A 72,089-nucleotide genomic window follows, 5' to 3' on the forward strand; every position below is an offset into this window, starting at 1 on the left:
CAGAAACTTCATTATCAAGTTACAAGGCATGTTGTGAAAAAGTTTCTCTGAATGCCATTCACAGAGGGGGGAAAACAGTCGTCATTGTGCCCAACGTTGCAGCATGTAATTTCAACCACGGCTAAACAGTCATTATTGGAAATTATTAATGAGCTTGAGCTTGAGATCGGAACAACTTGTTACAGCTTCTGCAAAACAGCGGTCAAAAGCGTATTGACTGCGCAGAGATGAACATGCCAGAAACCGCCGAAGTGGCCCGCAGTACCACCGCGGCCTCTTTACCTCCCCTTGGATCTGAGAAGATTCCTGTATTCTCCAGATATCTCTGACTGGAAGTACAAGAGCTATGGGATCTCAAAACAGACATATACATATGGCGATAGTATCGAGTGTACAGTGCAATGGCGGAGCTGTTACTCAGGTAAATTCATATGATAACGGTCCCCGCACCGACGGGAATTAACAGACTTTGAACCAGGAGGAGTTGGAGCTAGAGGCATGGGGCGTATCATTTCAGAAGTCCTTACGGAATATAATAACCCGAAACCCACAGTGCAAAGAATGTGCCAGTGTGTGACTAATAACGATGGAGAGCAGCGGGATTTCAGAATCAGCAGACAAGCAAAACTCCGTGAAATAAGCACACCAATTAGTGTGGAATGTACGACGAATCCGTTACGGCAGTGCGGGGTAAATGGCCGTTAATGGTCTATGACAGCAGACGGTCGACGAGAGCGCGTTTGCTAACAGCACGATGTCGCCTGCAGCATCTCTCCTGGGCTCGTGACCATATCGGTTGAACCCTTGGCGATTGGAAAACCGTGACCTGGTCAGATGAGTTCCGACTTCAGTTCGTAGGAGCTGATGGTAGGGTTTGTGTGTGGCGCAGATCCCTTCCTGGTAGTCAACAAGGCGCTACGCAAGCTCGGGTTTGCTCTATAATAGTGTGAGATGTGAATACACGGAATGGATTATGTCCTCTGGTCCACCTGAACCAGTAATTGACAGGAAATAGTTACGTTCGACTACTTGGAGACCATTTGACGCCATCAGTGGATTTCATGTTCCCAAACCACATTTGTTTGAAGAATATTTTGCACAGTTCGATCGAATAATTCGGCAACACAGATCGTCCGACTTGAATCCCATCTAACGTTCATGGGATGTAGTCGAAAGGTCAGTTGGTGAACAAAATCCTATACCGGCATCACATTCGCTATTATAGACGGCTACGGTGGCAGCAATGCTGAGTAGTTCTGCAGGGGACATGTAGCGACTTGTTAAGTGCACACCAAGTCGAGTTGCTGTACTACGCTGGACATATCCTATAACTTTTGTCGCATCTGCGTATGTTTAACGCAACTACAAAAAGTATAACCCAAAATTTTAAAAGCATTTTTCTCAAAGCAGTATTTCTTGCGTTTGTGGGTAGCGTAACGAGAGAACGGTACAAATGATTTTAATCGTATTTTGATTCCGGGATTCTAAGTCGAATTCTCCATCAGTGTACGTAGCCGTTTCGCGATATCTTCAAAACTCTGTCTTCGGTGCAAAGTTTCGTTTCTATTTTATGCACAAAGAAAAGACATTTGTTTCAACACGTAACAGTTGTGTTGCAACTTAACATTTTCAGTTAACCTATTTATTCTCATAGAAAATATGTGGAAAATGGCTTACACCGAAATGCTTTGTTTTAAGTTCAATAGAAGAGCTTCAGGAATTCCCGCCGTTGAGCAACGTGTTGGGTGCCAGGGGCCCTTCCACCAGGTGCAGGGGTTACAGGTAGTGTCCGATGTGGACACGGAAGTGGTTTTTTAAAGACAGAATTGTGAGAAATGTAACTATATCATCATACGTATTATACCTAAAGAAAACCACGAAAATTCCTTTCCATCAATCACTCAAGGACCTACAGTAGATTTATCGCGATCTTCTCGTAACAACAAATATTTAGTTGTGCCTTCTGAGTAGGAAACCCACTGCATAATCTTTCCATAGAGTCAAAATGTCGATGCTGGGTTGCTTTATTGTGCTGCTTTTTTACGGTTAGCAGTATGCTCTCTCCCAAAATATTTATGGTCTCAGTTCCCCTTCGAAAAAGTCTGTATATTAGGCAGAAAGTTCTTACGTAGCTGTCATAACTTCCGGGCCTGTCGGTTGGGAGGGATTAAATTTATAAATTTACTGCGCTTTTACAGCGTTTACTTCTCGAGGAAAGAATGAAAGTTTTCTGAGTTATTTTTTGGTTATCTTCTTTTTAGTGAAGATGCTTCCTGCATAGTTACCCAGATGTTATAAGACCTCAAATATTAAATTTCGAGAGTTTATGTCATGCCTTAGTTTCAATTATGGGGGCAATCTATTACACGGATAATGTCGTAATGGGGGCGTTGGAACAATTTCTACAGAATCCATTACTCTTATACTTTTATTATAAGTTATTAGATACGATATTATTGAATTTCACAACATTTCGCAGACACTGATCAAGCACAGTACTGAAGTGACGTGAAATTTTCAGAAATTCGCGACAGGATACATATATTATCGGTGACAAGACGTACACTGTGTGTCACTCGCTTATCGCACAGTAATCAATCTGTAACCTAACTTCATTTAACGAAACAAGCCCAATTACTGCACTTGGTAATGTATTATGTCTCCGAAAAACGATAACGAGAGGAAAAGCTCCGGAGAGAGATGCCACTATGAACGCTTTAGAAAACATGTAGGTTTATATATTATTCCATGTCTATGTGCGTTCAAAGTGAAAATTCTCTCTTAGTTGTAAACGAAACACTATAAAATATTTTATTTTTTTCCTTTTTCTATAGTCTGTGCGTAGAGCCTGTGCATCAAATTATTTTGTGCATCCATTGTATCTGTTTATCAGTATTCTTCATTTCTTATTTTTAGAAGGAAAAACGCTTTATTTTTGCACTCCCTTTCCTCCTCTTTTCGAATATATTATACAAGAACTATGTATTTCACTTTAACCTTTCTGTAGTATTTGCTGTTCATTGAAACTTTGTCGTTGTATCACCCACTCCAACGGAAATAATGTGGAGCTGCTCATCATTCACCTCCTGCATTCCAGCCTAAGCAGTAACTTTTGTCTTTGTATCACCCACTCCAACGACAATATTGTGGAGCTTCTCATCATTCTACCTCCTGCACTGCAGCCTAAGATACGGAATGTACAGCATACCATGCGCCCACCAACCATAAAAATATTGTGAGATGTATCCTATTCGTTGCACTTCAGATACGTAGAGAGGAATCCGTGGAGCACTTTCACATATGGCAGTTAAGATCTGTATAAAATCTCCACCCAGGCTTGACAGATCACGTGACTATCGGTAACGAAAAAGATGCATGGACTTTTTTATGGGTGCGTCGCACGACCATGTTCACCAAGATATCAATTTTGTAAGATTCAGAACTGCATGTTTCAATGATCGAGAGGAGTGAATGAACACACAGATTGCTAATACAAGTTTATTGCACTAGAGATGAATGTGGTTATGGAAAGAAGCGTCTTTCCTGGGACTTGTCATCACAGAATATTTGCCAATATCAGTAATGTGGGAGATAGGAGGTCCGTAGCCCCACCCCAGTTTGTATCTGGAATTGAACTCCTATTGTATGAAACATCCACTTCACGTGCATAAATGTTTACGACGTCATATCTCCTGGAATGTGTGTCGTACAATCAAATACGTTTACAACAACATTCAGTGATACAAGCCAAATGTATAGCAAATAGAGACAGAGGTAAAGAATAAATAAATTACAGCTTGATCCCTGTTGCTGAAGTTTTATCGCAAGAACAGTAAAAAATTCAACTGTTTTTGGTTTCTTTATTTTTTGGGAGGTATCAAAGAATAATGTAATGCAAAGGGTTGAAAATACAAGGGGTATTTTTTAAGAAAGTACCGTTTTGAAATTAAAAAGACTTGCTAAGGTATCTCAATACTTTTATTTTTTATTGAAAGCCTGTTCCTTCATCTACGCACTGACGCCATTACAGTCTGATTCTTCCTTGTTAACGTTGTGTGCTGAGTGTTTAAGATGCCTCCGATAATCGTGAGTCCCGCCGACTGTGAAGTACTGGCTGTTATAAGATTTCTTAGTGCTAAAGGCCTAAAAGCGATCGATATTTATCGTGAGATCTGTGCAGTTTACGAGGAAAACCTTACGAGTGATGGAATGGTAATAAAGTGGGTAAGAGCATTTAAAAATGACCGCACAAATATGCATGATGAACAACGGAGTGGGCGTCCTTCGGTCATTAATGAAAGTTTTGTGCAGGAAGAGGACAACAAGGTGAGAGAAAACACACGCTTTACGATTTACTCCTTGCGGGACGACTTTCCTAATGGTTCTCGTAGTGTTTCGTATGCTATTGCGACCGAGCACTTCAATTACCGAAAATAGTGCTCACGTTGGGTACCGAAAATGTTGACGAGTGTGCACAAAACCAAACGTTTTTGACAGTGCATTGACTTTCCTTGAGCGGTACCACAACGACGGTGATGATTTCTTAAGCCAAATTGCTACGTTCGATGAAAAATGGTTGATCTACGTCACACCAAAATCAAAGCAACAGTCCATGGAAGTTCAGCAAGGGCATCGTTTTGCTGCAAGACAATGCCCGTCCACATGTGGTGAATCAGACCAAAGATCTCATCTCATTTTTTCGATGGGGAACTGTAGATCATCCTCCGTACAGCCCCGATCTCGGACCCAGTGACTACCATCTGTTCCTGCACTTGAAGAAACACCTGGGCGGTCAGCGTCTTCAAGACCATGACGAAGCCGAATCAGTGATGATGCAGTCGTTAAGAAGTCAGGCGGCAGACTTCTATGAGGAGGATATTCAGAAACTGGTACAACGTTATGACAAGAGCCTCAATATTGACGGAAATTATGTAGAAAAGTAGATTAAGGTACAGGCTTTCATGTAAAAATAAAATTATTGAGATATCTTATCACGTATTTTCTTAATTACAAAACGGTACTTACTTAAAAAAACACACCTCGTATTTGTGAAATTTGTTAGAACCCGCTAAGTGCTCTCATTCGCTGACGCTGAATGAGTATAGTATGGGTAATTTTCGCACCATTACTTACGCTGTTACCGTAATACTTGTCTTACTGAGATAAATCCTTAACACAAGATTATACCTCTTAATGAGTAGATCACGCAGCTTTTTCAACTTTTAAATTCGTTTAGTAATTGCATGATACGTTAAATATCTTTTTTTTGTTCGTGGTAGCCGTAGGATTGGCAATCTGAACTTGGACTGTGTCCTTTGTTAGTCGTTTATTATGCTGTCTGTATAGCAGAGGTTTACACGTCTGTGTTCGGTAAGAAAAGTAACATAGAGTTTGTATACGTAACTGAGACTTATCTCAGTTTCATTGTTAAGTTTGTAGTTATTGACACTCAGCTCTTTACTTAAACTACCAACGAAATTATTCGTTAAAAACATTTTTAAACGCAAACAACACTGTAAAGTTTCTATGTTTGTAAACTGCCTTATATCAAGACCAACTGATTCCAATTTGACAGTCCAATGAACCAACGAAGCTATTCGCTAAAACAACGACAAAGGATTTTAAGTTCAGATGATGCCGGAATATTTCTGCATCTTTATATCGCCATTTATCAAGACTTCCGGCCGTCTGATCCCCATTCGGCAATCTGCACAGATACGTCCTGGGATCTATCCATATATCTGAGAGCTGATAAGCGCCCCTGGAGGCAGTCAGTGCTGTAATGTTCCCCTCTAGTGAAATATGGGCGTTAAAGTAGCCACATGGGAGCCGTACGGGCGATTCACCTGTCAGTGCAACAGGTTCCGCGCTTAAAGCGGCCGTCATGGCACGTATGGTGCAGCCATCCACATATATCTTGCCCTCCTAGGAACAACTGAGAAACTGGTGCACTTGGCTACGCGAGATGCGTGGATGTACAACTTGGGCAGCAGTGTGCGCTCATTGCTAACATCTTGCTGGCCTTAATTTTTCTCCCTCTCAGTACGAACCTCTAACATACTCAGTACTAGCAATACTTCGCTTTTAGTCGTCATCTAGAAAATACTTAACTGAGACCATGTAACTTGGAGTGAGTCCTTCACGAAATATTTCTCCTTGGAAATCACCTCGCGATCATGCTCTAAACCCTTCTTAAGCAATGCTCTCCTCGACTTAGGAAAGAGGAGAGAGTCACTTCCTTCTTTGTCAGCAGAGTAGAGAGGAGAAGGCAAAATGTAGCCCAAAGAAGCTGCTTGCGTGAATGTGTCTTTTGCATAATGAGCTTGGGATTTGTTTCGAAGCAAAAATACTACATGAAGCCAAATTAGCGCACGGAGAGGAATTTGTGAAGCATTCAACCAATCTGAAAGCAAAAAAGCAAAATTCCGTGTAGCGACTCAACAGAAAGTCCTACGAAGTTTTGGCTCTGAGGTCATCAGTCCCCTAGAACTTAGAAGTACTTAAACCTAACAAACCTAAGGACATCACGCACATCCATTTCCGAGGCAGGATTCGAACCTGCGACCGTAGCGGTCGCGCTGTTCCTCAATGTAGCGCCTAGAACCGCTCGGACAATCCGGCCGGCCCTACGAAGTTTTAAATTGGGTTTAAATCGGTATACGGATCGATGTCATCTGTACAGATACTCTGTGATCATAATGCCATTGAACTGAGGACAACACAGAAAAGGCCGAAATACTAAACTTTTTTTTTCCAAAACTGTTTCCCACACGAGGATAGTACTGTAACCAGTAGTTTAAATTGTCGCACTAAGTACAGCATGGCTGATCGAAATATTTTACATTAGATGGAAAAGCACCTGAAATCGCTCAGAGGGAAGGCCACTGGACCCGAAGGAATACCGATACTATTGTACACAGAGTATGCAAAAGCACGTTCCTTCTTCTAGCAGAAGCGTACCATACGTGTTCCGAGGAGCGAAGTGTTCCCAGCGATTGGAGAAAATGTACAGGTCATTCGCGTTCTCGAGAAGAATCGTCGATCGTCGAACAGATGCACAAAATTAAATGCCTATTTCTCTGACGTCGGACAATTGTAGACTTTTGGAACATGTTTTATGCTCGAGTATCATGACATTTCTGGGGGCTGAAGAATCTCCCTTGTAGTACATACAACGCTCGTGGGCAACAACCCAGCTCGTTCGGTTCGTCCACGAAACCCAGAAAGCAGTAGATACAGGTGCCGAGGTGGATGCCGTGTTTCCTCACTTCCGGAAGGCATTTTATACAGTTCTGCACTGCCTCTTGATGAACAAAAAACGATGGTACAGTATATTAGACAACCATTGTGATTCAGCTGAAGAGTTTCTAGCAAGAAGAACACAGCTTATCAACGGAAGTAACTTCGGACTTGTCCCAGGGGAATGTTATGGGCCATAACATATATGCTGCGTGAGTCGGGAGGGAAGTTACATGCTTTGAGGGGTAATACTAGTTGTGATTCTGAACAAAAAGCTACTAATAAACATATGCCCTTTTCTTAACCGTTCCCGAGTAAACCAATGAAAGCAACTAGGAACGTGAAACGTGTAGCGCGCCCATACTAACCGTGTCAGCACGCATTTCACTTGCGCATGGTGGAGTTGTTTACCTCAAGTCTCAGTCCAACAGTGCTTGTCGTAGTGCACGGTAGTACAGTGTTGTTACATGAACACCGAATACAGTTTTGTGTAGTAAAATTGCCACCAATCTTCACACATGCAGAGTATACTGACATGGTTTTTGTCTATGGTTTGTCCAATGTCAATTCCAGAGCTGCTGTGCGAGAATGCCAGCAACGATTTCCGAATAGCAGGGTGCCAGATAGCAGGGCGTTTAGCAGGGTGTTCCATGGACTGCGTGAGTGTGCTAAGCATTTCAGCATAAATGTTGTGTCTGAAAGTCCCGTATAACTAACTCTTAATGAAGTTGAGAACATTCGTCAAGTAGCGGAACGCAAACATTCTACTACCTCTAGAAGAATTGCTGCCCAGTTTGGTATTCCACAAACACGAATGATACACACAGTACACGAGCACGATCTGTACCCCTTTCATCGGCAGAGTGTACAACATCTGCATGAAGGAGATGCTGCCACCCGGCAAGAATCCTGTCATTGGATCATTGCCAATGTTCAATTAATTCTACGTATTCCGTTCACTGACGAGTTAACATTTACCCGCAACGGAATCAACAACACCCGCAACCCTCATGTATGGGCAAATGAAAACGTGCAGTTTAATGCGGAAACGAAATTTCAACGACGTTTCTCAGTCAATAATTAGTGTGGTATTATTGATGACCAAATAATCGGTCCAGTTGTCTTAGATAACCGTCTTACTGTGACACGGATCTTGTGTTTCTTCAAAATTTTTTACCAGAATAGGTGGAGGATGTCCCTTTGGCAACAAAAGCTCGGATATACCTTGAGCATGACGGAGCTCCTACACATGCCGTATAGCCAGTGACGCAGTATCTCAACGCAACGTATCCTGGTCGTTGGATCGGTCACCGTGGAGTCATTGCTTGGTCACCGAGGTCATCCGACCATACCCCAATGGATTACTGATTGTGAGGGTGGCTGAAGACCGACGTCTACAAGCCCAGAGTGGACACAAGAGAGGCTCTACCCGCTTGTATTTTGCATGGTTTTGCCCTGGTGAAGGAATCCAAAATTGAGCTCTGATCGGCGACACAGCACCTGTCTACAAGAGCAGCAACATGCATTGAAGTAGCCGGTGGACTGCTTGAACATTTTCTGTGAGGAAAGTTACACAATTATACAAAACATAACATAACAGTATCTTAATTTACCGTCACCTGCATCTTTCCCGTTCCTAGCAGTTTTCATTGGTTTACACAGAGAGGGTTAAGAAAACACTAACAGTCCCATCTTCTCAGGTATAGTGCACATACTATGACCAACAGAGATGTGTGGAGTGAAACATAACCTAATTTGAAGATCTGGTGTCTATACAATTATAATTTTAAAACACAAGAATACAATTACAAAGGGTCAAAATACATCATTAAAGAACATAACAATACAGATAACATTTTTGGTAGTACAGGCTTTAAAAAAGAATAGAAGTAAACATATACATCAGTGTTACAGGAATTATGACATAAGTAAATATATAAAATAATGGGAATAGTTTTTGAAACATTATTTTCATACTTGAGAATTGGAACAGAACAGAATTAATAATGTGTAAACATCTTTGCAAATAAAATGACGTATTGTTAATGCAAATTATACTTGAGGATAATAGTATTCCTCATCTTAGTGAATGTAGCTAAGTACTATACAAATTCTACAAGATAAATCTTATTAGCTAAACTCATAAAGACAGGAAAAACATAAATACACAGGAGTACACAAACACATAGCGGAATAACACAAATGGAAAGGACAGGGTTCGTTTTCAATGTAGCATTTGGTACTGCAGTCCAACTCAAAGCTTCATTTCGTAAATCGTTCCTCTTATTTCAACATTTGCACCTGCAAAAAAATAAATAAATAAATAAATAAAATAAAGAGAATTAAATTAAATTTAAAAATCCTGTCTATCCCTGTTAAATAAATATTTCTCATTGTACAATACTCATTTTTGCCCAAATCTTTTTCATATAACTTCTCAATGCATTCTTTCCCTTTTCTTCATAGTTAGTTTCTTATGTAGTCTACCCTCTCTTAAACTAACTTAAATCTACTGAGCTCAGAAATATATACTAAGGGACGAGGCAATGCAGCAACACACAACAAATTAACACAAACAGGAATGGCAAAAAAATGCAAATTGGCAAAGCAAGCAGCAGTATATTTAAATTAGCAGAGCAAATGCAACTTTACAACTAATATGAGCCAATACGCCGCAACAAGAAAAATTAATCAGTAGTAAAACTGGCTTAACAGAGTAATACAAAGTGAAATTCAGTAGCACTATGCCTGGCCAACAACATCAGCAAATGCAATAACTTATACTTAAACATGACAAAACCCAAGCAGAAACAATACTACAGTAAAAATGGCCGTGTCTAATACCTATGTCACATCTTAACACTAGAGTGATGCATCACGAGAACTTACTCTAGCTGACAAGTTACCAAATCGTAAAAAAATTATTTATGCAATTCCTGTGAAGGGAAATGTCTATTTATATTCCCTCGTTTTCTGGGAAGTAGATCACAAAGTTATTATTTACTGGATCTGTAGGCATAAATAACTATATTAGTACATCTCTTAATTTTATTTGAACCAGTGCTGCAGTGCAGCTAGAAACTAGATATTAAACAAAATGAGGACTTTCTCATCTAGAAAGACAATGGATGTAAAATTTTTCTCATCATTTCATTAGACATTTTAATAAGTATCATAAATTAAGTGCCCCACAGTGTAATCATATGTTATTAAGTTTGAGCGTGTCGTATTTGCAATGCTTTCTACAAACAAATGTCAATAGCAAGGATAATGGCCTCTTTTTTTGCACCTAATGGCTGTTTCTCCTGGTGGCTGACACAGCTGGACGTCCACAACACATTAAGTCAAGGTCACTTAGCTTTCTTACCGAAATATTTACGACAGCAGATTCCATTACAGTGACAGTCTCATATAAAAATTTTCACAGGTCGAAATGTAGAAATTAAATCCTATAAATATAACAGTGTCCAAAAATTTTCGCTGGCATTGTGTTACATTCACGCATTTACACACATTTCATAATTCTTAAAGTACGATCCTTGGTTTCCAACACCCTTTTCCACAAATCAGAGTCCCTAACCATTACTCAGTATTCCTTACCTTATTACACATATACATATTCGTCGACACATCAATGTTCCATCGACACTTCAACATTTCAACATAATAATTACGTAGCATAATCAGATTCCTCATATAGCATCAGTATAATACAAATTGTCATCGTAATAATAACATCATAAAACTCAGCAATTCTGAAAAACGTTGTAGTTTTCTGCAATAATTTAAAAACAGAAAACAAAATACTCTGCTCATTTCAATAGTGCCATCTACCTCAAATGTACTTTAAAAATCATTATCCCATACCAAACACAACATTGAACGCTCTCATAGTATTACAATGGTTCCAAAAAATATTAACTGTTCACACAGTGCCGACAAAATACAATTTCATAAGTGTGAAATTATCGAACTGTGTAATTGCATAAACATTTGTCAATGATATAGCAAAAAAAAGTTTGTTTGTGTTTTAAATAATCAGATAGCTGTGTAATTCTGTGTTATAGGAATATGATACCGATGTGTAAAGTTGTTTAAGCAAATACCATATTAGCTAGTGCTCCTTGTGCTTGCCAAACACATGGTACACACAGAAAGCGTGTACCCGCTTGAGGATTAATGCAATTATACCCTCAAATGTTACAGATTACAGCAATGGAATGAAATATATCATGGAAAACCTTTGTATCATTGTAATTCAAAAATCTTTAAACATATATGATTTAAGTACAAAATCAATCACTCAAATACGTGTACTGTAACACTAAACTGTGCGTCATGTTGTAAGACAATCTCTCATATCTGACATTACTTAAGGGTAAAAAATGTGCCAAGTGTCGTAATTTTCGTCGTCTGTAAGCAATGTTATGTAGAAGTCAATGTACTTAACCTCATAATAAACAAAAGTGAAATGCTTTGCCTATAGATATCATAGTTATTACGCTTATTGCCATGATGAAGTAAGTACTGTACTGTAACCTACTGTTGTGCTATGGAAAAGGCTGTCTCATTGTAGCTATACCACAAAGTTACTACTAAAACATTTGTTACTTTCCAGAACCGAGAGAGGTGGCGCTGTGGTTAGACACTAGACTCTCATTCGGGAGTACGACGGTTCAATCCCGCGTCCGGCCATCCTGATTTAGGTTTTCCGTGATTTCCCTAAATCACTCCAGTCAAATGCCGGGATGGTTCCTCTGAAAGGGCACGGCCGGATTCCTTCCCCATCCTTCCCTAATCCGATGAGACCGATGACCTCGCTGTCTGGTCTCCTTCCCCAAACAACCCCCCCCCCGCCCCCCCCTCCCCGGACGCCACTTTCCAGAATAATACAGAAAAACCGTGCAGATATAAAACACATACACCGCAAAAGCAACAATGTAAACTTTGTAACATATTAGTAGCGTCGTGATATAATCGTGTAGCTATCAAAGAAACCAAATGCCAAGTCATCCTTTAATCTCACACAATGTACTTCAAGTAAAGAATATCTTTTCAAGTAAACCAAAATGTTGCATTAAAATCTCATTAGCATTATATGTTCTAAGTATATAAGCCTTCTAGTAGTTACATAGTCGTGCAAATAATAAACAAAGATGTACACACACAATAACATTTTGCCGTGTGTTCACTATAACAATGCATTCGTAATTACTGTCTAAATTTGTTGCCTAGGTTCTAGACTGGATAGTTAATTTTAAAACATAGTTGCATGTTAACAGTTTCTAAGTGTGACAAAGAGTACTAGTAATGTGAAGAGAAAAATTTTATAGCAAAGACTAAGTTAAAAATATAGATTATCTCTCAATAAACGGTTTTACATGTGAAATGTGGTGTAGTCCTTTACTCTTTCTAGTACGCAGAGTTTCAACTTCAACGCAATTATCATGCGGTGTAAGTCGTATTCTGTAAGGTCCATTGTAAATCAGAAAGAATTTTTTGACTCAAGTGTTTCTACTTATGTCATGAATGAGCTTTAAGGAGAACTTTCTGACCAATATATAATTTCTTTGCACTTGCCTTACCGTGTAGTTTACTCCTCTTGTCTGCTGCAGAATTTATGTTTTTAATAGCCAAATCAATTATGTCTTTGTGTCGAAGATTACGTGTATTCGGAAAAGGTACAAGCTCTCATTCTGTTCGGTGGTTCTTCATTCTTCAGTACAAGAATAGGTGGTAAGGCAGTGGAGTCATGAAGCATTTCATTCAGCACTTTTTGAAATGAGTGTAAATATCTGTCCCAATGCCGATGCTTTCTGTGATAATAAAGTCTGCAAAGCTTATTGATTTCTTTCATAAACCGTTCAGACGGATTATAATGTGGTGAGTACAATGAAATAAAAACATGTTTGATTTTATGATTCCGAAGCTTGCGTGACCAAACAGCAGATCTGAATTGCGGTCCGTTATTTGATATGGCTTTATTAACGTGACCAACTTCACGTAAGCAATTTTTAACAAAGGCGTTGGATACAGACCGTACAGTGGCTTTACATAACGGTGTGAAAGAAACATATTTTGTTGTAAGTTCAACAGCGACTAGAACGTACGAAAGTCCATTACATGTTCTGACAAGGGGTCCCAAGAGATGAACAGCAGAAAATTCTTTTAATTTAGAAGGAATGATAGGTAACAACGGAAGACGATGTGAGACAGTAGATGGTTTAGCCTTTTGACAAAGTTTACAAATAGACAAGACTCTTTGATTTCTCTTTCCCATATTGTTAAAATAACCAGCCGTCCGAAGAAAATGAGAACATTTTCTTGGACCAAAATGTGCGTAGCTGAAATGAATGTACCAAATGAGCTTATTAACAAAATGGTCAGGAATGCAAAGTACCCATAGCTTGTCATCAACAGCGCAGCGTTTGAAGAGTATGTTGTTTCTAACCAGATAATAATGCCGAATCTGTGTGTGGTCTTTTCATGCCATTTACTTGTGATGTGTTTCCAAATTGGATCTTTATCTTCTTCATGAGCAATGTCCTTTAAACAAGTGGTGATGAAGATTTCAAAGGCGACTTTCTGAATGTAAAGAATACTGAAATTTTTCTCGAGGTTGCCTTCTAGTTACGTTTCTCAAGTCCACCCGGTGCGCGTGACAGTGCATCCGCAACAATGTTCACCATGCCGGGAATGTAAACTATTGTGAAGTGGAATTCTTGCAAAAACAATGCCCAACGTTTTAACCTGTCATGATTTAATTTTGAAGACATAAGAAATTGTAATGCACGATGATCACTGCATACTTTTACGTGCTTACCAGAAAGAACGAAACGGAATTTGTTAAATGCCCTAACGATAGTTAAAGCTTCTAATTCAGTAACGGAATAATTTTTTTCAGATTTTGTTAGCACTCTCCTAGCAAACGGAATGGTTTTCTGAACGGTAGTGTCATATTTTATGGCTTCTTGAAATAAATGGGCAACAAGACCGACTTTAGAAGAATCTGTGCTAAGGCAGAAATCTTGTGACAGATCTGGATGAGCTAACATTGGCGCGTTAAGTAGCGATTCTTTCAAAGAATTGAATTCCAACTGTTCGTCCCAGTTCCAAATAGTATTTTTTCCCATGAGAAAACAAAGTTTTGGAGTAACTTGAATTTGCATATTCAGAAAGCGACGGTAAAAATTTACGAGACCTAGAAAAATGCGGACTTGTTTTTTTGTGGATGGAACTGGAATGGCTTTCATTGCTTCTAACTTTTCAAGATCCGGCTGAATGCCTTCAGAAGAAATAATATGTCCCAAAAACTTCACCGTTGACCTACCGAATTCAGACTTTCCAAGTTAACTGTAATTCTAGATTCTGCAAAGATACGTAACGAACTGTTGGGGATGCGATTTTGTGGTTCCCATGAGGCTTCTGCTATTAGAATATCATGAACATATAAGGTGATGTGACGTTGTAAGAAATCAGGTAATACCGAATTTAGCCCGCAAATGAATGCTACGGAAGAAATGTTCAAACCAAGTTTCCGAAATTGATAACAAACGCCGAAACAAAGAAAAACTGTGAATTTTCTACATTTTGGATGAAGTTCGATCTGATAAAAGCTGGATCTGAGATCAATAGCAGACAACGCTTTTACACTATTAATATTTGGAAGAAGTTCTTCCTAAGTTTGCGGCCTGTCTGTTTCAGGAATGATGATAGTATTGATTTGTCTCGAATCTAAGAAAAGCCTGATCGATCCATTTTTCTTCTCAACAACATGTAATGGATTGTTGTATGAGCTAACTGTGGCTCAATAATGCCCTCATCAAGCATAGATTGTATTTCTGTTCTAATACGGTCCCTATAATGTGCCGGAATTACGTATGGTGTAACACAAAATTTAGTATGCTCACGAACTCCAAATTGGTATTTAAATCCCTTCATTGTTCCTGTTTTGTGAGTAAAAACTGTGGAATGTGCTTGTAAAATCTCAAAAACGTCCTGTCTATCAGTGTCATTACAATTCTGAATTGTTTGAATTTTGTTCTGAATTAATTCATTAGTATCAACTACGCCGTCGATATCATCTCTGTCAGAACTTGCAGAGTGATTGCTAGTGTCAAGTTCCGTCGAAAATTCCGAATTGTTGTCTAACACGAGGTAAAGCCGATCAATTTCCTCGTCATGGTTTGAGAGCCAATTTCAAATTTCAAAGCTATTGACTTACCTTCTTTCCCTAAACTTATTTCTGCAACGTGGAAGTTTAAAATTGCTTTGTATTCATTCAAAAAGTCTACTTCCAATATAATTTCCGTCGACAATAATGGAACAATAAGAAAGTTCATAGAAAAGCTGTGGCTTTGACTAAAGTATTGTAAGTTGATTTGTTGGCGTACATATACAGTTTTTCCGAGGATTGCACCTTGTAATTTAATGTTACAGAACGGAAGTATGGGGCAATCGTTCGATTTGTTGCATTTTCTAAAGGCTTTCACTAATTACGGACGTGGGACTGCCAGAGTCAAGTACTGAGGTAAATTTTACATCATTTGCTGTAATGTGAATTACAGGATATGCAATGTTGTTATGTTTTACGTCGTGTTCCTGGAGTAAGATATCCCTAAGGTCTTCCATTTTTTCGTAATTACTACCATGGCAGTTACGTCGTCAGCTTCATAAGTACGTATTGTGGCTGCCAGCGGTGTGAGTCATTGTGTATTGTCTCTTTGTTAGCGCCCGCGGTTATTGGGATTTGGGAATCTAACTTCTACCAACTCACCTTGTCGTGAGGGCCCTGCCCTATTTGAATCCCGCCAGTTCTGATGAAACTCAGGTCTGTCGTTTAGTCGGTAGTTTACATAGTTTCTTTTTTGTCGGTCATGTGATAGAGAATTTCTCCTGGAAACGTAACTGCACGGTGGACCATGGCGTCTGAAGTTATTCTGTCTCCCTACATAATAATTATTTTGGTTCCCATATTGTGTGTTTCTCTGTCTCTGTGATAGTCATTACCGCGGAGAGGTGATCTCTCCCTGTAATTTTTACTACTGTGCCAACGGTTGTCATACGGGTGGTGTCTGTTTTGGTGACGATTTACTTTGTAAGAATAGCCTTGTCGTGTTCAGTTATAATTTCTGTCATCGCGGAATTGTGACGGATGTGACCCGTAATTGTTGGGCTCCTGTTTTCACGTTCCACGATTGTCAGTGTCAGTTTCCAGTTCTTATAACAGTCCCTGAAAAGCTTCAATGTCGTCTTTGCAACGTCCTGCCAAAGTATGTCGTAAATGTTCAGGCAATTTGATTAAACAAATGCGGATGACTTCTGAGGGGCTGTATGGGTTTGACAGGTACTGATTCTTGTGCAACATGTCTTCAAAATATTTCACAAGACTGGAAAATTCAGATTGTTCGAAATGTTTCATCATTATGATGCTGTGTTTTACTCAGACTTGTGTAGCTTGAGACCAATATGCTGAGAGGAAGGCATGATAAAATTCTCCTTCACTGTGACAATCGTGAACGACGATCGCATCCTTACAGCTGGTTCATTCTCTAAGTAGCCATACATAAATTCTAACCTGTGCTCCAACGACCAGTTGGGAGCAAAACAATGAGAGAATTGATGGAGCCATGCTTGTGGATGAATGTCGTTGCCAGAATTCTTAAATGTTTTCAATTTACGTGTAGTAATGAACAGCTTATAGTCAAAACAAGCCTGTCGGCGAGTCGCATATCGGTCATTGTTACTTCGTTTCGGAGGTTCCATCTAAAAATTCGGTGTACCTAGCCAATTTCTTTCATAGCTTCCGAAGTGCCCTGTGTTATTATTTTGTGGCTGTTCCGTATTTCTATGTCCCTCTTCCCGTATTGGAGCGCGAGTGTCGTCTGAAATATCTAATTCTTGTATTACCTGTGTCAACTGATCTTGTACTTCCTGGATTTCTCTTTTGCACCGTGTATTGATTGGATTATGATTTTGTTTGAATTTTCTAATTTGTTCACAGTCTTCTGGGTCAGTGAAGGCTACGGTTCTTGTGTCACTCAGATCATCATCTACCGTTGTAGATAAGTTTGTCAACTGACCCGAAAGTTAGGCTACTTTCTCCAATAGTGAACTGATTTCCTCAGTGTGTTTTTCTGAACCAAGTTTCAGTGTGTCCATTTGTGTTGAAATCGTATCTACCGTGTCCTTTACGTTTTACTCAGTTTTTGCAAGTTGCATAACCGATTCGGTAGATGCAACTGAGTCAGTTTTAGCTTGCAAGTTGTCGTGATTTTCATGAACAACAGTTTGCATTTCTTCTATGGCTGCTTCGTTACTCTGTAATGCATTTTCATTAAGCGAAACAATAGGTTGAAAATGCTCACAACTTTGTATTTTTACGGCATTACAGACTTTTTGACATTTAGATTCGATTTTAAGTAACTCAGTGGTTAAACCTTCACGACTTTGTTCAAGTGTTTGTTCCATTGAGTCTGACTTTTGAAGCTGTTGCTGTGTTTGTCTCCGATTTTGTTCCATTGTGTCTAACTTATGCTGTGTTTGTCTCTGATTTTGTTTCATTTGTTGCATTAATTGCAATAATAGTGTATTAGTGTCTGGAATCTGTTTCTCTATGCTTTTTGGCGGTGCATTTTCACTGGCAACATTAACGTTTTGACAAGCAGAAAATGCATCTTGACTTATTTGAGAAAACGGTGAGGACCTAAAACCTGAGTCTGCAGTATTTGCAAGATTGTGTCCTGTCATAACTAATTCCTAAGGCGAGCTGTTGCCGACCAATCGTTCGATAATGCTTCCCTGTTGACTAATTGTTTCCCTGGCTACACCATTATTTGCCACCCGCTCCATTTCCCTATGCACAATTACCAAATTCCTATGTTGAACATTAGTTAATACATTACACAGTGACGTTTACACACTGCTTTCGTCTTTACTGTCATTTCTCAGTTTACTTCGGAGCCTAGTATTACGTTTTTCACACGCCATGATTGTCACAATGTTTCACTCAATAACACAGAAAAGCACAATTTGAAGAGCAAACACAAGAAAACACATTAGCATGGCACTGAAAATAACATCTTGTTAATTGCAAGTGCAGCTGTGAAATACTTCGTGCAAATCTACTTGCTTGCAACAACTGTTTTTCTGTACTAGAATGAAAAACTACAACTACAAAGGAAATTCTCTCTATTATAATGCACTAGCAATAAACAATAGTTAAACTAATTACACAAACTACAAGAAAACATCTGAAGATTCCAGTATGGTACCCTGGCAGGGTCGCCATATGCAACATCCCATTAGAAAAATTAGTGAATTACTGTGCTGATAAACCTCTTATACTATTTGTTTTTCAAACAGCTGAGGAAAACTGAACGTACTCAGACGTTACTCTCTTTACTTATTCTGATCAACGCTAAACTGACACAATAATTTTAGGGCAATGCAATCTGACTTTCAAAAATCCATACAAAGGAATGGCCCTGACTAAGGAGGATTACGGTGTGTTCATAGGCTGTAGACACGTTCCTATAAACAGACAATAAATAATGTACATTTTTTTGTTTCTAGATGACAATTAAAAGTTTGTAACTACCATGGTTACTAGTTGATAGAACATTAATCAACATTATTCTTGTCAGTTACTGAATCCCTTAGGATAAATAATGGTTCACACACAGTTTATGTTATACGATCAATTTGTTAATTTCTTTACACTTAATTTTTTCAATATAAATATTAACTGATTTCTTCTTAGTGGGATGAGCTTTAATGTTATTAACATACAATTTATTTACTTTAAAATATAACAGTAAGCTTTAATCAACTATCTTTAAGATTATGTTTTAGTTATTAAATAAATTTTTTTATTTTATTATTATTTTAGGTATTTGTTAAGATGCCAGATTTAATTTAATAATCTTTGAATTTCAATTAAGTAAGTACATCCACCATTTCAATCCGTATCTCTTAACCCTTAGCGCTGCTTTGAGATCATCCTCTACTTTTCCCCGTCCTGCTGTAGCACTTCGTATCTACTTATCTACAACATTCTATAATTCCCATTTTTTCCAGTCTTGTCCTCTACCTAGAATGTCTCCCTTTCATTGTTTCTTCACTATATGTTTCCGTACTTCGCGACCCTTTAGATACTACTAACTCGTAGGAAATATATTGTACGAACAGGCTCTAACAGCACTGCAGTACGTAATGAAAAGCAACGTCAGATAATGAAGTTCACTCTTGTAAGACTACAGTAAGTCCATGTGACTGTACTTACACACCGACGTCATGTAAGATGTGATATTCAGCTTCTCATGACATCATTATCCTCGAATGGAAGGACTCAGATATCCTTTTCGTGGTATAATGGGGTCAGTGGTAGCTATCTGCATATTAATTACAACAATGATCTGACTATCAAAGTTCACTTGGTCCGAAAGGTAAACTATTACCTAAGTCAGTATCAATCATCAGAACAATACTATATGCATGTGTGCTAACTTTACCAATAAAAGCAACCTACAGTGAAACCCACTCCGTGTACTCGAATAACACAACTAAAAATTTTCTCAACAACGTAGGTACAAGAAACGATTTCTTTCTTATATAGTTGATGAATACGTCATATACATCCGCTGCCTCTTATACTTGTTCCTTTTCAACGAATAATCGTATATACACTCAATCAGTGGGACGGTTATAATTTTTTACGTAAATCGGAGAAAACTTTCACAAAGAAAAAAAAATGGCTCTGAGCACTATAGGACTTAACCTCTAATGTCATCAGTCACCTAGAACCTAGAACAACTTAAACCTAACTAACCTAAGGACGTCACACACATCCTTGCCCGAGGCAGGATTCGAACCTGCGACCGTAGCGGTCGCGGGGCTCCAGAATGTAGCGCCCAGAACCGCTCGGCCACCCCGGCCAGCTTCACAAGACAAAAATTTAATTTAGCACTCTTAATGTCTCAATGTCACTCAACGATGACCTTTATAAGCAGTGCCTTGCTACAGCAATATTCTTGACTGTATTGAAATTTTATCAAAGTAAACTGGGACACGGGCACCTCCCCCCAATATTTAAACAATTAAATATTAAGGGTTTAGATGAACCAATTCGGAGATAAGAAATCACGGGAACAACTGGAATAGCGCATCGCTACACAGCAATTTGCATTTATTGTAACAGTTGATAACAGAGCAAGAAAATGTCGCGTGTTGCACTTGATAGATAATAGCACTAGAACAATAACAAACACCTGATTAAGTTTTCTGCACTTTAGTTACAGTTCAACAGGAGAACACACTAAGTTCTCCCATAAATATAAATATGCAGGAGGCGCGTTAAAGAACTGGTTATGAAAATGTCACTCATAACATCAACGCAGGTACACACCATCGACGGAGAAAATAATTAGCAAGTTTACACATTGATCAGAAAAAAAATGAATAACAGGAAATTGCACAATCCGCAACACCTTACTGCCACAGTAAACCTCCAATAAGTTCCTATCTTTACAATATCACATTAAGTACAGCTCAATAGTATAAAAAATTTAGATATATATATATATATATATTTACGCGCATAAGCACAATTAAAAACTGGTGGAAAAACAATAAATTGTAAATTAATCAATCCACACTCAAATGAGCCGCACTCCATCTAAACACCCCAAAAATGGCAACTTAATGGCTACCTAGAGTAACAAATTAAGAATAGAATGCCTATAGATTGACTAAAATAAAGCAATAAATAACACAAACTGTGTTGGGCTACTGACCAGTGATTAATTTAAAATAGCCACAGCATACGCCAAACAGGTTAGCGTCGTATTTAAAGGTAAGCGTCAAGTAAGCACCCTGGTCAGTGGGTAATCAAAACTAGCAGGATTCCCTTCCACGGCAGAAGTGCCAACACATTCGTTCATACCTCAGAATCAACTGGCTCAACACAAATCATTGACACATTTCAGATACTATTTTGAACAATATACTTGAATACCTTTGTTTACCTCAAGCCTTAATTAGTTAACAGGGTAGGGTTTGTTATTGAAGCCACGCAAATGAGGTAGGAAGTTAAGGTCTACAATTCTATTTTGCCATTTTTGCCTTTGGATTTACTTTATTCCGAAAAGATATAGTCAAGATATTACTCTTCATTCAAATAAGCATTTGATTACTTGTTTTTCCTTTTAATAGATTGGAGATAAAGGACAAGTGGGACACAGACATTTTCAGTTAAAAACTGTTCTCTTTATTTCCTGAAATCATATTATTTTCAGGTACAAGTCAGGTTTTATTTTACGAGTGCTGGCCCTGTATACAAAATTAAAAAATAAAGCAAAAAGCCTGAGTGTCAGACCCACTTTTCAGTTACATGAACTTCAAATAATCAAAGCTCAGACACTTCAGGCGTTGACTTCCTCGACTCACTAATATTTAAAACTCAAAACACGGTACTCGATTATCTCTTTCAGAGAGAATTACGATGTTCTCTAATAAATGATTCTATTTGTCGGTTAGGGGCAAGGGAAAAAGTACCACATTCTCAAAAACTTCCTAATTGTTTCTCAATAAATAACCATTATGAAGGACGACCGTTCTCTTTAATACAGACTACAAATTCAGAGCATCCTACAAGATTTCCTGAATTTTCTACATTGCGACGCTCACCCTGAAGTCACACAATACATCCTAACCTAATATCGCTAAGTCACTATCCGCCAGTGCTTGCGGATACCTATGCAGCCAAAATAACACAATGCAACACTACTATCCTTTGCTGCCTGCCTTAATCCTCAACCATAAACCAACTGAACGAATTCGTGTGAATACGTCTCTTCACATACTCTATCCAAAGGAAAATCTCACAAAAATATTTAAATACGGTTCGCACACCAACCATCGCGTGGATACTGAGCAGCACAACGCATCATTAGCTACAACCAGGAGAAACTAATCTCACACTTCAATAAATCGAAGCTTTTCCTATATCTAGCTGGTCTACAGTCTACCAAAATCGGCAAGATTACCACTTTCTACACAAGCCTATAACCTTCTCAAAATATGTTTCTAAACGACTTACCACTGCTTTGAACACATTGAGTTCTGTCCCCATTGCAGACTAATTCACGTATCGTACGTGTGAGGATGTCTCATCATACTCTTGAGATAAGCTTTCTCGAGGCTCACTACTCGAACAATACTCGGATGCTGCTACTGAAATTCTAAAAGAAAAAGCCAAGGACCATTCTCTGCTAACAAACACTCTCTCTTTAACAATAAGTGTTTCTTCTTTGCAGTCTATGGCAAACTTTCGCAGCCGCCAGCTGCATCATAGTTGTTATCTGTACCGCGATATAGCAGTCGACTATGCGTTGCAAACTCGCTGACATTACAGAACACGCATTTCACGACTGTAGGTGGCACGTATCAACAAAATTTTAACATAAAAGATATAAGAAAACTGTGCAAATAACCTTACAAAGTCTTCATTCTCCTAGCACATATAAATCAATAGGAAGTTCAGGCGCTACAAACCAGTCATTCCCGTTTTTTAAGCTGAAGAAGGTTTGGCGGATTACGTGTCCCAGTTATTACACCATCAGCTTTAGTTAACTTCATATCTTTTCTTTATATCTTTTTCAATCACTTACCGTGTTTTCTCTTTCCCTTTACTTTTCAGGTTGTAGCTGCAATGATTTATTTTTTACCTATCCGTGAACTTTTTATTTCAACACATTGTCTTGCTTCAGAAATACTGTTTTAATATTTTTATCCTTTTCTGTAACAGTGTTTAATAGTAGTAAAGTTATTTTGCTGAAAACTAGTTACCTCGCAGGTGGTAACGAGTTATAACTGAAGTATTACTTCCTACATAGATTTTTACTTTCGTCTAATATGAATTGCTCTTTTTCAGGTATTTGCGTATCCTTATTCGCTCTGCTAGTAATGTTCTTGTTGATTTTCATTACTATTAAAATACTTGTTGTGTGAAGTAACTTGTCCATATTGGTGTTTCGAAAAGAGCTTTGCATTAGAGAGGAGATGCTCACACACTTAAGAAGATAAACATACTGTTGCTTTGAAAATGTCTTTTAGTGATACCCGAGTCAGAGTAGAATAATGTTAAAAGTGACATCTATTTCACGTCTTTTTCAATAAGGCGTTCTGTTTTCCCATTTTCTGTTTTTAACATCTAAGTTTATCGTCTATTGCCGTAATGTTACCGAACAGCTAATTACTGAATTTTAATATACTCCCGCTATTTATATACACTTTTCCTAGGAGTTAAAAGAAATTCTCTGATTTCTTTAATTAGCTGTAAGCCATGTTATGTCACTGGACATCTCTTTCCCATGATACTAAATATTTAGACACCTGGCTCCATAACATCAGTTCTGTCTTCCTAACTTTTCAGGAAAGAAACACACAACATTGAAGCTGTGGAAGAAGTGAATTGGGGTTGGATATCTCTGTCGGTAAGTGCATTTCCTGTGAATAGTAACAGTGTGTTTTGTACTGCTGTTCTGGAACAGTGGAATAGTCGATTAATTCCAGAAATGATCGGTTATTTCACACCTTTTTCATCTGAGAACATAATGTACACTCATTTTATTGCTCTAGGTAAAAAATTTCCCGCTGTATATAGAAGAAGTCCTGTGGCTTCAGAGATGAATGACTGTAACGTATCTGTGTAAAGTGAATATCTGACGACTCTAAAAGATTGCTCACTGTTTAAGTTTGGCTTCCGCCAGTAATTTCAGTGTGAGCATAAGGTGAGCATCAGTAATGGCAATTACATTAGTAATTAGCATCTATTAATATAATCTAGATAGATAAACCGATACTTCACTGTAACGGAGTAAAGAATGGGAATGTCAGATATTACTGAAATGTTTTTCATATGATGTAATATTTTCAGCTGAACGAATTCTCACTTCGCTTGCGCGCTTCTAAGTGCAGAACAGGAAATTGTGTCTATTTGACAATGGAGACCATCACATTCTGTATAAAGAACACTTTGCCTTGAGCAGTCGGTTGCGAGTTATTTTCAAAGTCGCCAGCGGACCGTCACGTTAAGATTTTGATGGAATGTGGTCTGTTGACAGCGTTCTGATTAACGTTGGACCAGACACAATGGCACCAAGTCATATGGAGGCAACTTTGAGACCGATGAGAGGTTATACTCACTTCAGACCATCTGCCGATGCCAGTCGAGAGGTGACAGTCTGGTGGCAGAGTCGGAACGTACCCCTCGCCAGTTTAGCGTCGCCGAAAGTGTGAACGATGAACAGACAGATGTCTGGTGGTTTACTTAAAACGACCTTTAAAATGATCTACAGCTGAGAAAAGATCTCTGATTGGCCGCTAATATGCGGCGAAGATCATTGTAAGGCTCATAAAAGGAGATGAAGGAAGCGTAGTAGTGAATTTTCTCCCTTTAGTTGATCAATAAGCACGATCTCTGGTATGTTGCTGCGGGTTCTTGGAACAGGTATTTTTGATGAGATGCCAAAGTTAGAAAAACGAAAAGTACAAAGGGCTTTCGGCTTCGGAGGCCAATAGACAGAGAATGAAGTTTCGGTAAGCAGTGCGGGACAACAGCTTTCTGGTGGATCAATTAGCAGCAGTTGACGATTGTTTGAGGTCCCAGGCGGCAGCGGAGTGCTAAGTGCTCTGGCCGTGGTGTTGGGATTTGACTGAGATTGGAAAAGCGTCAATGTTAGCAGTTAGCAGTTTTACAGCATTAGTCATGTTTTTCAACCTTATCATTTTCGTTCTTTTGTGATTCGGGATTCAGAACTTATTATGGAGAATCTTGCCCAACCGGCTAGCTGCGCAGTGTAACGCGCTGCTTCCCTAGTGGGAAGGCATGCCAGTGCCCGGCACGAGTCCACGCAGGAGATAAGTGGTGAGGTCTGGAATGTCGTCCAGTCTGTGAAAGGTTTTTAGGCGTTTTTTTCCACCCCTCTCAGCGAATGAGGGCTGGTTTCCCTTATTCCGTCATACTATGTCGGCAATTGCTGCACAAACACTGTCTCCAGATACGCATGCACCATAATATTACTCTACCACGTAAACATCTGAGGTACACTCATCTGGGTCGCGACGTTTCCGGGGGGGGGGGGGGGGTTGAGTTGTGGGGGGAGGGTGTACCGGGGGCTGAACTACACAGTAACCGTGGGTTCGGTGTGGGACGTTGGTTGGGTGTGTGGACTGCTGTGGCCTGCTGTGAAGTTGTGAACCACTGAGGGCTACGGCAGGACGAAGAATCTGTAAGGCATCCGGGTTTTTCAGATTTTACGTGAGCTTCATCCATAACGGCAGTACAATATAGTATGAGATCCTTAGAAAATAATTTTTATAATATATCAACAAAAGGCAATTGCAGTAATCTCATGTACCAAAAACTAATAAAACAATATCTACCAATATGGACAGGAGCATGAATAAATAAGTTAAAGTGAGACAAACCGAGAATGTGGTCAATGGCATCGGAAAACCCCACTTAACAAGAGAATATCGAGGTTCAATACTGAAAGCGATAAGGTCGGAACAATACAATATTCCTTTTAACGTAAATACAGCCAGGACTGAGGGTAAGTGGCTGGATGGCTTTAACAGGGCTAGGCTGCGACCAGCGAAGAAAAATAAAATTCACCTCTAACAAGACAGCGATTGGCTGACGCCATACTGGGCGATGCTGACACGACATATTGGGTAGATCCCTTTTATATAAAAGCATTTTGAGAACTAAAATTTCTAGATATCCCTCCCGTCTCGTGCCCGACAGCAAGGTCTTTGAGAGCTTTGCTTTCTGTGATGTGTGGACGATACGCTTCACATATCGTGGCGAAAGATAGCAAACAGGTATTTAATGATCCCTGCGGGAATTTTTGTGGACAAAGAAATTGTGCACAGCACTCCAAACCTTAGCAAGTGTGCAACAGCCATTATTTTGCCTAAGGAAAAATTTAAGTTCTACAGAACGCAGGAAAGTTGAAACTGAGTGAATTCAGTAAAGGCGAGAGTAGGGAATGAGCATTTCATATCCAGCACGGAGACAACGACATTGCAGATGCTGCTTGGTAAAGTACAATCATATATTAGGCTACAGTAAATGATCATTGAATATCAAAAGCTAGGACACTAACCTACATCCACATTGAGTAAATTACAGTTTTTTCATTGGTTTAATAAGTAAATTGGTTCTCCACCAACCCAGTGCATTGACCAGTTACAACATCGTAGTTATAAATGAGCAAATGGAGACTTTAATCATTCTCTACTGTGAGAATTTTTTTTCATATGTAGAGATAACGATTTTAATAATCGTCAATTCAATATGTCCAAGAGTTAAATATTTTCTTATTGAGTGTTGTAAGTAATTGAACATGGTTGTTGTGTATCACACTACCCCCGAAAGCACAGTTGATAAATTATATGTAGAATAAAAAAGGGTAGAGCTGTTTAGTCTTTCTAGAATGGAACCAAAACTTTCACTTTCATTAATTCATGCATTCTGGTTAAGTGACAGCAGCATTTCTAAAGATTTTTATTACGGTCTGCACCTGATATCAGCTGACTTACAGGGCCAGGTTCATATTTATGTTGAATGTCTGTTTAACACCCTGGGCTTGAGAAGATAGTTCAGATGTTTTGTCCATTTGCAAGCTAGGTTGTAAGTTTAGTTTTCACATATTAGTCCATTTGCTGTGCAGATACAAAGTGCGGACAATCTCACAAATCTTAAGTTACCAGGATTTGCTCGTTAAATAGACCAGTGCTTGTATTTATTCCGCTGCATATATAACCTCCTCTTAATATCTAGGGGAAAACAGTTATTTCTGCCATATCATTTAAGGTCTATTAAGCAGTAATCTCTGGAAATAACGTCTCTTTTATACTCTTTTTCCCAGTACTTTGCACACACATCGTATGTGTATCACTTACAGTTGAGACAGTTTCATACTTAATGTTGTTTGTTATTTTGAATGGAGATGTTCGTCGTGTTTAGTATTACACCTACATGTACATGGTCACCCAACAATTCAGAATCACTTCATCGAACAATCTTCAAACAACTTGTCTTCCGTTATACATTCGAAAAACACGTGGGAAAGAACGAATACTTAAATCTCTCTGTGCGAGCTCTCATTCCTCTCATTTTATTATGATGATCATTTCTCTCTATGTACAGTCGTGGACAAAACGAGCGAGACCCCTTGCCTTTTCCTTATGCTGATCCGCACAGCTTTAAAGTCTGCTACACAGCATAACAGGCAAGGCGACGAAGTGCTACCAACATACTGTGCACAGGCGTGAAATTGGCAAACTATACGATCTTTGTCAGACTGTTTTCAATCATGTGTGTGACTATATTAATTCCGATTAGCGTGTTAAACACAACACGTAAATATAAGATATAAATGAAAGAAGAAACGCTAATTAGTATGAAAAGTACAAATAAAAATGAATTTCAGCTCATCGAGATAACATAACTGTTTTAGTAAGAGAAAGTACCCCAGCTCGTTAAGAATTAGTAAAACGGGTTTTAGGGGCTGGGTGGACAGATAGACGGTGAAGAAAGTGAGACTAGTAGGGTTCCATGTTTACCGATATAGGTGACGAAATCCTAACAACGAAAATATCTACGACAGTTACTGAAGATGAGGGCCGCATAAATAATTCCCCCTAGTCTTTATTGGAAATGTTCTAGTTGCAGTTGATACATCAGCATATTACTAGTATATATGCTTTGGCTCCGAATCACGTTTACAGGAATGCAGATAAAATCCATTTGCCTATACACGTGGTAATTCAGATCCCAGTATTAATGCCACCGTGTTTTAGAAGTGGGAGCATTCCCATTGCTAGATAGCTTAAGAAACGCTTCGGCTAATGAACGTTTTCTTGCTGTGGCGAGAATTCGAATCATTGTAGAATACGTTTAGCAGCTATGTAGCTGTTTATTTCCTGCGATGGTGCAGAACTATTCTACTAAAATTTACTCGCTTAATAACAGTATTTTGTTATCTCGCTTAATAACAGTATTTTGTTATTTCGATAAAGATCCCGAATGATTGTCACATAAGCGGTGACATAAAGGTAGAAAATTCTTGTTTTTGAGTCCAGAAAGCTCTATGGAATAGAAACTGCAAATCATTTTGCAATTTTCAATGCGAAATTGCCGGCTTATTCAAGTCTGGGGTAATAATAGAGGGCTGTTTGCTTGGGTTGTCTGCTAGCGTAGTGAAAGTTGTTTGCTACTGCAAGGGAGGTATAGTTTGTTTTCGGTTCTGATCTCGATGGAGGCTGATAGACTATCAGTAAAGCTATTTTAAGAAATTCTCGCGCCCCCAATACGTGTTATTGCTACCTTTATTCTGTACCGGCTACCTGTGGAGGTAAATATGAAGATCTTGTATAATTTCATACTTGTTACTGATTACTATTTCCGCTTGTGTCAATAATTGATTTGACTTATGTGTGGCACTGAATGATTTCGTTATGAATCTTCACGAATTGCTAAATTTGCACATTTTGATGGTAGGTCAGCAATGGTGATCCAATATGACTGGTCTGAACGTTGGCACAGACCGTTTCGCTGCCGAATGCGCATAATGTTTTGCTAATTCGTTACGATCTGGAGTACTTTGACGTACTATAACAGTTATGTTATCTCAACAAGCTGAAATTCATTTTTTTTATGTACAGTTCATACTAATTAGCGTTTCTTCTTTCATTTACGTCTTATATTTACTTGCTGTGTGTAACACACTAATCAGCACTAATATAGTCATACACATGATTGAAAACAGTCTGACAAAGATCGGATGTCAATTTCACGCCTGTGCTTAGTATGTTGGTAGCACTTCGTCGCCTTGCCTGTTATGCTGTGTAGCAGACTTTAAAGCTGTGCGGACCATAATAAGGAGGAGGAGAGGTGTTTCGCTTGTTTTGTCCACGACTGTACACTGACTAGCCAAAACGTCGTGACCGCCTGTTTACAGTGTGTCGGTTCACCTTTTGGACGCAATACACAATCGCTTCTGCGTGACACGGATTCAACTATTCCTTATTAGGTTTCCATAGGTATGTGGTAGCATACGTTAATACACAGGTCACGCATTTCTCGTAAATTTCTGGCCGATGGTTGCTCGGTGCGGAGCTGACACCCTTTATAATCCCAAAATTTCTTCTTTTTGGTTAATATCAGACAAAATTGGTGGCCAAGACATCATCTTGAGTTCATTGTCATGCTCCTAAAATCACTGTAGCACGATTCTGGCTTTGTGACGTGGAGAGTCATCCTGCTGGAACATGTCATCGCCATCGTGGAGGACATTGTCCTTTAAGGATGCTGGTAGCTGCAATAATGTTCGTTTAACTCAAAAATGTAAGGATACCTTCGATTACTACCACAGGTCTCACCGACGCCCATGTAAGCGTCCTTCCTAGTGCTACTCGCCTCCCAACAGACTTTTGCCTGGATGGAGACGTATCTGGAAAAGACCATGGACTTGGAATTAACAAGAAACGTGATTTTTCTAACAAAGTGACACTTTTCATTGGTTTACGGCTCAGCCTCGATAATTCCATGTCCAATCCAGTCGTAACTGACTTCATAGCAGGGCCAATACAACAGATGTAGAGGCCGTTCACTGAACGGTGCTCTCCAAAACATTTATTGCTGCACCGGAATTGTAAGACGTCAGAACTCCCGTAGATCGTCGCCTATCGTATTCTTCAGAGTGGGCAAGCCTCCGGACACTACCTTCCGTATAGACACGTGGACGTCCAACATATTGTCGCCTATTCATCGTTTCACGTCCCTTTAATTACTTTCCATAGATACTCACGACAATAGGGCGTGAACATCTGACCAGCTTCTAAGTTTTTGAGATAATCGTCCAAAGGGGCCAAGTCGGAACAGCCTGAAGTTTTTAAAATTCGATCACATAAGCTGATTTCCCCTCTGCAGCCCATACCATCGCTAGAATGATTCTCTACTCGTCTCTGCCCCGCTTAGGTACTTTTATTACCGTGTCACGTGACCGCCAATGCCAATAGGCGGCATTCGACGTCGCATTGGGCAGCGTTCATAATGTTTTGACCGATCAGTGTAGGTGTGCACCTAAAAATATTTTCACACCCTGAGGAGATATTTGATGACTGAAATTTCATGACAAAGTGCCACCGCAGGAAGAAACGCGTTTTTTGTTATGACTTGCAGCGCAGATCGTCTATCACATTAGTGTTACTCTCTCCTCCGCTTTGCGATATTACAAAATAAGTTGCCTTTCTTTTAACTTTTTCAATGCCCTTTGTCAGTCCTGTCAGATGTGGATCCCATTGTTGTTATTGTGGTCTTAAGTCCTGAGACTGGTTTGATACAGCTCTCCATGCTACTCTATCTTGTGCAAGCTTCTTCATCTCCCAGTACCTACTGCAACCTAGATGGTTATGAAACTGCTTAGTGTATTCATCTCTTGGTCCTCCTCTACGATTTTTACCCTCCACACTACCCTCAAATACTAAACTGGTGATCCCTTGATGCCTTAGAACATGTCCTACCAATCGATCCCTTCTTCTGGCCAAGTTGTGCCACAAACGTCTCTTCTCCCCAATCTTATTCAATACTTCCTCATTAGTTATGTGATCTGTCCATCTAATCTTCATCATTCTTCTGTAGGACCACTTTTCGAAAGCTTCTATTCTCTTCTAGTCCAAACTATTTATCATCCATGTTTCACTTCCATACATGGCTTCACTCCATAGAAATACTTTCAGAAACCACTTCCTGAGACTTAAATCTATACTCGATGTTAACAAATTACTCTTCTTCAGAAACGCTTTCCTTGCTATTGCCAGTCTACATTTTATATCCTCTCTACTTCGACCATCATCATTTATTTTGCTCCCCAAATAGTAAAACTCATTTACTACTTTAAAAGTCTCATTTCCTAATCTAATTCCCTCAGCATCACCCGACTTAATTCGACTACATTCCATTACCCTCGTTTTGCTTTTTTTATGTTCATCTTATATCGTCCTTTCAAGACACTGTCCATTCCATTCAACTGCACTTCCAAGTCCTTTGCTGTCTCTGACAGAATTACAATGTCATCGGCGAACCTCAAAGTTTTTATTTCTTTTCCATGGATTTTAATACTTACTCCGAATATTTCTTTTGCTTCCTTTATTGCTTGCTCAATATACAGGTTGAATAACATCGGCGATAGGCTACAACCCTGTCTCACTCCCTTCCCAACCATTGCTTCCATTTCATACCCCTCGACTCTTATAACTGCCATCTGATTTCTGTACAAATTGTAAATACCCTTTCGCTCTCTGTATTTTACCCCTGCCATCTTCAGAATTTGAAAGAGAGTATTCCAATCAACATCGTCAAAGGCTTCCTCTAAGTCTACAAGTGCTAGAAACGTAGGTTTGCCTTTCCTTAATCTTTCTTCTAGAATAAGTCGTAGGGTCAGTATTGCCTCACGTGTTGCAACATTTCTACGGAATCCAAACTGATCTTCCTCGAGGTCGGCTTCTATCCGTTTTTCCATTCGTCTGTAAAGATTTCGTGTTAGTATTTTGCAGCTGTGACTTACAAAACTGATAGTTCTGTAATTTTCACACCTGTCATCACCTGCTTTCTTTGGCATTGGGATTATTATATTCTTTTTGAAGTCTGAGGGTATTTCGCCTGTCTCATACATTTTGCTCACCAGATGATAGAGTTTTGTCAGGACCGGCTCTCCCAAGGTTGTCTGTAGTTCAAATGGAATGTTGTCTACTCCAGGGGCCTTGTTTCAACTCAGGTTTTTCAGTGCTCTGTCAAACTCTTCACGCACTATTGTATCTCCCATTTCGTCTTCATCTACATTCTCTTACATTTCCAGAATACTGTCCTCAAATACATCGCCCTTGTATAGACCTTCTATATACTCCTTCCACCTTTCTGCTTTCCCTTCTTTGCTTAGAACTGGGTTTCCATCAAAGCTCTTGATATTCATGCAAGTGGTTCTCCTTTCTCCAAAGGTCTGTTTAATTTTCCTGTAGGCAGCATCTATCTTAGCCCTACTGAGATAAGCCTCTACATCCTTATATTTGTTCTCCAGCCATCCTTGCTTAGCCATTTTGCACTTCTCATTTTTGAGACGCTTGTATTCCTTTTTGCCTGCTTCGTTTACCGCATTTTTATATTTTCTCCTTTCATAAATTAAATTCCATATTTGTTCTGTTATCCAAGGATTTATACTAGCCCTTGTCTTTTTACCTACTTGATCCTCTGCTGCCTTCACTACTTCATCCCTCGAAGCTACCCGTTCTTCTTCCACTGTATTTCTTTCCCCCATTCCTGTCAATTGTTCCCTTATTCTCTGCCTGAAACTCTGTACAACCTTTGGTTCTTTCAGTTTATCGAGGTCCCATGTTCTTAAATTCCCACCGTTTTGCAGTTTTTTCAGTTTTAATCTACAGGACATAACTAATAGATCGTGGTCAGAGGCCACATCTGCCCCTGGAAATGTCTTACAATTAAAACCTGGCTCCTAAATCTCTGTCTTACCATTATATAATCTATCTGATATCTTTTAGTATCTCCAGGATTCTTTCGTGTATACAACCTTGTTTCATGATTCTTAAACCAAGTGATAGTTCTGATTAAGTTGTGCTCTGTGCAAAATTCTACCAGGCGGTTTCCTCTTTCATTTCTTAGCCCCAATCCATATTCAGCTACTACGTCTCCTTCTCTCCCTTTCCCTACACTCGAATTCCAGTCACCCATGCCTATTAAATTTCGTCTCCCTTCACTATCTGAATAATTTCTTTTATTTGATCATACATTTTATCAATTTCTTCGTCATCTGCAGAGCTAGTTGGCATATAAACTAGTACTACTGTAGTAGATGTGGGCTTCGTATCTATCTTGGCCATAATAATTCGTCCACTATGCTGTTTGTAGTAGCTTACCCGCATTCCTATTTTCCTATTCATTATTAAATCTACTCCTTCATTACCCCTATTTGATTTTGTGTTTATAACCCTGTATTCACCTGACCAGAAGTCTTGTTCCTCCTGCCACCGAACTTCATTAATTCCCACTATATCTAACTTTAACCTATCCATTTTCCTTTTTAAATCTTCTAACCAACCTGCCCGATTAAGATATTTGACATTCCACACTCCGGTCCGTAGAATGCCAGTTTTCTTTTTCCTGCCTGGAGATCCGAATGGGGGACTACTTTACCTCCGGAATATTTTACCCAAGAGGACGGCATTATCACTTAATCACACAGTAAAACTGCATTCCCTCGGGAAAAATTACGGCCGTAGTTTCCTCTTGCTTTCAGCCGTTCGCAGTACCAACACAGCAAGGCCGTTTCCTTTATTGTTACAAGGACAGATTAGTCAATCATCCAGACTGTTGCCCTTGCAACTACTGAAAAGGCCTCTGCCACTCTTCAGTGACCACACGTTTGTCTGGCCTCTCAACAGATACCCCTCCGTTGTGGTTGTACCTACGGTACGGCTATCTGTATCGCTGAGGCACGCAAGTATCCCCACCAACGGCAAGGTCCATGGTTCCGGGGGGGGGGGGGGGGGGGGACGACCCATAACATATAGCAATACTCCAAAATAGTGTAGGCAGTCTCTTCAGTTGACCTGTTGCATTCTCTATGTTCTACCAATAAATTGCAGTCTTTGGTTTGATTTCCAAACAACATTCTCTGATTGTAATCCCTAATTATTTAGTTGAATTCTAAGCCGTTCGTGTAACGAACACGTTGTGGATTGCTATTAGTACTTATGTGGATGACTTCACACTTTTCATCATTTATATTCAACTACCATTTTTTGCACCATACGGATTTTGCCTACATCATTTGATGGGCTTATTTCAATAGTGGTACAAGTTCATTGCCTCCACTTTTCTGCCTAGAATACTTCTGAAATTAATGATTCAAACAAACAGAAAGAAAAGTTCATCTCTAGCAAGAAGCCATATGCTTGAATATTTATGGTGCCTCAACTGCAGATTTTTCAGCACTCACTTAACTTTAGCACACTGTATCTCAAGATGAACAAAAATGGACTTGTACCACTATTGAAATAGTCCCTTCATCTGTAGTTCATTTTAATCATTTGACAACTTCACAAGGACGTAAATAACAGCATCATCCGATGATAAACTAAGAGGCTGCTCAGATTATAGATTAGGAACAGAAGAGGACGTATCACACTTCTTTGGGGAACACCACATATTACTTCCACTTTATTCGATGACTTTCCGTCACTTATTACAAACTGTGACCTTTCTGACAGGAAATCACGAATCCACTCAAACAGCTTGGACGATACTCCATATACACAAAATTTGATTTTAAGTTGCTTGTGAGGAAAGGTGTCAAAATCCTTCTGGAAACCTAAGAGTATGGAATCAACGTGACGTCCCGTGTCGATAGCACTCTTTACTTCGTCAGACTAAGTACGATTAACGAGATAGTTGTGCTTCACAAGAACCATATTATTTGAATCCGTGTTGGACATTTGTCAATAAATCGTTTTCTTTGAGATAATTCATAAAGTTCGAGAAGGGGATATGTTTCAAAATACTATTGCAGATCGGCTGTAGTGACATGGGTCTATGCTGTTTTAGCGCCACTGTCATCAATACCATTACCATTGTTACCGCGCAGTGGAGTTGCTGATTGCGTCATATCTTTGTGCGTAGACCTTTGTGATATAAATTTATAGTAATCATATTCATATTGACATAATTTCAGTAGTTATTTATCCCCATGCCATTTGAATCTAAATTAACCTAGGTCGTAAGCCTTACTTCCGTGTGAGGGACATTGTTTCTCATGGCAATTCTGAGATGCAAATACGACCTTAAATAACAGACAGCTTCCGATCGGCCTATAGCCAATCGGGTACATTTTCGTTTATTTTTCTGTGAATCGTTGGAGCTCAGGCATATAGGCCTTGTACTTAAATCATTTGTAAGACCAAGCGACATCATACTTCCTTCCTTCCCGCACAATAATAGATTACTTTCATCAGTAAGAGCCCTGTTGAGGTTGCAGATACGCCGAGCGCGTTGCTGGTGAGCTGGTGATCCAGTTTGTGGCCATAAACCTTCTCAATCGTAAATGACAGAGATAATTGCCAAATATTGGTAGAGACAACATAAAATTTTACACTACTCCGGTAATAGTCTGGTTGTCCAAATTTAGCAAGTGTATTTGCTTAGTGTGTACTCACTCTCATCAAATGTTTTGTCGGCACAAAACATCCACTGTGTCGAAAGTCACATTATTTTCTGCTGGAAGGTGCCTCAAAAAACGTGAGTGATCGTGCACGTTTATGACAAGTCAGTGCCAGTGGTGCCGGATGCCAAGTTCAGTCTGACCTGGCCACAGCCTGGTCTCGTACACACCGACCAACAGCAGATGATGCCTTCTCCCGCACACAACGTGTAAGCCTCGTATCAGCATCAATACGGAACTCACTGACTAGCAATGAAGAGCAAAAGCATCCTAGTCAATTTCCGCCTGCCGTTAATCAATTTGTCCCAGAGTCATTAATAATTAAAGCACAAAAAATTATTCTTTTGATTGTTCTTAAAAATAGGTACACTGTTGATACTGTTATCTTCGATTGTGCTGATAAAACATCTGCTCCATAGAAACAGTTCCAATAGCGTTTTTCCTCTTTTTCCTTTTTTGAGTCGTAAGTGTTCTGGCTGGTTTGATGTGGATCGCAACGAATTCCTCTCCTGTTCCAACGTTTTAATTTTAGAGTAGTACCTGCAACATACATCCTCAACTATTTGTTGGTTGTATCCTAATCTCTGTCTTCCTCTACAGATTCTACGCAGAACCTCATTCCTTATCTTTTCAGTTCACCTAATTTTCCACATTCTTCTGTATCACTAAAATCCCAAATACCTCTATTCCCTTCCGTTCTGGTTTTCAGACAGTCCACGTTTCACTACCATACAATACTTTGCTCTGCTCCAAATGTACATTCTTAGAAATGTCTTCCTCAAATTAAGACCGACCTACGTTAGACACTGGTAGATTTCTCTTGAACAGGAATGCCCTTTGCCCTTTTTGCTAGTGCTAGTCTGCTTTTCGTGTCTTCCTTCCTCCGTCCGTCGTGAGTTATTCTGCTGCCTAGGTAGCAGAATTCCTTAAGTCACGATCATCTGCTATAATGTTAACTTTGTCGTTCTAATTTCTGATACTTATCATTATTTGCACCTTTCTTAATTTATTTTCAGTGCATATTCTGTTCTCATTATTCAATCCGTTTAACAGGTCTGTAAATCTTCTTCAAGTATACTGAGGATAGCAATGCAATCAGCGAATCTTAAGGTTGGTCTCCTGCCACTCTAAATTCGCATAGGTCTCAGAGCCATTTGAACAATTTTTTTCAGTTGCCCATGGTTACTTCACAGTTACATTCATTGTACCTACGTTTTTCTCTTCAACTTCTGTGACTGCTCTTTTAGACATGTCCATTCCTCTTTATTTGAACTCCCCGATGAACTAATCATTATCACAGCATCTACGTCCTTAGAGAAATTCAAGCGTACTCCTTCAGTCCTTAATATTTCCGTATAGCGCTTGTTTGCCCATTGATTCTTCCTGAGTAGTCTCTTAAAATTTAGCTTACTCTTCGTCATTACCAAAATTTAACCGGTGTTTATATTTGTCCCTTGGTGCGCCCTACAATCTGACATCAGATTTCGGAATCCCTGCCTCACCGCGATGCCGTGTGACTGAAAACTTTTCCATATCTCCCAAGTACACCTCCTCCTCTTGTGATTCTTGAACAGAGTCTTCGCTACCTCCGTCTGAAATTTATTGCAGAGCTCAATTGCTTTTTCACACCTCTCATTCAGACTGCCAAGCCCATATTTTCCCGTAATCTCTTCTTCTACTCTTCTCTTTCTATCGCATTCCAGTCCCCCGTGAATATCAGATTTCATTTCCTTTTACCTACTGAATTACCCGTTGAATATCCTCTTATACTTTCTCTGTGTCTTCATCTTGTGCTTGCGACGCGGCACATTTAGCTGAACTATCATTGTTGGTGTTGGCCTCTTGTCAATTCTGATGAGAACAACACTATCACTCAACTGTTCATAGCAACGTACTCTCTGTCCTACCTTCCTACTCCCGTTATACCATACCCTGCTGCTACTGTTATCTACCCTATACTCGTCTGATCATAAATCCTTGACTTCTTTCCATTTTACTTGTCTGACGTCCACTCTAACTAGAGTGAGCCTTATCATTTCCCTTTTCAGATTTTCTAGCTTTGTTCAAACTGTAGACGTTTCACGCTGCGCCTCGTTGAACGTTATCCTTTCGTTATTTATCTAGTCTTGTTCTCATAGTTGTCTCCCTCTCGTCAGACCCCTCCGGGAGATCCGAAATGGGAGCTAGTCCATGATCTTTTACCAATGCAGAGATCGTCATGACACTCTTTCAATTACGGTCCACATGCCCCAAGTGTCCACATTACGTGTCTTTAATGCAATGGTTCCAATACGCTCTGCATTCTCATGCTGTTTGTGTTTGCTGATTGTTCCACCTTTGAGAGGCAGTTTCGAACCCCTTGGGCAATAGAGTTCCCTGAACCTCTGTCCGCTACCCCGCCCTCTTTGACAAGGCCATTGGTAGAATGAGCGTGGTTTTATCTTGCCGGAAGTCTTCTATCGCCATTGCTGATGATTTTTACTGAATATTTAAGCAGTGGCGAGGTTCGAATTCGGGATCCAGGACTTTGTGAGTGCAAATCAAAGTCGGTAACTGTGGTACCACGTACAATTGTAAATGATGCTAGCTTCCTCTTTGATCGGTTAGAAATCTACTTTCTCATATTACCTGAATGCTGTAGTGACAGAATTGCAGAACGACTCTTGAAGAAGAGCCACACAGGGAGCTACAATTGGCATAAAGTACTTCTTGTACTAAATCACAAGCTAAAGTGGGTTTGGTCCCAACAACAGACGTACCACTCACTTTTTCACTCTTCGCCCCCTGCTGATACTGTGCCTCTTGGATGAATATAACGTTTATTTCAATGTGGTTGATTATTCGACCAGTGGTTTATGATGGAAACGGCTGGTATATTAAAAAAATTGGTATTAATTTGTAGCTGTCAAATGTGTTGTCCTCCAGAAGCGCAAAACGTGCCTAAAACTACACTTATCCTCACTAAAGCTACACATACCATACTTAAATCACTCGCGATGAATGACAAAGACCGTCGCTAATAAATAATTTGACAGATAAGTCACATTATCTGAGAGGTCTGGGCGATAGTAAAACATTTTTTAAAGGTTTTATCTGTTCGCTGCCGACTAGTTTCAGCCATACTGATGGTTGGTTGGTTTGTGGGATTCAAGGGACCCGACTGCAACGGTCATCGGTTCCTTTTTCCAAAAAAAACTAATACCACCCAAAGAGGTGAAAAAACGGACAACAGGAAAGACGGCAGACGACACAGGACAAGAAATACTCAGACAGAGATGAGACAAAACAAATTTAAATCACACAGAGTGTGATGGGGGTTGGCCGACCATAGAGATAAAAAGGAAAAGCCAACCACCGATAACACATTAAAAACTCAGCTTAAAATCGTAGGCCAAATGCCAGAATCAACACAAAACAATAAAAGAAAACAGAAACACTCAGATTAAATGATAAAAAAAACCTGCCCGGATAAAACGTAAAACTAAGCCAGCCATAGCAGGGTCATCAGGTAAAAGGGCAGGGAACGTATCAAGCAGCGCAAATGTCTGCCTGAGCACAGCTAAAAGCGGACAAATTAATAAAATGTGCATCACCGTCAAAACCGCCCCGCAGCGACAGAGAGGCGGGTCCTCACGACGCAATAAATAACTGTGTGTCAGTCGGGTGTGGCCAATACGGAGCCGATAAATAACAACAGAATCTCTGCGCGTGGGTCGCATGGATGACTGCCACACACGCGTCGTTACCTTGAGAGAACGGAGTTTGTTTGGCGTGGGCAGATCGCGCCATTCAGTGTCCCAAAGCGAGAGAACTTCGCGGCGTAAGACTGCCAGGAAATCAGTGACCGGGAGGCCAATGTCCAGGGTGGGTTCACTGGTGGCCTGTTTGGCCAGGCGGTCAACATGTTCATTTCCCGGGATACCGACATGACCAGGGGACAACACAAAGACCACAGAGCGGCCACAACGGGAAAGAGTATGCAGGGACTCATGGACAGCCATCACCAGACGAGAACGAGGGAAACACTGGTCGAGAGCTTGTAAACCGTTCAGGGAATCGCTACAGATGACGAAGGACTCACCTGAGCAGGAGCACATATACTCTATGGCAGGAAAGATGGCGACCGGCTCAGCAGTAAAAACGCCGCAGCCAGCTGGCAATGAATGTTGTTCATAGTGGTCCCCTAGAGTCAGAGCATAACCGACACGACCAGCAACCATAGAACCGTCAGTGTAAACAACGCCAGAGCCCTGATACGTGGCTAGGATGGAATAAAAGCGGCCTCGGAAGGCCTCCGGGCCCTGTGCCAAGTCGAGCCGAAGGCAAGGGCGAGGCACACATCACAGGGGTGTACGCAGAGGTGCCCGGAAAGGAGGTGGAACAGGGAAAAACCCAAGCCCGTAGAGAAGCTCTTTGACGCGTACGGCGATCGGACAACCCGACCACGGCCGACGTTCTGGCAGATGGACGACTGACTGCGGCAACCGAACACGATAATTTGGATGCCCGGGCAAGGTAAAAACATGGGCAGCATAAGCAGCCAGTAATTGTTGGCGTCGTAACCGCAGTCGAGGGACACCTGCCTCCATAAGTATGCTGTCTACAGGGCTGGTCCGGAAGGCACCAGTGGCAAGGGGTATCCCGCTGTGGAGGATTGGGTCCAGCACCTGCAACGCAGATGGGGATGCTGAGTCAGAAGCCAGGCTCCTATAATCCAGACGAGACTGAATTAACGCCTGGTAGAGCCGTAACAGGGTAGATCGTTCGGCGCCCCAGCGGGTGTGGCTCAAGCATCTCAGAGCATTTAGATGCTGCCAACACGTCTGTTTAAGCCGCCGAATATGAGGCAGCCAAGTCAACCGGGCATCAAAAACTTCAGCCTAAAACCTGTGGGTCTCCACCACAGCAAGAAGTTCCTTGTCAAGATAAAGCTACGGCTCAGGATGGACCGTTCGGCGCCGGCAGAAATGCATAAGGCGGGTCTTGGCAGCCGAAAACTGAAAAATCATGCGCTACAGCCCAAAACTGCGCCTTGCGGATGGCGCCTTTGTAGCTGACGTTCAGCAGCTGCAATGCGAATAGAGCTGTAGTAAAGGCAGAAGGCGTCAGCATACAGGGAAGCGGAGACAGACTTTCCCACCGCCGCAGCGAGCTCGTTAACGGCGATTAAAAACAGGCAGACACTTAAAACAGAACCCTGTGGCACAACGTTCTCCTGGGCGTGGGAAGAACTATATGGGGCCGCGACTTGCACGCGGAAGGTACGATACGACAGAAAATTGCGGATGAAGATCTGCAGAGGGCCCCGAAGACCCCATCCATGAAGCGTAGAAAGGATGTGACGCCGCATGTCGAAAAAGTCAACGACCAGGTGCTGGCGGCGGGCAAAGGCAGTACGGATGGCCGACTCCAGGCTCACCAGATTGTCGGCGGTGGAGTGGCCTTTACGGAACCCACCCTGAGATGGAGCCAGAAGGCCCCAAGACTCCAGTACCCAATTCAAGCGCCGGCTCACCATCCGTTCAAGCAACTTGCAAACAACGTTGGTGAGGCTAATGGGACGGTGGCTGACCACCTCCAAAGGTTTCAGAATGGGGATAACAATACATTCCCGCCATTGCGACGGAAACTTACCCTCGACCCAAATACTGTTGTAAAGGTCGAGGAGGCGTCGCTTGCAGTCCACTGAAAGGTGTTTCAGCATCTAACAGTGGATGCGATCTGGCCCAGGAGCGGTATCAGGTCAAGCGGCAAGGGCACTGTGAAATTCCCACTCACTGAATGGAGCATTGTACGATTCTGGATGGTGAATGTGAAACGAAAGGCTACGACGTTCCATCCGCTCTTTAGTGGAGCGGAAAGCCAGGGGGTAATTCGCAGAAGCGGAGCTAGGAGCAAAATGCTCTGCCAAGCGGTTTGCAATGACGTCGGAGTCTGTACAAACTGCTCCATTCAGTGAGAGCGCAGGGACGCTGACAGGGGTCCGATAGCCATAGAGGCGTCGGATTTTTGCCCAGACCTGCGATGGAGAGACATAGAGGCCAATGGTGGACACATACCGCTCCCAGCACGCCTGCTTGCTTTAGCGGACAAGGCGGCGGGCCCGCGCACGTAGCCGTTTGAAGGTGATGAGGTTTTCAGTGCTGACAATTCCCTGCTTATCAAGTTTACTTCGTGTTGTTTCTGTGCTTACGGAGTTCGCGAGAGCTGTGTTTAGTTCTGCAACGACTTCCACGGCTCTCGTCCTTTTCAGACTGTCTGTCACGAATACTCTTCATACACTTTTCCCGTGTTGTTAATTAGCGCATGACGCTATTCCTATCCCCCGGCACGCGACATAAATGTTCAGTATGTTGCCTCTTGAAGTAACAGACACTTCGGCTCGTTTAGTAATGGAGGCGCACACCGTATAAGCGTGAACAATCTGCTCACGTTCGAATTCGCTTTACACTGGCGAGAAAACCTTAAGGCGAAAGTAGCTTTCGCATGATTTGTCACTGCCACGAAACGTCTTTCGATGAAAACTATTTTATTTTAGTACGATAGGTAGCGGGAGAAATACGAAGTGAGACAAACAGAAATGACACCTGTATTGGAAGACAATAATTACACTGGTCACGTGAGTTGTGATGGTATAAAGATTAAATACATAATAGGCGTAACATGGTTCCAAATAGTCTGTGTGATCATCAGAACGGCAGCAGAGCTAACTTCGCAGCGTTTTCCCGTGTTAGCCACCAGACTGATAACGTTTCCTTGTGATAGAGCGTTTCATGCTTCCACCAACGTGGTTGACAGCTGTTGGATTGTCACGTATGTTAAAGAGCTACAATACGTCTCTCCAGTGCATCAGACCCGTGCATGATGGGATTTAAGTCGGGAGAACTGGCGGAACACTCCATTCGCCGAATATCTTCTCTTTCCAAGAGCTCCTCCACGTTCTGTGTACGATGGGGTCACGGGTCCATAAAAAAGAGGACGCAGCCGGCCGAAGTGACCGAGCGGTTCTAGGCGCTTCAGTCTGGAACCGCAAGACCACTACGGTCGCAGGTTCGAATCCTGCCTCGGGCATGGATGTGTGTGATGTCCTTAGGTCAGTTAGGTTTAAGTAGTTCTTAATTGTAGGTGACAGATGACCACAGATGTTAAGTCCCATAGTGCTCAGAGCCATTTGAACCATTTGTACAAAGAAGACGCACGTGGGAAGGACTACAGAGTCACAATAACGTTTAACAGTGAGTGGACAATGTCCATTGGAGGTCAGTTCGCCTATGCAAAATTGTGGCTCGCTGCACCATCGCACCCTGACCAGCAGAAAGTTCATGTTCAAAAATGTCCCTGGGTGCATTACACGTTACCACCTCTCGCCAATGAGGGTAAGTCCAGAATCACTACTCAATCTGCTCTCATCCAAGAAGAGTGCACGACCCCACTCCTTGTTGGTCCAGTCCCACTTTTGGCAGAAACGCAAACGAAGCCGCCGATGCGCGGGTCTCAACAGAAGGAAACGCACTGGTTGTCCGAAAAAGAGACCGCCACCAGTCAGTCACCGTGCCAGTGTGGAGAGCGAGATTATGTGCCGTGCAGTATATTCCAAAGTGGCTGCAATTGCACATGTCATTTGACGTCGGTCCCTTCGTGAATGTATGAGGGTGTAATGGTTACTTGCTATTGTGGTTGACCGTAGGCGATCACCTCTTCTCCTTTGGACAGCAGCGGCTGTCGTTTTCAACCGATGCATTAGAAGCAATAGTGGGAGTATCACGAAACACCTGAGCTGCACTGTCTACGATTCTTCTCCCTGTGGTGTCATTCAAGTGGTGTCTCTGGGCCATGCTGTAAAGAAGAACACCTTCGCAGTTCACCATAACTGCTCTCTTCTTGACACACGCGTCTTTCCCCTTACTCTAGCTACTTCGTGCATGGAGACCAGCCCCATTTTGGCTTTACAGTCACACTGCTCTGAATCCATGTCATGTCCAACTTTCTGTGCACCAGTCTGAAGGGACGCTCCAGCACTTCCGTTCCTTGGTTGCATTATGTTTCTTTATCTATCTCGTTCTTAAGTTTTGTAGAGTAGTGTACATTTCTTAGTATCTATTTTATGTACCACAACTTTCTTAACTACTGTTTACAAAACAGTTGGACGTGAATAGGCGATTGGTACGTGACGATGTTGGAAACTAAAGACAATGTAACTACACTGTAGCATCATACAAAATATTACGTATGTTGTACAGCCTCTGGATAGTTAGATTATACATATTTACATGGTTAAACGATACATAGTTTTGTCTTGACAGCAACGCTGAAACGGACTTTGGGAGGAGAACCTCTGTATCCACAAGTGGTAGTATAAACGATTCACACTAAAACCCATTTTTGTAAACCCTCGTCGCCAGTTTTGTAAAGGCTTCATCGCAACTGCTGTGGAGTCCGATTTGCCACTGTTGTCAAATCAAAAAATGTTCAAATGTGTGTGAAATCTTATGCGACTTAACTGCTACGGTCATGAGTCCGTAAGCTTACACACTACTTAACCTAAATTATCCTAAGGACAAACACACACACATCGCTTTTGTCACTGCAGTCCGAGTTTGTGAGTTCATGAAACGGCTTCTGGTGCAGTACATCGATTACACAATTTCTCCCTGCCACTATTACACTGCTATACCTCAGGGTCAGGTAACAGATAAGGAGAACGAAGATTGTACAACACTCCGACAAATTAGTAACAAAGTCACACAAATGAGTCAAAAAGGTTTACTTATCTTGGTGACTTATTGAAATATGAGTCTGCAACACTGCTTGTCTTATAACACAAAGAAAGCCCTCAATGGCTAAGTGCAAAATCGTAGATAAACTTCACAGCACATAGCAAATGCAATTTACAACTGTCTGTTCACTTCTAAGAGTTCACTTAACGACGTCCCCTGTCTAAGACAGCCCTGGACGATGATTTATAAGCAAGTGGGCGAGATCTGCTCTTCTATCTCCCGAGTAGGCTTCTGTCTGTTGTCGTCCTCTCATTGGCGGATTGTACCCGGCCGGCAATTAGCCGGGGTGAAGTCGATATCTTCATCCTCAGCGCCGCTTGTGGCGCTGGTGGAACTCGCGCAAGTGGCAAGTCTCTATGGCACTGTCAGCAGCTGGTATTGTTTGCGTCTGTGATGCTTGGGCACTCGCTATTTTTTGATCGGACGACGCAGTATCCATAACCGAGAGTCTCTCGATCCTACTACGTACAAGCGGTTTGGAAATTTTTTCGAAACTTTTCATCCGATTTTTGTTAAGATAATTAACTTTGAAAAATATTACTTCTGTCAATCGCCAGACGCTCTGCCTACAGCGTTTGAAATGTCTCCTCGCAGACTCTATATGTAAGTAGAAAATCATTACCGGAAAAGCATTCAGACATGGGAGATACAATGATGACCACTGACCACCTTTGATGGCAGAGTAACTGATTGCTCGCGCTACATGACAGGCACTGGCCTGATAAAGTCATTTTATGGATGTGGACATCACAGAACCAAGGGATGATATGAATTGAAAATATCAGGTGACAACTATCAAGAAAGAAATTTTGATAACTTGCCTGTTGCTGTTGCTAAATGATATATCTGAAGCAATATTTCACATAATCCAAAACACATGAAACACATTCATTCTACAATAAATATATCGTTTAATACCTAAAGTATTGCACAGCAATAAAATGTTTACTTTCTCTACGAGAATCTTCAGATTGTTTCCGTAAGTTTGTGATGGGGATGAATAACACAGAATTTATTAGTATGCTACCGAAGTTTTCAACTACACGTGTGGGAATTATATTCCAGACAGCTGCTTGTAACTGCGATGCATCACGTCGATGAATGTAATGTGACTGTATTTCCACATTTACAGAGTTTTGCCTTAGTCAAGTGGTACCTCTCAGTTAAGCTTCTTAAATTTTATTTTCGAAAGAATGCTACTGCAGCACTTTATGAAATCCCACTCTGTCAGAATAGCAGGCAGTCGAGTGCTGGGGTCGCCAAAGTGGTCCTCTGCTCGACACGAAAATTGAATCCGGCACTCAGTTCGTACTCAACACCGGAGCGTATTGCTGTGAGCGGCTGCAGAGTGTCTCTTTGCAAGAGCATAATGTGGATGTCAATGGAGAATAACTGCTTTCAAAGTTGTAGTAAAGCTTCAGTGAAAGGAGAAAGAAATGTGCGTTTTATTTGTCTGCAAATTTGGCGATTAAGTAATAGAATGAAACGAGACAGTAGATGAGTCAACACATCTACTGAATATTAACTAAAATACTTTGGGTTTGACTTCCATACCTCATAGACCACTATGGATACGACGTTCCACCTTATACAGTCGATTGAAAAGCCCATTTTCTTTTGTTGTAATTACTTTGTCCTTCTTGTCTTCTTAGTTGATTCCATTGTCGGCTGTTTTCTGTCACGCTGAAACTCTTCAGCGAGAGCACTCACTAAATACATGCCTTTTTTTATACATTTTAAGGTTATAAAACGCAAACAGGTTCCAAATTACTAAGATATACAATTGCATATTGAAGATTTTATGCACACACGCTATTCCGCAGCAAGATTGGTGCGTTGTCAGATGGTACTCGACGTTCCTTATCTCTTGCAAACAGGTCTGCTGTGGTAAGGATAACAAATGTGTGCGATTGCAAAGGAGCGAAAACTGGTAACATCGTGCATAAAAAAAGTACGCGGGACATCACATCGTCGGAAAAACGAATAAAGTGCACACAGTCTCACCGTGAAATTCTGGAGCTATGTGGACCAATTCAGTGTCACTTCCCTACGTAGTGAAATGGTGCTAACAAAGTCACCACGGCCGATAGAGCTGGCGAGTTCTGTTTGGATGTCCATATCTTGCAACATGCGATTTCCATTTTCACTGCAAGCTGAAAGAACATTTAGTGATGGTAGGAGGAATGTAGGAGAGGGGGGGGGGGGGCAGGTGATACGTATTTTAAAGTGATGAAGACGTTCACTTACCGGTTCTCAAATGGCTCCATGATCAAGGAGAGGGTTTACATCGTCAAGGACTCTGAATGGTAAAACGACCCTACTGGTGCTTGCCAGGGGGTTGACCACAATATCGAAATATACTGTCACCTACCTGTGCCACTTTCCAGTCTAGTGCTGCAGGGCCATGAGTAGTCTTGGTAGACGTGGGATAGGTGGAGATGTAGAGGTTTATTTTGTCTCACATTTTGTGTCAGTGCTGTCCAGACTAAAGAAGTCTTTGGACTGCCTCAGACAACGATATTCTATATTGATGCTGCAGGAATTCAGTAACTGTTTTTGACTTCGCGATGTGCGTTACCAATGATTTCGTTCCTTTCTTATATTCTTTTTCATGCTTCATCTCTATGTATCATTTGCCCCATGCACCCGCATTTATTTGTTGAACATATTCCACCCTCTGTTTTCGCCTAGTGCTTTTACACTCCACAACTTCCTCTAGTACCAAGGAAGTTCGATGTCTCAACACATGTCCAGTCATCACATTCCCCCTTCTTGTCAGTGTTTTCCTTATACTCATTTCTTAGCCATTTCAGCAGAAAACCTCCGCATTCTATACCTCATCAGTCCAGTGTAGTAGGAATGTAGATTCAAACAAGTATCTCAAGACGATAGGGCTTCGCAATTTCTCAGTCGTTACGGAAACCATGAACATCCTTTCTTTGACAGTTTTAAGCTGGAAGGCTTGAGAAAGAAAAAAAAAGAAAAGATTTCGTTGTTGGGAAATTAATTGAGACTATATATTACAGAGCCATAGATTTCCACTCGGATAAATATGCCTTTGTATTCACTGAAGCCAAACATATATTTACTGAAATGTTTTCCGCGGAAGGAGAATGCAGTAGGAAAATAAATTGTTATTTCATACGAATGCTTCCACTTCACTGTTATCCATTGCTTCGCCTTAATTGAAACGAATAACGCAGCCGGAGAGCAGTTGGAAGCTGGCCGTGAAATAAATCACTCGCCCTTGCTCCCCGGTATGGAAGAGGGGAGACATCCAGAGGGCAGATCGACCAAGCTGTGAGATTCACTCAAACTCCTCGTGTTCTCGTAGCTACTTTTAAATAATCTAGTCCTCCTACAGCACGTGCACAAAGGAGTACATGCGCATGCACGAGTTTTATACGGAGAATACGACGTAGTACTAACATAAAATAAAGAGCGAAAAGAGAGATTTTCTCACCTCATCATTTTGAGGGGGGTTCACTTTGTACTATTTAAAAGTTCTGTTGTCCCGTGTACAGAGTCCTTGCACAACCTGTTCTAAGACCGTAGCTTGTAGATCACTAACTTGAAGGTGAGCTAGATCAGATTAACGACCATTTGTCTGATACAATGGGCAGACTTACATGTTTTAAATAATACTTCCTCAATTGATTATGCTCTGTTAACTTTAAGGCGACAATGTATGTCCTATGGTGCCAATGTTACATTATCGAATTTTGTGACCAATTATCTTGGAAACATTTTAAGACATCAACTTCCAAATTTCCATAATTATTGAATGCGCCTTTCTAGGTACACTGAACTAGAATTATTACTAAAATTGTAATGCGGAGCATGTTATCGTTTTTTCAGACACTCAATTCATTTACAGAATTTTGTTTTGTAAATGAATATAAAAACAAAACAATTCAGGATATTTTAATTATTCTAGTTCCATATGTGTCGAATCTCACACTTGGCACGCTGTGAAAGTTTCACGTAGCTGCCATCAATATTTTTTTTTAGAAAACGGTTCATTTATTGCAAAAAAAATACTTCAGAAGTAGTGAGGTTTTTTATTACAAATTCTTATACATACTTACTTTTCTGTGTTTTTTATGCACTAAAATTGCCCTGGCCCATTGTCTCTGCCCTCTTCGGTGTCCCAACGGCCCAGTTCTTGCCTCCTCCTTCTCTTACTTGTTTTTTTTTCTGTGTTATCAACGTTTGAAACCGCACTTGTTAGGGGTTGCAGCTATCGACCGCGTCCGTATTAATATCGTTGGACCCGCGAGTACGACCAGCGCCGCTAGAGCCGATCCGCGGCTTGTATCAAGTTTCTACAGAGCGCTGGTCCACTCTGGCTCGGGACGTAGTAGTAAAGTAGCATAGCCTTCAGCTGACAGGAATCAACAACTAACAAGGCTCCGCTGCAGAGTGAAAATCTCATTCTGGAAACCTCCCCCAGGCTGTGGCTAAGCCATGTCTCCGCAGTATCCTATCTTTCAGGAGTGCTAGTTCTACAAGGTTTGCAGGAGAGCTTCTGTAAAGTTTGAAAGGTAGGAGACGAGATACTGGCAGAAATAAAGCTGTGAGTAGCGGGCGTGAGTCGTGCTTCGGTAGCTCAGATGGTAGAGCACTTGCCCGCGAAAGGCAAATGTCCCGAGTTCGAGTCTCGGTCGGGCACACAGTTTTAATCTGCCATGAAGTTTCATATCAGCGCACACTCCGCTGCAGAGTGAAAATCTCATTCTGAAGGCTCTTAGTAACGTATGGCCTAAGTGAGTCCTCAATGGCTATCTGTTTATGTATGTAGCCAAGAAGAGCCCTGCACAACAAGTTAAGTACAATATATATTAGCTTTCACCCACGACTTCTAATTATTTTAGTCGTTTCAGATCCAGACCGTGCAGGTAGCACCTTATCGAGGCTACTGACAAACCTGCTGTGATTTGTATGTTTCTGTTTAGCATTAGCCACCAGTCAACATTAGCGACGTGTCGTTCGTCGTCATCATAATACTTTCGTCATTTGCTGAGGAGCTAACTCTGCTTCACGTATATGAAGCTCATACAGTTCCCAGAACCTTACGTCATTCGTAGTTCTTACCATTAAAAGTTATTGAAGCATCAGACACTGCTAACTTTAGAATCGTAAGCCCAACAAATACATTTTTAGGCATACGGCACCACACAACATTATTGAAGCACTCATTCACACTCTGCGTCAGGATTTGCGAAATCTCTGTAAATATGTTTGATTGCCTCCTTTACCGACAAAGGAAGAGAATGTTTATGTGTAAAGTTACCTTCCTTTTCCATACACTAGGGGGCCTGGTCACTTCAGAAACATTATCTTGGTTTCCTTCACTGCTACACACGTGTTTTCAAATACTTCGGAAGAAAAAGCAGGTCTCATACATTTTTTATCCACAAATTTGTGTTTCTTGAAGTTACTTTTACGCTTAATTATTTTATTTATGTATAAAAAGCAATAGAGGTTAGCTTACTACAAAAATAGCTGATAACCACACTACTTTCAATGAAAACTAGTATCTGAAAGAAACGACTGATTTGTTTATTCCTAATGCCAACTTCTGAGACGTAGCAGTAGGTACAAAACAAAGGAATTCACAGCCTTCTAGACTGTGTAGTTCCCAAAATATGACTGCTCAACTGTAGAAATATATGCGTAGCTGCGAAGTTTGACAGTTACACGTCAACATCCGAAATATTGTTTGAAGGTCTGACAATTGTCTGATTTTATTGTATTGTATACCAAAATGTTCAGGGTAGTCCAAAGTACATTATGAAGTAGAAAACAGAAAAGGTAAAATTTCCACAAATTTCACATACGATGTCGCCTTCAAGACACAAGTATTCTTCGTATTTTGACAAATACTCCACACAAACAAGTAAAACCTTACATTTACTGGTGGACGGTGTAAATAAACATATGAAAAAGGTAAAATCTTCCACTATCAGGCTAGTACTTCCTCTACGACTGTAGCGAGGTGAACTAGTAAATATTACGTTTTTGTTCCAACAGGTGAACCTTGGAAGTGCAGTATTGTTTCTTGAATGCACCGGTTCGGTCTATGTGGCAGAAGACCTATAATCATGTTGTTGTTGAAGACGAGAAGAGAAAAAGGGGTGGATCAACGAGAATCGGGCTCATAGCCTATTAACTTCAAGTGACAAGTCTTAGTCAGCTTAAGATGCCTCACTGACGGACCCAGAATGTTACCAGTCTCACACTCCGCCAATAGGTAATGTATATCTCTATCGTAATAAACACGGAGAAGCTATTCAACGTTTCATAATTTTATTTTTAGTTTCTCACTGCTTAATTCACGGCAGAACAATTCACGGGGGTGCGGCCGTATTTCAGTGTCAACCGGGCATAATACTTAGGCAGACGACCACATCGTCATTACTTCGTGTTCGCTGATGAATTAACCGCCTCGGGACAGGGCACTGGTTGATTGCTTTTCATAGCACCAACTCTTCTCTTTTAGACGCCCCACTACAGACATCGTAGGTCATTTTGTTGCCTAGGTAGCAGAATTCCTGAACTTCATCTACTTCGTGAGCATCAATCCTGATGTTAAGTTTCTCGCTGTTCTCGTTTCTGATGGTAATGTATTGGCACATAGACATCTAACTTGAGTTTGACAGTCAGTTAGAGGTGATTCTTCCCTCGAAATGATGCGGAACGTGTCAGTTTACAGGACATGTAAACACCAGCAGTGTTAACGTTAGTTAACATTTTTTGTCTTTCTTATGCGACTATACTTAAAAACATATTTTGTCTGCCTGCTAGTTTTTAAATTTTTAAACAGGGATTTGCCAATGGCGTAGAGGAAGTTGTTCATGGGAACAGATTTTAAGTTAGATTTAAAACTTTTATGCTAACTGTCAGATATTTTAAGATAGTGAGATAATGACCAAAAACTTTTTTGCTGCCTATTGAACTCCTTCATGAGCCACTGACGGCATTAATTGTGGGCAATGTCATTTTTCCCTCTAGTGTTGCAAGTATGGACTTATCTGTTCATCTCAGATTGTGGTGGATTTTTTATCAAAAATTTCACTAGCGAATATACGCAACAGGGCGGAGCAGTGAAAATGCCTAGCATCTTGAAGAGACACCTAAGTGACGTCCGTGTGTAAGCATCACATATTATTTTTATTGCTTGATTTTGAGCAACGTGTAGAGTGGTCAATTACCGCAGAAAATTATTCCGTAGGTTATGGTATGTGGATGTACGACAAATATGTCAGCAGGTTAATTCTGTTGTATTGAATATCAGCAATTACACGAAGAACAAAAGTGGCTGAAATCAATTGTTTAAGAGAATCAGTAATATTCTTCTGCAGTTTTAGGTTTCATCAATATGAACATTCAAAAATTTATAGCATTGTACCATATTTAGCGACTCCTGCTCACGTGCTACATCAGTTGTTGGTATGGGCCTATTTGTATGTAGAAGTTAATATACGACGTTCTCAAAAATTAGAGGAAGTCGCATTTTTGAGATTTACTTCATAGTTCTTTTGGAAAATACGATTTACGCTCTCTTCTGTTGCTTTCTTTCTCAAAGAATTTATTGTAGTACTAGTATCGTCTGCAGAAAGTAGCAATCTTGCTTGTTCAATGTCAAGTGGAAAGGACATTCGCATAAGTAAGGAACAAGATTGACCTCATAATTAAAAAACTCATAACTCATAACTGTAATATTCCTGTTACGAAAGGCACAATCCTTAGATTACTTACCGTAGAGAGGTGCCTATAATAATTAATACCAACACCAAAGACACAATCAGAATAGGGCGTAACTTATGTTCACATACATGGATAACTACAGGGTGTTACAACAAGGTATGGCCACACTTTCAGGAAACATTCCTCACACACAAAGAAAGAAAATATGTTAGGTGGACATGTGTCCGGAAACGCTTACTTTCCATGTTAGAGTTCATTTTGTTACTTCTCTTCAAATCACATTAATTATGGAATGCAAACACACAGCAACAGAACGTACCAGCGTGACTTCAAACACTTTGTTACAGGAAATGTTCAAAATGTCCTCCGTTAGAAAGGATACATGCATCCACCCTCCGTCGCATGGAATCCCTGATGCGCTGATGCAGCCATGGAGAAAGGCGTATTGTCTCACAGCCGTCCACAATACGAGCACGTAGAGTCTCTACATTTGGTACCGGAGTTGCGTAGACAAGATCTTTCAAATTCCCCCATAAATGAAAGTCAAGAGGGTTGAGGTCAGGAGAGCGTGGAGCCCATGGAATTGGTCCGACTCTGCCAACACGTCGGTCACAGAATCTGTTGTTGAGAAGCGTACGACCACTTCGACTGAAATGTGCAGGAGCTCCAGGAGCTCCATCGTGCATGAACCCCGTGTTGTGTCGTACTTGTAAAGGCACATGTTCTAGCAGCACGGGTAGAGTATCCCGTGTGTTGATGAACGAAAAATTATAATGGAATGTAGAGATACTGCAGCAGCAAGAGCGAAGGTTTTCTGTACAATGTAGTTACCACCTGTTTAGGACAATCATCTCATACTGTACTTAGATAAACCTTCGGTTTCACAAAAGCATACAAATAAAATATAGTATGCTCGAGTCCAACTGAAGTTTTATTTACTTATTTATTCATTTATTTAATCTGATATGATTGGGACCATCAGGCCCACTCTTAGGTCGGACCAGGTTTTCATAAATGTTGTTGTTGTTGTGGTCTTCAGTCCAGAAACTGGTTTGATCCAGCCCTCCATGCTACTCTACCCTGTGCAAGCTTCTTCATCTCCCAGTACCCACCACAACTTACACTCTTCTGAATCTGTTTAGTGTATTCATCTCGTGATCTCCCTCTACGATTTGTACCCGCCACACTGCAATCCAATACTAAATTGGTGATCCCTTGATGCTGCAAAATATGCCCTACCACCCAATCCTTTCTTCTAGTCAGGTTGTGCCACAAATTTCTCTTCTCTCCAATTCTATTCAATAGCTCCTCATTAGTTATGTGATCTACCCATCTAATCTTCAGCATTCTTCTGTAGCACCACATGTCGAAAACTTCTATTTTCGTCTTGTCTACACTGTTTTTCGTCCACGTTTCACTGCCATACATGACTACATTCCACACAAATACTTTCAGAAACGAATTCCTGACACTTAAATTTATACTCGATATTAACAAATTTCTCCTCTTCAGAAATGCCAGTCTAAATTTTATATTCTCTCTACTTCGGCTATCATCAGTTATTTTGCTTCCCAAATAGCAAAACTCCTTTACTACTTTAAGCATCCCATTTCCTAATCTACTTCCTGCAGTATCACCCGACTTTATTCGACTACATTCCATTATCCTCGTTTTGCTTTTGTTGATGTTCATCTTATATCCTCCTTTCAAGATACTATCCATTCCTTTCAACTGCTCTTCCAAGCCCTTCGCTGTCTCTGACAGAATTACAATGTCATCGGCGAACCTCAACATTTTTATTTCTTCTCCATGGATTTTAATACCTACTCCGAATTTTTCTTTTGTTTCCTTCACTTCTTGCTCAATATACAGATTGAATAACATCATGGAGAGGCTACAAGACTGTCTCACTCCCTTCTCAACCACTGGTTCCCTCTCATGCCCCTCGACTCTTATACACTCCTGGAAATGGAAAAAAGAACACATTGACACCGGTGTGTCAGACCCACCATACTTGCTCCGGACACTGCGAGAGGGCTGTACAAGCAATGATCACACGCACGGCACAGCGGACACACCAGGAACCGCGGTGTTGGCCGTCGAATGGCGCTAGCTGCGCAGCATTTGTGCACCGCCGCCGTCAGTGTCAGCCAGTTTGCCGTGGCATACGGAGCTCCATCGCAGTCTTTAACACTGGTAGCATGCCGCGACAGCGTGGACGTGAACCGTATGTGCAGTTGACGGACTTCGAGCGAGGGCGTATAGTGGGCATGCGGGAGGCCGGGTGGACGTACCGCCGAATTGCTCAACACGTGGGGCGTGAGGTCTCCACAGTACATCGATGTTGTCGCCAGTGGTCGGCGGACGGTGCACGTGCCCGTCGACCTGGGACCGGACCGCAGCGACGCACGGATGCACGCCAAGACCGTAGGATCCTACGCCACTTCCCAGCAAATTAGGGACACTGTTGCTCCCGGCGTATCGGCGAGGACCATTCGCAACCGTCTCCATGAAGCTGGGCTACGGTCCCGAACACCGTTAGGCCGTCTTCCGCTCACGCCCCAACATCGTGCACCCCGCCTCCAGTGGTGTCGCGACAGGCGTGAATGGAGGGACGAATGGAGACGTGTCGTCTTCAGCGATGAGAGTCGCTTCTGCCTTGGTGCCAATGATGGTCGTATGCGTGTTTGGCGCCGTGCAGCTGAGCGCCACAACCAGGACTGCATACGACCGAGGCACACAGGGCCAACACCCGGCATCATGGTGTGGGGAGTGATCTCCTACACTGGCCGTACACCTCTGGTGATCGTCGAGGGGACACTGAATAGTGCACGGTACATCCAAACCGTCATCGAACCCATCGTTCTACCATTCCTAGACCGGAAAGGGAACTTGCTGTTCCAACAGGACAATGCACGTCCGCATGTATCCTGTGCCACCCAACGTGCTCTAGAAGGTGTAAGTCAACTACCCTGGCCAGCAAGGTCTCCGGATCTGTTCCCCATTGAGCATGTTTGGGACTGGATGAAGCTTCGTCTCATGCGGTCTGCACCTCCAGCACGAACGCTGGTCCAACTGTGGCGCCAGGTGGAAATGGCATGGCAAGCCGTTCCACAGGACTACATCCAGCATCTCTACGATCGTCTCCATGGGAGAATAGCAGCCTACATTGCTGCGAAAGGTGGATATACACTGTACTAGTGCCGACATTTGCATGCTCTGTTGCCTGTGTCTATGTCCCTGTGGTTCTGTCAGTGTGATCATGTGATGTATCTGACACCAGGAATGTGTCAATAAAGTTTCCCCATCCTGGGACAATGAATTCATGGTTTTCTTATTTCAATTTCCAGGAGTGTAACTGCCATCTGGCTTTTATACGAATTGTAAATCGACTGTCACTCCCTGTATTTTACCCCTGCCGCCTTCAGAATATACATATAAGATCTGTTAAATCATGGTTATCTTAGGAATATGCACTTTAATAAGACGATTAGTGTTAAAATGATTTGGGTGACTGAAATGCCAGGGTGAGTAAATTATGCTATGAACTAACAAAGTTAATATTTCCATTACCAGTACTACCTCAACTGCAGCAACTAATAGTTATAATATTAATATTATTAATAATAATAATGATAACAACAACAGTAACTGTAAAAGTACCCACAGTTGACGGCGGCATAAAAACATTAGCGCGCTGCCTCGCATGGTGTCCCTTATAAATATATAGCGTTCATAGGTCACATGACGCAATCATGATATCTGATATGATACCAAAATTAATTCTGTTGTTTTCATAACAATTTTCTTGCTGCAAGTTTCTACGGAGCCCAACGGAACACAAATTCATCAGCGTCAGTATTTATCGTTACACAGGTGTAACAATTTCACTTATCGTACCGTAATTTATTTTTCTTTACGAATTCTTTTATGTTCTCACCATACAATATGCATCACACTGAGATGCTCTTTTTTCAGTTCAAGCGTGTTTCTGACTTTTTCAACAGATTGATGCAAAATATTTTTTCTTGGATATTCTTACGTCTTTACTTGTTCTTTGTTTCGTAGTAGCTACCATGAATTTCCTTATGGTAAGTATCCCATCACATCTAGACTAAAAACAGCGCTTGCTCCTACTTTTCTCAGAACTGTTAGTAAAAGTCAAAATTGCCACTAAGTGGTAATACTGTAGAAGGGTAACACGACCCTGGCACGTCTAATTTCACGGCGGGCACTAAAATAGTTATATTCAAAGCTACAAAGTGAAAAACGAACACTGAGGCCTGAACTTACCAGGCAGCGCTGTTAAATCGGGCGTACGTGCCATGCCGAGCAATTCTAGCACGACATTACAGCACTCGTTGGTAGATTACAACGGGCAAGTACACGATAGAGCGAAGACTTCTACCGATTGTATACTCGCACGCTGACCTGCTCGTCTCTCCCACAGCACGTTTTGGTTCAAATGCCTCTGAGTACTATGGGACTTAACATCTTAGGCCATCAGTCCCCTAGAACTTAGAATTAATTAAACCTAACTAACCTAAGGACATCACCCAACACCCAGCCATCACGAGGCAGAGAAAATCCCTGACCCCGACGGGAATCGAACCCGGCAACCGGGGCGCGGGAAGCGAAAACGCTACCGCACGACCACGAGATGCGGGCCACAGCACGTTTTACAACTTTTCAGTCTTACATCATGAAAAAATTTTATTCAAATGTTCGGTCAGTTTATTAGTGATGCACTCCTTTACTAATATCCCGTGTCTACTTACACCAGTATCTTTGGTATGTAATCAGCAAATCAATTATTTTACGCATGTCGTCTCAGTCCATAACAGAGCCTCCGTTGCCACTCCGCGGGGTACATAAGATTACTCGACATTCATATTCATAAACGGCCGTTACTCCGTGTCGGGCCTTCTGATGAGTACAGGATTTATTTAACTATGTTAGCTCCCGATATGTGTCACCACTGATAGAATAAACAACATAACGTCGTTTACGATTTTGCCAACATAGCAGTTATAAACCATTGAACGTTGTTGTTTCCGAAATAATTTAAGTTCCTTTTTTTGTAGGAACGTAATTTGTCAATCAGGAAATCATTAGCACACTCAAACCACATTTATTGCTTGTGGGACGAACTATTGAAGTAACAATAACGAAATTCGGACGAGTGTTTGACTTTCCCTTTATAAAATTTGAATATGACTGAAGATTTTTTCTTGTGCCCACGATTCTTTAAAATTTATCAGTTTCAGAGGTATGAACCGTTTTTTAGCAGCTACTAACGGTCTTGAGAGAATACCAGGTAGGGGCGAAAAGTTCTCGCAATACATTAACTAAAAGTATTACTCCTTAGCTAGACCATACTCTGCACCGCCAATTTCTAAATATTCCCCTTGCGAGCGAATACACAAATCCATCGTTTCTGGTTTTGAAATGAATCCTGGGAGTCTTCTTTGTTAGTGTGTTATAGTACGCAGCCATTCCACTTGAACCTCCTCCACTGTCTCAACTCATAACTCCATGAACTCGATTGTCATACCGGCCCTCGTGGCCGTGCGGTTCTAGGCGCTACAGTCTGGAGCCGAGCGACCGCTACGGTCGCAGGTTCAAATCCTGTCTCGGGCATGGATGTGTTTGATGTCCTTACGTTAGTTAGGTTTAACTAGTTCTAAGTTGTATGTGACTGATGATCTCAGAAGCTAAGACGCATAGTGCTCAGAGCCATTTTTTCAATTTTCATCTTGGAGAGGAGTACGAAATAATAGAGGGCTAGCTACGTCTTGAAAACACAGCAAGTGGGAAACAATGATGTCTTCTGTTTCCTTAGTCGAAAATAAATGGAACATTTGGGGTGTACGCAGTCGAATATTATCACTGAGGTGTATCCATATTTTGTACGTCATGTGTGCAAATGTTTTCTCAACACATCCTTCTTCAAACGTCTTACATCAGCACAGTACACACTGCGTACAAACAGATGAACAAAGACTAAATGTTACTCTTAACTTGTAGAGCTCTTTGTTAGCCGAGGCGAAGAAAGACCAATTGCGAGGATTACTTTTCAGTTTCAGTGTCGTATCCATTAACCGGTTGTCGTAGTCTCTGCAGACTTCTACTTGTTGTTGATAATGACTGTCTGTTATTAGTCGTGGCTCAATCTTCGCTGCGCCCTTCTCAGGTTCAGTTCTTCTGGCAGAATACATCCATGTGTGACGTAACGTACTGACAAAACCCATTGCCAAAGTGTTTCATTGATACTGCAGAATCAGATCCCTCAGTTCTATAACACATTCTGACCTGATGCCGCTGAACGGCACTATAATACAGTAAGTCGATGTTGGTAAGTCTGTGGGTGGAGTGTTTTTCCTGAAAGCCTCCTTTAGCATCTGGAGCGTTTTTGGAAGGATTTTCCCAAGCTTACAGCAAAACTTCATTCTATCACGCTGCTCTTTGAGATTGCACATCGCAAAACCGCGAAGATGGAGGCAGAACATTCGAAATATGACCACCACCATCTAACCAAACCACTTAGTCCACAGAAACGCCCAACACTGATTCAAGGACGTATGAGGAGGCACATAACGATATTTCGGTATCATTGTCGCCATTTAAAAATTCAAATTTCCTGATGCTTTGGGTACCACATCGTATTAACCTTGGACGTGCATATCGCCTTGCGTTTCAAAGTACGTTCGAGAGCTTGAGGCTGCCGTGGCGGTCAGCAGCTCGCAGTGTTTGCACACAGTCGTCATCGCCGTCGTCAGCAACCTCATCCCGGGTCTCAAATATTGACGCATGCGCAGAGGCAGCGGCATCGCCCGAGGAGACGACTCGGGGCTTCCCCGGCCGGGGAGCGAGGGCGCCGACCGGCCCGCCTGGTTGCCTACGTGCAAACACGGCCGCGGCGCTACTCACGTGACAGGTAGCGCTGTGTTTACGCTCGCAAACTCAAGTGCCGGCTCCGCAAACAGGCCGCGGAACGCGAGCGTATTTCCGGACAGCGATACAGGCCTACCGGGGTGAAGCTTCGGATTTGCCCCAGGCTGTTGGAAGAACAGATGCAGGAACTCCTCGGCGCCGACAACTCTAGTGCCTATTCCTTCAAAAACATATCCATTTTCAGTGGCACTTTTCGAAATGGGGACTCTAAAGTTTGGAAAACTTATGCTTCTTGTAAACGTGATACAATGACTTCCTGTTTCATCAATTAACGCAAAACGTAAGATAAATTTAACAGAATGTAACTCTTTATATTTCACTGACATTCTTTTGCGTCATGTGATCTTTGCTAGACGGACATGTAAGAGAAGAGTACATTAAAGAAGTGTCGGCTTTGAAATGCTCGGGAGTTTCATTACATTATATTAACGCAAGTGAGCGACGTAGAGCCATTCCTATACTCTAGGTTTACTGAACATTTCAATAATATGGGAACTTATTTAATAATTATTTCCGATTCAGGCTGGTAATAATTTTTCTGGTTAAAAATTATAAGTCAGACCACCAAAGAGGAAGCAACGGTGTCGGAATTCTGATGTTACGATATTTTTTTTTGACTTTTCATGTCTTATACCTTTGGTTTTTTCTTTGGATCGTAATAGCAGACCCCAAAAAACGTTATTTGATGTGCTTGTTTAATCAGTTCATTATTTGTATATTTCCTATCAGATGTATCATAATACAAAAATTTCTAATCCAGTCTCAAAACTTGATCGATATTTATCTTACATTGTGGCAGTTTTCGTAACGATAGTATCATTATCACCCTATTCCAAATGATAGCTATCTTCTTGTTGTATTGGATTGGAAGAAATAATTCTGAGAAAATATTCTTTATATATTCCAAAAATCTTTCATATAATTCACAGTGCCTACCTGGATATAGCCGAAACAGCACAGGTTTTCTCGAACGCACTTCATTTTCTCATTTGTAGTGAGCCTGTGAACCATGTATACTGCAGGACAGGATGATTAGTTTGAACCGACAACACTACAGATTGAAAAAATATACTTGATCCTACAATCCATATCACAAAAAGTGAGCGAACTATCAACTTTAACTCGCCAACCGAAGGATACCGTAGTACGATCTGTTCGCGGAATGATCGCAGGAGAGCTGTGCAAATATTTAGAACGCACGACTATAATAAACTATACGTCGCCTGTTAGGCATCACGGAGAGTAACTGAAAATATCTCACACACAATCTTGATGCATTCGCGCCTACCGCATCGGCACCAGACAAAGCAAGAAAATCAGCGAAAATCAGAAACAAGAACGAGACACTGAATGGCGTCAAGTCCTTCGAAACTATATCCTCCCGTTGTTTTACATCCACGACCTTTTTCGCTTGTCACGTAGCGCAACAGGCCACCAAAGAGACGTCATGCATCAGTAAGAATATCATTAAAAACACTCAGAGAGATTTTTTAGACTAGCCGAAGCTAGACATATTACAAACACCAAAAACACTGGAAAGAAAAACTCATGATTTAAGAAATTCAAAATTACTGCAGGCAGAAAATGAAATAGCAAATGAACAGGTAAATTTCAAACTTTACTGCAGATATCTTCACGGTGCAGAACTAGACCAGGAATAGACTGATACATCGGAGAGACCTGAACACACCTGATGTCCAGTAGCGGATAGGAAAAGCTCATCATCATCGTTAGTGTTTTACCAAAAGGCAGGTTTTAAATGGTAGTTCTCCATGCTGTCCGGTCTTCTACTACCGTCTTCAGGTTCGCATAATTTTCTCTCCACTTTATGTCATTTATGTATCTCCTTCTTCCTCTCAGTCTTCTCCCACAAATCAGTCCTACCTAAGCATCTACTAGCGAGCACTCCCTTCTCAAGGAATGTCCCAACCAATTTGATTTCCTTTCTTTTGTAACCTTCAGCAGACATCTTCTCTCACCAACCCTCTCCAATACTCTTCCATTACTCACTCTTCCCATCCAGCTTCTCCTCTCCATTCTCCTCCACATCCACATCTCAAATGCTTCGAACCTTATTTTATTCTCTCCTCTCTGTGTCCATGTTCTGCCCCATACAGTGCCACACTCCAGACAAAACATTTACCTAGCCTTTTCCTTAGACGTTCATCTAACTTGCCACGTAACAGTCTCCTCTTTCCGTTGAATGCTCCCTTCGCTATGGCAATTCGAGTTTTCACTTCCTGGTGACATCTCAAGCTTTCAGATAATGTGCTTCCAATATACTTAAATGCACTTGCCTGGATAACCGTAGAGTGTCCTATTTTAATCTTGCGTCTTGTACTGTTGACAATACTCTTTGTTTTTGCTGTGTTTATTTGCTTCCCATATTCCACACGAGCTTCATTCAGATCTTTCAGCATGTTATACATGTCCGCCCATTTCCTGCCACTGATACCATGTGTAATGGTTCTTTATTTACATGATCATTACGGCACTCCAACCCCAGTTTTCGATACCAGTGAAGTCGTACTACTTTTCTGCGAAGTAACAGACATATTTTTGTGACCATATTCACAATTGGTTTTATTAATGTATAGGTATTCCGATGTATCTATATATTACAGTGGTATGGTTCTTGTGTGTCTTCATTTCTGTGAGATTGTCATAATCTTTGACTTACTTGTACCCGTTTTGTAGCGAATTCACACAGAGCAGTCTTTGTTTCACTTTGCAGAAGTTAATCTGTTATTTCGCTTTGTACAGGAACAGTAAAGTCTTGTGTTTGGTTAAAGTGGAAATTAAATGTATGAAGATTGATCCAAAAGTGTTTTCTTGATGATGTGACAATTAAGAAGACGTATATGTGAATTTACAAGAAGTTTAATAAATATGTGGATCGTGAACACCAAGTCAAAAATTATTTGTACCAGACTATTGTTCTGATGTGGGACTATTTGATCATTAAGAATTTCCTGAAAAATGCATTTGTTAGGTCTTCAAATATTGCTAAAATACAGATCTGGACCTTGTAGCAGTCAATGTGGTGCCACCCTAGAATCAACAAGATGAGCCAAAACAACTTCGACGAAATCCATTCATGATAAGCGCCTAAATTAATGACTTTTTTTTACAGTGACTTCATTATTTCCTTTCTGACGATACCATCAACAGTCAATAACTTTGTGGTTGCCCGATAAAGCGAACATATACTGCGTGAGCTACATTATTAATCTGATTTCTAACCTACTTTGCAAGTGGTGGTATTGTTAGACATGTACCAGCAAATCTTATACATTTCATTCTTTTTCCAATAATACATATTCCTATTTCCCTATCTAACCCTTTCGCAATAATATCTTATGCGTTAAACAACAACAGCGGGAAATTCAACAACCTTGTCTAACACCTCGTCCAATGCTGCTTCCTTCTGACATTTCATTTACAATCCTTATCCTTACTTTCTGGTGTAGATATAGATTCTGCATCAGTCATCTCTATTTTCAGTCTGCTCCTTCCCCTTCAAAATATCCATCAGCTTGTTCCACTGAACTTTGTCAAAAGACTTTTCTAAATCTACAAAAAAAAAAAAAAAAACCGCAAAGATTTCTGTACCTTTTTCCATATATCTTTCCCATAAAGTTCTTAACAAGCCAATAGCATCTCTTGTTCCTTTTACCTCTTCTAAATCCGAACTGCTCCTCTGCATTCACTCTATCCATCTTGCCATATAGCCTTCTATTCAACACTCTGAGCAAGAGTTTACCTGCATGCGTAATGTTTCTGTTTTCCTCTATTGGTATCATAACTGTTGCAAGGAAGCCCTCAGGCAGTTCTCCTTTGTCACATATCTCATTACAGAGGTAGACTATTTCTTTTCTTTCCTTTTTTCCAAGACTCTTCAACAGATCTGCTGGTAAAGCATCAATTCAGCATGCCTTCCTATTTTTCATATTCTACAGTGCTTTTTGTACTTCAGCTTCTAAGCTGGTCAATCTGTCTTCCAGCACATATTGCTCCTCTTAAACCTTAATTTCGCTTTTTACTTCCTTCCCCTTAGACAGACATTTAATATATTCTTGGCATCTGTTCAAACCCTCCTGTGGTTCTTCTGCTAGAGTACTATCTGCTCTTTCTATTTCCATATTATCCCTCTTTCTTTTACGTTCGGAAACTATCTCACTAGCCAGTCTATGCATCATTTCATACCTCCCTACTTCTCCATTTTCTCTATTTCGTCGTATTTCTCTTTCATCCGCTTTCCCCTTGCTTCTTCAGTTTCTCTTCAGTTTCCTGTACCTCTTTCTGCCTTCTTCAGTTTCTACATTTTTCCACTTTCTCCGCTCTCCCATCTTTTTCAACATGTTCTCTGTTCTGGTACTTTGTGATATTCTAATTCCATGTATTATTTCATTTTTATCCATTTGTAATTAACACTTTTATTAGCACTATCTCTTTCCCATAAATCTGTTTTCCACGTCTGATGCTTTTTCGTACCTCTTTGAGTCTTTCTATGTTTAGTCTTTCTTTTGCTTTACTTTTCCACACTTTTTCAGCTTCACTTGTATTTCTTCCACTACTAGGTTGTGGTCTGAATTTATATCTGCTCCTGGATAAGTTTTGGCATTCTTCAAACAGCTCCTAGACCTTTTTTCTGTCAAGATGTAGTCCAACTGATATCTTTCACTATTCAAATTTGATATCCATGGGTAAACTCTCCTTTTGTGGTGCTCACATAAAGTGTTACCCACCACTAATAAATTTTCTTTACAGAAACTAATTAATCGTTTACCTCTCTCATTTCGTATTCATAATCCAAATTGTCCTACAGTATCTTTATCTCTTCCTTCACCCACCATTGCATTCCAGTCCCCAATGATGATAATGTAGGCATTTCTATTTTCTTTCTCGATATGTTCTTGTATTTTCTGATAATATTCTTCCACTTCCTCATCTCTATGCTGCCTGGTTGGTATATGTACCTGTATTAACACAAATCCTTTGAGCTTCTCTTAAGTATCATATCATCATCAGTCTTCCATCAATTTTGTTGTGGCGGATTCAGCCACCGAATGCATCAGGATGGCAAAATGAAGCAAGAGAACACCAAATGTAGTGGGTGGGAGCCAGGAGGTGCCATATTAAAACTCGGCAAGAAATTTCCAAATGATTTATTTGCTTTCACTACAGTGCTCCATTAACCTTGGTCTGCGTCACAGAGCCCGCAATGCTGAGGGAGCACCCCAGTGGCCTGTTCAATGGCATGCTGTGTCACTGGCCGGCCCACTGAGTTCCGATGATGTCAGGATGGCTGCGCCAGCAACCAACTCAGCGCTGATCGGTGTGAGCCACAGGCAGCCAGCTGCGTCCTACTCTTGGCCGGTGTGGCTGAGATTGTGGCAATGAGCAGCGCCAACTATCCGGCATCTGAATCTGTGGCCCTCATCTTGGGAAGTCTCCAGCGTGTGTCGGGAGCTGAGGCAACTGCCCGCAGTAGCGAGCCGAAGAGTGGCCCGCCATAGCTGACTGCAGACCCCACGTCGGCCTCAGAGGGTCGAACCAACGACCCGTAATGGACTGTGATGCTGTTGCCCCATCTGTTGCTTCACGTAGCACAGCGTTTTGGCACGCCACGTCGTCCAGGAGAGCTGCCACACTTGAATGAATCTCATTGGAAAACGGCACTTATTTATACTCGGCTGAGCACCTACGTTGTGCCAAACGCGCCACTTCGCTTCACATAGTCATAATACTTAGGGTGGCCAGTGGCCCTCTTCAGCCTGTGACTTGCACCATGGGAACTACTGTGTGGGCCCTCTCCAGCAGTTCTACGACCCTGTTGCCTCTATTTGCCTTCGCAAATGCTGGTATGCATAACCTACTGCAATCCAGCCCACACCTGGCTGTAACTTGTGCTCTGAATATCGCACGAAACTAACTGTCCCTATACTAAACGATGATGCCACAACATTATTACCGTCTTTGAAAAGTCCCGTCCCTGGGTCGTATTTCAACTAACTCTTAATTTTGTTTGGATTGACACTTACGACAGACTTACTCACTATTACAAGGCTTAGACGTGGTCATGTGCTCCTAACCACATGACATGATGGTACAAAAATTAGAAGAAATCCTTGATGAATGACCACTCCGCTGAAGGCTCGTTCAACCTGTTACCTACACCCTCGGTATCCAATCCACTGGGAGTTGGGCTACCCCCGGATCCCTCTGGGAATTGGCCCTCCACCTGATCAGAAAGAAAACAACAAAGTTAAGGCTGCGATGACACTTGGCAGAGAGGTGCTCAAAATGATCGTTATTTGCCGTTGCCTTTCCCTATACTGAGCGACATGTAGAACCAGCTGTTCGGTCGATATGCACCCCGCTTGCTCTAAAATGAACTGGTTTACGGATCTCAACAGTCCTGGCTCCAGAGTTTCATTTAACAGTGTCACATTCTGCCTTGGCAAAAACTCTAAAGTGGTTTCTGGCCAATGCAGCTGTGGTCCAGTAACATTCAATTGTGTGACTCCTTAAATTGACGCTGGCAGATGGAAGGTTGGTCATATTATGTTGTACTTAGTTCCATTGATTAAAATTCTGCTTCCTTCGAGCTCTGCACATTTCGCTTCCGTAAACATTCCTTGCTCAAAACAGCTTGCTACTGCTACCGAATTCTCGTAGGTGAAGAAGATCTAATGCATCCCAAACCGTTGCAAGTTAAATTTTTGCTCAACGATGTTCCTTGACAGTCTATTGCTTCCTCCATAGCTAAATATAACTGCACCATGCACGTGTTCCATATTTGTAACTTCACAGGTTTTACTCCACATTCACTATTTTTTATCCAAATTCAACACCGATTTTGTGACTACTTTCATCCTTAAATTTACATTATATGAACTGGCACAATAAACACGACCCTCCTGACCCACCACTGTCGATAAGTAAAAATTTAAACAAGAAATCGTAGGTCTCTGACGTCCGGTGTAGCCGAGCGGTTCTAGGCGCTTCAGTCTGGAACTGCGCAACCACTACTGTCGCATGTTCGAATCCTGCCTGGGACATGGATGTGTGTGATGTCCTTAAGTTATTTAGGTTTAAGTAGTTCTGAGCTCTAGCCGCTCATGATTACGAAAGCGTTGCTTGTGCAGGATTTCATGCACGAATTGACTTCTCGATTATTTTCGGTAAATGTTCTATGGGATTCATGCTGAGCGATTTGGGTGGCCAAATCATTCGCTCAAACTACCCAGAATGATCGTCAAATCAATGCGAACTACTGCGGCTCGGTGACGTGACGTTGTTGTTTGGGAGTATGAAGTCCGTGACTGGGATCAGATGGTCTCAAAGTAACCGAACATAATCATTTCTAGTCAGTGATCGGTTCAGCTGGACCAGAGGACCCCAATCGATTCCACGTAAACACAGCCCACACCGTTACAAAGCCACCACCAGTCTGTACAGTCCCTTGTTGACAACCTGGATCCACGGTCTTGGGTCACACTCGAACCCTTCCATCATCTCTTACCAACTGAAATCGGTCACGGTTTTCCAAGCGTCTAAGATGTTAAGTCCCACAGTGCTCAGAACCATTTGAAACATTTCGTACGACTCTGACATCATTCAACACATATTTATTATGGCTTTGCAGCAAAATTTGCTCCGAGTCATTTATATCTCCAGAACTGCGTTCAATTTCTCCTCCAACAACACTCCACATACGTCAGATGCTACACTTTCCTTTTCAGTAACGTAAGGACAGAGATCACCATCACCCTTCCTCCCTCTTCCTCTCTCTGCAGGCTCACAGTTCTCGAAAACACACATACGAAAATACAATGCCTAATTACCCTACGAAAACCCAACGACACATATCAAGAAAACAAAAAACAAAACAAAAAAACAAAAAACAAAAAAAAACTACAAGTGGTCTACTACTTTCTGGATCGCAAAGCATACAGTACTTCGTGCTGGACTCTATCTTCCTGGTATTCTCTGCGCTGAACACCTCTCTTCCCTCTCCATTCTTCCTCTTTCCTTCCTGTGGCACGCCTGGATTCACACCCGGACAATCCACAAATGGTCGTAACCGCCCAATGTGTACTATCGCCGTTCTAGTTGGCAGCTGAAGCTTAACATTAATGAGAGATGTGGTTTCAACAACTTTGTATGGCCTTTGATACCTCGTGAGGAACTTCTTCGTTTTACCTTTTTGCGTATAGGGGCTAGACAGCATTACCCATTTCCCCACTCTATACTGCGGTAAACTTTCTTTCAGCTTCACTGCGTCTTCCTGCCTTTCCAAAGCCTTCGTATTCGCCTTTTGTACGCGTTTGCAAACATCCCGAATTATCCTTGCGAATTGACGTACTGATTCACCGGTCCTTTCTTCTGTAGCTTCATTCAATCAAACGGTGACGGCATTTTTCGCCTGTACGCGAGCTAGTATGGAGACAATCTGGTATATTTATGGACTTTTGCATTGTATGCGCATACACTATGCCCCAAATAATCGTCCCATTGATGATGAGAATCCTCATAAGAACTCAGCAACTTCCGATTGTTCTGTGTGCTGCTAGGTCATAACTTATTACTTCTGCTTTTGCCACCTTCTTACTTGGTACATCTGCATTCTCGTGCTTCTTCCCAGGCTTGAGCACCACCTCGTAGTCGAATACACTAAGCCTCACTGCACATCTAGCGACTGTAGTGGAAGGATCCTTCAACCCCAACAACCACTTCAACATAGCATCATCTGTCGATACCGGAAATCTTCTCCTCTATAAATAACATTTAAAATATGTGATTCCATGGATTACGCTAAGCATCTCCCTCTCTATTGTTGAGTAATTCTTCTCTCCTGCATTCAACTGGGCTACATGATGCTCTTTCCCATCAATTTGCTGACTAATAACATACCCTAATGCTTGATTCGGTGCATCGCATGCTAGTATAAACTCCTTTTCAAAATCTGGAAAAACAAGAACCGTACTTGATGTTGACACATCTTTCAGTTTTCAAACGCTGTCTGACATCTTCTGACCACTCAGATTTCACACCCTTCCGTAACAATCGCGTCAACGGCTGTGCTAAATCTGCAAAACCTTTCACGAACTTTCGATAGAAATTGCGAATTCCGATGAGTGACTGCACTTCCTCAACTGTTTACGGTTTCCGAAAATCCCTTACATCCTGTACCCACTTCTGGTCTGTTCGCACTCCGCTGCTCAGCATTTCATAAATACTTCTATTAACCGCTGTCTATGTTGTTCCGTACTACTTGAAAACACTATAATATCACCCAAATAGAGAAGACAATGTCTTGGTTTCAAACCCCTCAAGACACCATCTAACAAACTCTGAAACGTTGCCGGAGCGTTTTTGAAACCGAATGGCATTCTAATGTACTGGTAATGGTCTCCAGGTGTAGAGAAAACAGTTTTTGGACGATCCTCTGGAGCCACCTCTAACTGATGATAACCACTTTTCAAATCCATCATAGAAAAGTACTCGCAATGTCCTAAGTGATCAAAAGCCTCTGATATGTTTGGAATGGGGTACGCATCCATTACTGTCTTATCATTGAGGTATTGGCAGCCACAACAGAATCTGTATTTCTTAGTTCCATATGTAGATTTTTTGGCACAACGACAATACCCGCTTCCCAGCCACTGTTACTAATCTCTGTAATACCATCCACAATCGGCTGCTATTATCTCGGTAATCTGTATGGTTTAGGGTAAACAGCTGCTTCAAATGGTTCAAATGGCTCTGTGTACTATGGGACTTAACTTCTGAGGTCATCAGTCCTCGAGAGATTAAAACTACGTAAACCTAACTAACCTAAGGACATCGCACACGTCCATGCCAGAGGCAGGATTCGAACTTGCGACGGTGGCGGTCGCGTGGTTCCCGACTATAGCGCCTAAAACCGCACGGCCACTCCGGCCGGCAACAGATACTTCATTCCCTGTTGGTATCCCATTTTGAACTAAAGGCGTTGCTGGTAACGGCCCTTGTAGAAAAAAACAAATCCTTAAATTCTCACAATAATTCTTCCATATGCTCTCTTTCTTCTCCTTTCAAATGTTTAATTTTGTCACGCAGTACGGTTCTATTGGCAGTTAGTGGTTGATCGCTTCGCCTACCTCTCGAATACCAGTCTTCGTCATTTGGCACATCTAAATTTGCTATTAAAACTGCTTTCCTCAAATTCGCGTCAACAACGCTAAAATTATCCACGTTCATGGGAACTACTCGCCCGTCGTTCCCCTCCTGTAGGCGTACAACAGTACGTTTCACAAAGCAAACCAAGGGATCTAAAACTTCACTATCCCGCAATGGTTCAATAACACATACTGTATCCCCAGGTAGATTCGACTCCACACTTAGCCAAAGCGGCTTCCCGGTGCCACTATACATACACTCATGCGAATTAAGCCTTGATGCTAATGTACGTGGTTCAATTGATTTGTTCGTTACGTTGAAAGCCCCTCGCGACAGCTCTGCATTGACAATAGTTTCCCCTATCTGAAATAACATTCCACCAAGTCCCACAGTTCGTTGTCCGAGGTCAATTTTGGCATGGTGTTGATGCAAGAAATCTACTCCTAGGATCATGTCGTAGCCCTCGCTTACCCACGGTACTACCTCCATACACCATTAAATAGGACTTTCCGTATGCGAAAGTCAACTGTCACCGACTCCAAAAGCGTGACATCCTTTTCCCCCACTCCACGCAACCTATAATGTGGTGGGTGTACCTTCCTTCGTCCCATTATATTCTTAGTAGTCACTGACACTTGCTCCCCTGTGTCCAACAAAACCTTAAACATTTTAGTTCCTACGGATCCTACCACTGAACATTCCACCTCGGCATACGTATTCTTGTACCGAGAGAGGTGGCGCAGTGGTTAAACACTGGACTCGCATTCGGGAGAACGACGGTTCAATCCCGCGTCCGGCCATCCTGATTTAGGTTTTCCGTGATTTCCCTAAATAGCTCCAAGGAAATGCCGGGATGGTTCCTTTCAAAGGGCACGGCCGACTTCCTTTCCCGACCTTCCCTAATCTGATAAGACCGATGACCTCGCTGTCTGGTCTCCTTCCCCAAAAAAACAACAACAACATACGTATTCTAAGCACTAAAATTAAACGGGAGCTCCCTTACGTGGGTCTTGGGCCCCATCTGCCGTTTAACGATTGCCCACCTCCCTATCTCCACTTCTCCTTCCTCCACGCTGCTGATTTCCACCCCTACCTCTGTTCCTCGGTTGCTAGGTACATTGCTCTGCACATGTCCCATACGACCACACTTATAACATTTTATAACAGCTAAAAATACTGTTTGCCTCTCGTGCACCCCTGTTGCCACATCTATTTCCTCACATTGAGTTGCCAGCTGAGTGCCGGAATACAAATCTTTCGGAGTCCCTTCATTCACTTTCCGTGACATATGCGCCGGTAACCCTCTCAAAAATACACCAAGTGCCCTTTTCTCGGCCGCCTGCAACACAGCACTATTCGCTTACAGCTCTGACCCAACTCGTAAGTACAGTCATTAAATTCCCTTATCCTATCGGCAAATTTCTCAACCGTCCCCCCCTGTCTGTCATTGTACTTAACCTCTCTCTAAAGTACCGACCGCTATTCTGTTTCTTATACCTCTGTAACAGCCCTTCCTTTAACTGCTTCATCTGTTCTGCCTTCCTTAAGGCCTCAGAAAACCTTACATAAGTTTTCGGTTCACCCGTTTTTCTAATCTTAACTACATGTAACAATTGTTCATCAGACGAACCATTCATCACCGCTGAAGTCTCCAAGTCATACACAAACGAACGCAGATGCCTTGCCAGAAAACGGAATAATCAAACTTGCGGCGGCTAGATCAATTTCCAGCACCCTAGATTTTAATTCATTTTTCAATTGCGTATTGTCTGCTGTCAGTTGTGCTGCTTTTTCCAATAAAATCCGCACCGCTTCAGGTTCCGACACACTTTGCGTCCTTGACTCTGCCATTGTGTTGCTTTTGTTCCCAGTTAGTCCCGAAACAAAACGATTAAGTACAATAATAATCTTATTCCTACAGCTCCATAATGTCGTACTCAGTATCATCATAAACCAATAAAAAAAAGTAATCAAATGCCACGAAAAACGTAAATCTTTTTGCCCCAAATACACTAACACTTACTAATTCTTTACCCATGCAAATACTCTACAATGTGGCTTTTGACACTTCATGCTCAAGACACAAACAAGAAAAGAAGAAAAAGTCCAATACTCAAAAGAACAATTTTGACAGCACTCACCACATCTTGTGACTGTACTGCAGGCGGTGCACTCGAACGTCGCACTGGACAGATGACGTCTGCTACTTTGACACCAAATGTTGTGGCATCTTCTGCCACCAAATGTATCAGGACGACCATATGAAATGGGAAGACACCAAATGTAGTTGGTGGGTGCCAGCAGGTGCCATATTAAAACTCGGCGAGAAATTTTCAAATGATTTATTTGCTTCCGATACTGTACTCCGTTCACCTTGGTCTGCGCCACAGGGACCCGCAATGTTGAGAAAGCACCCCAGCGGCTTGTGCAACACAATGCTGTGTCGCTAGCAGGCCCGCTGAGTTCCAGTGATGTCAGGATGCCTGCACCAGCAGCTGACTCAACGCTGCTCGGTGTGATTTGCGGGCAGCCAGCTGCGTCCTTCTCCTCGCCGGCATACCTGTGATCGCGGCGATGTCAAGCACCCACTATCCGGGATCTGAATTTGTGGCCCTCGCCTCGGGAATTCTCCAGCATGTGTTGGGAGCCGAGACCACAGACCACTGTAGCAAACCGAAGAGTGGCCCACTGCTGGCTGGCTGCTGACACCGCCTCGACCTCAGAGGGTCGAACCAACTACCTGCCATGGACTGGGACACTGTCGCCCCATCTGCTTCTGTGTGTAGCTTGGTGGTGTGACACGCCCTGTTGTCCAGGAACTCTGTCACAATTGAATGAATCTCTTCGGAAGACGGCAGCTATTTATACTCGGCTGTGCGTCTCTGTTTTGCCAAGTGTGCCACTTCGCGTCACGCATTCATAACACTCAGGGTGGCCATTGGCC

Source organism: Schistocerca gregaria, chromosome 7, assembly GCF_023897955.1.
Source record: "Schistocerca gregaria isolate iqSchGreg1 chromosome 7, iqSchGreg1.2, whole genome shotgun sequence".
NCBI classification, from domain to species: Eukaryota; Metazoa; Arthropoda; class Insecta; order Orthoptera; family Acrididae; genus Schistocerca; species Schistocerca gregaria.